The sequence below is a fragment of the Pistacia vera genome, unplaced genomic scaffold, assembly GCF_008641045.1.
Source record: "Pistacia vera cultivar Batoury unplaced genomic scaffold, PisVer_v2 Contig408, whole genome shotgun sequence".
In the NCBI taxonomy this organism is placed as follows: domain Eukaryota; kingdom Viridiplantae; phylum Streptophyta; class Magnoliopsida; order Sapindales; family Anacardiaceae; genus Pistacia; species Pistacia vera.
In genome coordinates this window covers 51,929-124,017 of record NW_022196233.1, presented here as the reverse complement: position 1 = coordinate 124,017, position 72,089 = coordinate 51,929, and the positions used below count along the sequence as shown (strand labels likewise).

The following is a 72,089-nucleotide window of genomic DNA, read 5'->3' as shown; positions in this document are numbered from 1 at the left end:
AAATGCAGCAACCTTTACTGTGATCTATTCTTTGTTAATCAGTTGAGAAGGTTTTGTTTAAGGAAGGATGTTAGGATATGAGAAAGAATGTAATGAGAGAAGTGAAGAAGTGTGGAAGTTTTGTTTAAGAAGGGATGTTAGGATATAAAGAAAACTGACCGTTGATTGTAGCTAACATGTCAAGAAGTTAGTTACAATTTTGTTACAGAGCACATGCGGTGTACATGCATATAAACACATGTATCACCTTCTTCATCAATAAAAAACATGAGATTTTCTCTTTTTTGCTCTGTTTTTCTGCATTTTCTGTTAAGATTCTAAGTAAACATTTCCAATTAGCACATTCGTCGCCCAAGGAACTCAACCAAGTCACACCTAAGACTACACCAACCCTTCCCAATTCAAAGAGAAAAAAAATCTTGCATCATAGAAAGGCCCTGCATGTGCAACTCTAACCCGCGACATACCCCAATGCTTCTAATAGTGAATCCATTGCCCACCATTAGTCTGAAAGTTTTCGTCCTATCCACTAGTAATGCTAATTTTTGAAGAAGATTGTGGGAGATGAAATTGTGGAAGGCTCCACTATCTACTAACAATACTATCACCTCCTCCCCTCTAATATGTCCTCGTAACTTCAATGTATTGGCAAAAGTCAACCAAACAATAGAGTTCATAGATAAACCAACAAGATTACCTGCCATGTTGTTATCTTCCTCTGTGATGTTCGTAATCTCCTCTTCAGTCATCAATAAAATCTTTAGAGCTTGATTTTTGCATTTGTCAACCGACCCAAATTTCTCATCGCACTTAAAACATAACCCCCTCTCCCTTTTATATTGAATATTAGATTCGAAAAGTCGACGAAAATTGTTTTCCCAACTAGTCGTTGGCGATGGCTCCATTGTGCGATCCCCTTTTTCGATTCGATTTGGAGTTGTTAGGTCTCATTTTGAATTGCGCAGGGAATTAGGTCTCTAACTGATGCGAATAGGGTCTAGGCTTGGGGTCACTCGGGTATAAACTTCAAGCCTATTGTTCCATTGGGCTCGACCCATTTTACTTTTATTTTTGTCTAGGATCCAGTTGCGTTCCTCAATTCTTGTTCTTATATCAAGATGATAATAAATCTGATTAATTTATTCATTTCAAGGATACAAGTGCACGGCGTGTTGTTTATATGACAAAATTGATAAAGATATGCCGTCCATTAGTGATAAAATAAAACAAGCCTTTAATTATTGTTTCTTTCTGGTAGCGGCAAGCATATCATGAAGCTTAATATAATAATATATTCTTAAATGAAACAATTTGCAATGGCATGATTCATTTTAAATTAATTAATTAATCTTTGTATTTTTATTTTTCTCTTTTCTGATTTTCATAGTCTTTCACTACTTTGACAATTAACGTTATAAATAAGTCATGATTTGTGCTTCTGTTTAGGTATATCCATGAGATGTTAAGTGTTGATGCATGATTTTGACACCAACCAAACGCACGTGTGAAATGCTGAACAGCCCAGAAGACACACGTGAATGTGAAAAATGAGAGTAAATGCAATGGAAAACAGCGTTTAAAGTGGTTCGGATGCTAAGGAAGCGAATCCTATGTCCACTGACTTTTGTATTAATGATAGAGGTCACGTCGCATTAGCGGACTGACTTACAAATGATTGTACAAGAAAGAGAATGCTGTATCTTTTTTAGAGAGAGTCGATAACCCCTCAAATGAGAGAAGAGCTCTCAATTTATAGTGGGATGGATTAAGGTTATCATTACTAAATCTACAAGTTGGTGGGATTATCTATGTAAATCCTTCTTGATGTCACATTGCCCACCTTCTAGAGTGATTTACGAGATTTAGTGCAGGGATTGGACACGTGGAATCACTACAGCCTCTGGCTGGTCTGGCGCGCACCCACTTTACTGACAGAAGTGTGCCGCTCATATCACCACGTGACGTGGCTGCTTCTAACTGGCTGCGGGCCTACCTAAGCTCTGACTTTTTATGCTGATTGAGCCTTGCGTCAGCCCTATATTTTCAGGCATAATAGAAGTCTCCTAGTTTTTAAGGTTTGAGAATCGAACCTTGGAAACTATAAATGCCTTGATCTGATGTGTTTGACAATATGTTGGTCGATCCAACCTGATTGTAAAGGAGATTGGGAGGACATCTTTCCATAACCAGCCTAGGATGAGCCGCGACTTCAGGGTCAGCAACCTGGTCGCGGTCACCCAGTGCTAGTGATGATCCCGACCTAAGGGATTCCCGACCTGTTCTCAGCAATTTTTTAAGATATGGCTATCCTGTTTCATAGTCGATCTGATTGCTTCACGATTGACATGAGATGAGGTCGAACAATCACGTCGCTTCGCGACTGATAAGAAGTCTGAAGTCACATCGCCTCGCGACTGATGAAAAGTTTGAAGTCGCGTTGCTTCGCAACTAACGACGAAGTGTTTCTGGTAACGATCCCTTCAGATATTATCCATTGCACCTTTTGCAGCGGGTGCATTAAATGAAATGCTCTTTGCTCCAATAGACGTGCCTTATGTGCAATAAGTGTCAGCTACGCGCATTAAATGCAGGTCATACTAAAACGACATTCCTTATCAGAGCATTAAATGTGGCTGTGGGCACATTAAATGTGGAGAAGGGAAAATCGTGCCGTCGCTTGAGCGTTTCAACGGAAGGGGCTGATGATCTGGTTTCCTGAGACGTGACGGTCACTCTTTCTCGTTGATTCATGACACGTGGTTAGGATCAACTGTCAGATGCGTTTTCTGCCCAAATGTCGTTTGATTTCGGGAAATCAAAGCGTCATTTCCTTCACTATAAAAACCTCAAGCTCTCTTCAGGCAAAGTCACAGTATTTTCATTCTCAAAGAGCAAGAAACTTTTGCCGGTCTTGATTCTTTGCCTTTCAGAGCGGTGCTTGTTCGATATTTGGAACATAAGAGCCAATCTTTCTCATTCCTAGAGGCCCTTGTTTTATCTTCAATGTTTATTGATTTCGACAATTATCATGTGATAGCTGCCCGTCGGTAGTTTATCGGAGACGAAATACTCTCCGATGGGTTGGAGCCATTGGTGGCTCTTTTAAATATACTGTTAGGGTTTTTCTGGGTTTAGGGAGGAAAAACTTTTCTCCACGTCATCGTACAAAAATGTACGAAGACTGAACGGTACCCTTTTATCGCTTTTGCAGATTGCAAAAATGGACCCCCCAATAGACAAAGCCAATGAGGGAGCCAGCTCGCCTGTGGAGGATGCCCCTGTGGGCCCCCTCTAGAAATTTACTCGGTGCTTACAGCCAACGAGCTGCAATGGGTGGTTAACCAGTTCACTGTCAATGTAGACGTTTTCCGCGATAGGGTGCATACTGCCTGGGATCTGCCACGTGGAATGGTTGCGATCTCAGAGGACATCTTCAAGGGTGGGGGGTTGATCCTTTCCACCCTTTCACCAGGTCGGTCCTCGATCACTTCAGGATGGCACCGATGTAGCTCACCCCAAATGCGTACATGATCGCCATTGCCATGTGCATCGCGTGTCGGAAGAACCGACTGGACGAGCTAACCGCAATCGAGCTCGGTTGCTCGTACATATTAAAAAAGAGCAAGGACAAGGATTCCTGGTACTTGTCCAGGCTAAGCTCGATACAAGCTGGGATACATAGCTATCCGAGCAATGTGAGAGCATACGGCACAAAATTTTTCTTTTTTCATTATAACGGCATCAGCCGTTTTCAGGATCTGAGTGGGTTCTCTTTCCTTCTGAACTCAACTCAATTTTTGTTCTTTGCTAACGAGCTATTTATTTTCCTTGGCAGTTAATAGAATGACCAGTTTGAACTTGCTCATGGACCTGGACAAAATCGTTTCATTCGATTTTCTGCCCAGGGAAAGTCAAGACGCGAGGTTGCTTGTGACAACCGAGAATTTACGGAGGTATGGCTTCTTCAACAAGTACGTAGCCTTAGAGCCCCCTCCAAGTAAGCTTCTAGATCGTCCTTTATATTTTTTTCCCACAGCGAACTATTTTACTAACGGTGTTCGCATGCAGTGACCATGCCTCATCGGGTGTCCAAGTCGCTATGATCAAGGTAATTCTCTTTCCCCTAGAGGCATACCGCCGGGCCGACTGGAGCTGCTCCTAGCAGTCCCCCTGCTAGAGGGACACAAGCGGGCGCCTCGGTTCAACCTGCGGGAGCTCCTCCATCCTTGGCTACTCGCCAGAAGTAGAAGACTACGGCTTCAAGGTGGCAAATTTGGACCGAGAAAACGAAGTTTGAAGAGAAAGGCTTGGGCATTCAGCTCGAGAGGTCATAGCCTTACCGAGCGCTCAGCTCGGGAGGCCGCTTAAAGGCGCGACTGACATTTCCACCAATCAGCAGATGCAACCTGCGGCTGCTGTTCCCGGGAGGAGGCCAGGCAAAGAGCCCGTGGGACAGGCTCTACCTGCCGAGGGTGTCAGAATGCCTGTGCTAGACTCGATGGCCCAGCTCCCAGACCATTTGTAGTCAATGGTCCTAACTTTGCTGGAATGCAGACTCGCGAAGTCGTTCAAGCAGTTCTTGGCCTCCAGTCCTACTGAACTATTATCCACATCATTCCAACTTTTTAGTCAGGTAAACGAGCTATCCCGAACGAGAACCTTTGTTCGCTTTTTTGAGGGAAGTAGACTAACTCTTTACCCTTATCATGCAGGCTTTACTTTCCCTGCACATGTCTCAGCAGAAGGCTCAACAAAAGGCCCAGCTAGGGTCTGCTGAGAAATTGGTCGATTGTAGGAGGAGAATACGCAGCTTATACAAGAGCTGGAGTCGCACGTGTAGACAGAGACTCGTCCATCATTCAAGCAGACTAGTACATGTCTGAAAGGGACGCTGCTCGTTGCACAGTGGACTTTCAGAAGGTTAAGTTGGACAAACGCGACAAGGGGGTGAAGGAGCTTCAGCGGACGGTGGCCAGACTCTCCAAGGAGGCTGGTGAGAAGGATCAAGCGCTGCAGAATACCTCCGAATGAGCTGTGCGAGTCGAGCAGGAAAGGGGCAACCTATGGAAGGCTACTGAAAAGTAGCAAACAAAGCTCGAGGTTGCGCTCCACTTCGTACAGGGTCGGATTGCCTCGCTGACTGCAAAAATGCAACAGCAAGAAGCGGAGATGGAGAACAGAGCTACAAACTGGACGATCAGGTCCATCTTTGCTCTTCAAGCGAAGAACCCTGATATGGATTTGTCCGATCTCCCTGGTGAGTACAGGGACTAATTGGCTATTCTGGCGCAAGCCAAGACTAAGGAAATAGCTCAAGGACCTAATCTGGGAGAACATCCAGAGTATGTTCCAAAGGTGGTTGTACCCAAAAGGAAGTTGGCGACCAGTCTGGGGACGTCGACGTCACCCCTCCAAGACCCAGGAGGGAGGATCAGTGATCCGCCTTAGTAGCTCTTCATTCTTGCTTGATTATGTACTCCTTTATAATACAAATAAATAAAGATTGTTTTTGATAATTTTCCATGAGTACTTATAATTTTTGGTACCCTCCATTACATATGAGATCGCATAGTAGCTTTATAATTACACTAGAATAAGTCTGCGAACATAATTGTACATTCTATGCAAACAGAATTGTACATGTAAAGCGATTACAGGAGAATTGAATTACATCCATTATTTACAAGGTTGTAAAATAAAAGCTTTACAAGGAAAAATGAGTTCGGAATTATTGATAATAAGGTCGAAGGTGTTCAGCATTCCAAGCTCGCAGTACTATAGAACCATTTAGCCTTTTCAGGTGTTAAGTCCCCAGTCTTATCACCTTGGTGATGCGGTATGGACCCTCCCAATTCAGTTCCAAAACTCCCGCACTTGGTTCTCGAGTACCGAGAAGAACTTCCCTTAATACAAGGTCACCAACCTAGAAATCTCTTCGTCTGACCTTAGAATCGAAAAACATTTTTCGCGCATTGTTGATAGGCTGCTATTCTTAACAGAGTCTTGCTGCAATGTTCTTCAACAAGATCCAGACTTGCTCTCATAAGCGCTTCATTGTCGGCTTCATTGTACAAGTCCCTCTGTAGTGACCCGGTTCCTAACTCCATAGGGATCATCACTTCGCAACCATATGCTAGCGAAAAAGGGGTTTCTGAGGTAAAGGTTCTTGGAGTTATCCTGTATGCCCATAGGACTTCAGGAAGATCGTCGGCCCAATTCCCCTTGGCCGTGCTAAGTTTGGCCTTTAGAGTGTGCTTGATGGTTTTGTTTACAACTTCAACTTGATCATTTGCTTGCGGTCTCGCGACTGAGGCGAATTTTTTATGGATACCTAACTCGTCGTAAAACTGCTTGAATTCCTCGTTATCGAACTGTGTGCCATTATCTGAGATGAGGGTATGAGGAATCCCGTAATGGCACACAATATTTTTGAAAACGAAGTCCTTGAGTTTCTTGATCGTGATTGCGGCTAACGACTCGGCTTCTACCCACTTGGTGAAGTAATCAACCGCGACCACGCCATACTTTACTCCCCCTTTACCAACTGGCATGGGATCGATGAGATCGATTCCCCATATGGAGAATGGCCAGGGGCTGATCATGGTTATCAGTAGGTGGGAAGGAGCTCGCGGTATGTTCGAGAACCGCTAGCACTTATTACACCTTTTGACAAAGTTGTAGGTGTCTTCTTGGATTAGGGGTCAGTAGTACCCTTGACGAACAACTTTATTGGCGAGAGATCGTGCGGCGGTGTGATTACCGTAGATCCCTTCATGTATTTCCCTCATGATGTAATCTGCCTCTTCGCCGGTTACACATCAAATGAGAGGGGCGCTAAACTCTCGTATGTACAGTTGGTCTCCGATGAGGGTGTAACGAGCAGATCTTGTTCACAAAATTCTTGCCTGGACCTTGTCGTTAGGCAAGATCTCATCTTTCAGGTACTGAATGATGGGGGTCATCCAGGAATCTGATAGTGTTACATTCACGGCCTGTTCGATCGAGCTGATACTGGAGGTCTTGATGAATCAAACAAGAATGCTATCTGATGCATCTGAATCTAATGACGAGGCTATCCTTGCCAAGGCATCTGCCACAGAGTTGCTATCTCTGGGAATCTGAGTGATCATGAAGTGCTTGAATGGCTCGAGTGCGGCCTTAGCTTTCTTCAAATAGCGGATCATATTTTCTTCCTTGGCTTGATACTCTCCCAAAATCTGGTTAACGATCAGCATGGAGTCGTTGTGGACACTGATCGCGGTTGCACCCATTTCTCTAGCCAACCGCAGTCCAACGAGCAGAGCTTCATACTCGGCCTCATTATTGGTTGACTTGAACCCGAACCGGAGAATGCCATGGATGCAAGCCCCTTTGGGACTCAAAAGGAGAAGGTCTGCATCGGCCCTCTTTCTGTTCGATGATCCATCAATGTAGAGGCTCCAGGTCAATAGATTTTTAGCGGTTTCCTGAATGACTTTGTTGGGCTTTTGTTCCTACTTATTCGTTGGAAGATATGAGAATTCAGATATAAAGTCGGCAACAGCCTGCCCTTTGATAGTCGATCTCGGTATGTACTTTAGATCGAACTGACTTAGTTTCATGGCCTATTTGAGCAATTTTTTTGACCCCTCCAGCTTCTGGAGGACCTGTCTGAGCGGGTAATTAGTCATTACATGGATCATATGGGGGTGGAAGTAAGGTCGTAATTTTCTAGAAGCGATCAGCAGGGCATAGGCTAACCATTCCATTTCCAGATACCGCATCTCGGCATCTAACAGACACTTGCTCTCATAATACACTAGCCATTGGACCTTGTCCTCTTCCCGAACTAAGGCTATACTGACCGCAAACTGAGAGATGGACAGATACAGGAGGAGGATCTCTTGTGGGAGAGGCCTTGACAGGAGAGGTGACTTCCTGAGATGTTCTTTAATACTTTGGAACGCTTGTTCGCACTTGGGAGTCCACTCGAACTTTTTATTGGCCTTTAGAACATTGAAGAACGGCAAGAAGCGATCTGTTAACCTTGATATGAAGCGATTTAGCGTCGCTATTCGTCCATTAAGGCTCATGACCTGTTTTTTGTTGGTCGGGCTTTTCATGTCGAGGAGAGCTTGGATTTTCTCAGGGTTGATCTCTATTCCCCGTAGGTTAACCATGTATCCTAGGAATTTTCTAGAGGATACTCCGAACGAGCACTTGAGGGGGTTTAACTTCATTCTGTATAGTCAGGGGATATCAAACATCTCAGCGAGATGCACTATGTGATCCAAAGCGACATGGGATTTGACTAGCATGTTATCTACATAGACCTTCATTGACTTCCCGATCTGTTCGGAGAACATCCGATTAACCAACCGCCGGTAGGTTGTGCCAGTGTTCTTGAGGCTGAAGGGCATAACTCTGTAGCAGTATAGTCCCTGATCTGTAACAAAAGATGTATGCTCTTCGTCCAACGCGTACATCTAAATTTGGTTATATCCCAAGTACGCGTCCATGAAGCTCAGGAGCTCGTGCCCCGAGGTGGTACCACGAGCTGGTCGGTTCTGGGCAGGGGAAAGATATCTTTCAAGCATGCTTTGTTGAGATTGGTGAAGTCAACGCAGGTTCGCCATTTACCGTTAGGCTTCTTTACCAAGACCAGGTTGGCAACCTAGGTCAGATAGTGTGCTTCTCGGATGGATCTGTTTCGAATAAGGATATACACATCTAGTTTTAAGGCAGCATATCGCTCCAGATCCATCGCTCTTCTTTTTTGGCAAACCGGCTTGGCTTCACTGTCGATGTTTAATGCATCGCAAATAATGTCCGAGCTGACCCCGATTATGTCGGCGTGCGACCAGGCAAACAAATCGATATTCTCTCTTAGGAAACTAGTCAGCTTGGTAGCGAGCCAGGGATTGAGATTGCTCCCAATCCTTAACACTCTACTCAGCTCACTCTGGTCGACCGAGACTTTAGTCAGATCCTCAACTGGCCCATTGGAAGGGCATTCCTAAATACGAGGATCCATATTATCAATCGTTGGGCCAGGCTATGGTTCAATCCGACTGATCGCCATAGCCTGTCGGGGAATGTCGTGCGAGATGTCTTTCCCTCTACATGCCATCTGTACTGCTTTTATGTAACAGTCGTGAGCTGCACACTGAGATTTGCTAACTTCCCCTATCCCTGTCGAGGTAGGGAACTTCATCTTTAGATGGTATATCGAAGTGACTACTCTGAAGTTTCTCAGCAGAGGTCGCCCCAGGATACCATTAAAAGCGGATGGGCAATCCACTACCAAGAATTCAGTTACCTTGGTTACTTCGTCATAGTCACCCAGCGTGACTGGAAGCAAGATCGTTCCTTTGGGGATCAGGTGGTCCCCTATAAAACCATATAAGGGGATCGAGGCGAGCTTCAAGTCGGCCTCGTCCAGGTTCATTATTTCGAAAGCTGTCTGGAATAGGATGTTCACAGCATCCGTTATCCACCAACACTCTATAGACGTTATGGCGCCCTATGAAGGGCGTGATTATAAGAGCGTCATTGTGAGGGTGATGCAAATGAGTTGCATCCTTTTCGGAGAAGGTAATTGCCTCCTCCTTGTGGTCGTTGCGTCGTGCTCATCACACTGATAGGGTCGTGATGGGTCGTGTGAGCATATCATTCTTGGGCACCTCGTGAGTTCCCCGCGAGGTGCGGCCCTCCAAAGATCATGTTGATACTGCCTATGCCTTTGCGGTCACGACGCTTCTTTCCTGGTTCCCCTTGATTTTTCTCTTGTACGGGGGTGGAATCATCAACATATTCCTTGAAATGCCCCTGCCTAATGAGGTCTTCGATTGCCTGTTTGAGAGCTCGGCACTTATCAATGTGATGCCCATTATCCCGATGAAAGCGACAGTATTTTTTACTATTTCTGGCTGATAGGGGATTTTTCATAGGCTTAAGCTCTCCGAGTAGGCTGGCTTCTTCTGATTTGTCAAGAATAACCGATACAAATGCATTCAAAAGCGTATATTGATTTCTGTCGCGATCGCGACAAGGAACGGGAGCATAATACTTTTTGGGCTCATAGCGCGATTTCTTTCCTTTTCGTTGATCGTCAGTAGCCCATCTGTGATCAACTCTCTTATCCTCTCGACCAGACGCACTACTCGAAGGGCCGCCACGGAACTTTCAATACGAAGGTACTTCTCCTCAAGGTTATAGAAACGGGTGAGGGAAACATCATCCTCACCTTGTAACTCTTTCCACAGGTCAGTCTGTGGGCCAACTCCCGCTATGATGAGAGTCCGAACAGACTCCTCGGGAGTGTGAGCTACCTTGTTAAGCTCTCTATGGAATCGATCGATGTACAATTGGAGGGATTCATCCCTCTCTTGCCTTATGTTGTTGAGGTAGCTCAAAGGCATCGAGAACTTTCGATTTGCTTGGAAATGCCTCAGGAATGTCGCGGTCATTTGAGGCCACGAGCTGATCGATCCCGCTGGGAGCAACCTGAACCATCGTTTGGCATGACAGGTCAGAGTTACTGCTAAACAATGGCACTTTGCTAGATCTGAGACTTGGTGAAGCTCCATCAGGTCGTTGAATTCATATAAATGATCCTGCAGATCAGAATTTCCATCGAACGCCCGCATGTCGAGCATTCTAAATCTTGATGGGATTGGGACGGCTAACACTGTTGGAGAAAAAAGGGACGCGGACACAACCTGCCCCTGCTCATTTTACAGAGCTCTTAGCTGGTCTAAAGCTTGTTGCAACTCCTCAATCTGAGGCAACAGAGCTATCTGGGGATTGCTTTCTCCTATGCGAGTCTGAACCTCGCGGTTGCGGTTGAGAAAAGTCTGGAGGTCAGATTCCACTTCGCCTCGGTCAGTAGTTCCAGCCGCTCTTGACACACGCTGGCTAGAGCCGTGTGATGGCAATGAACGGTGCAGGGAATTTTCATGACCTCCACAGTGGTACGAACCGCCCTGCGGAGTGTGGAAAGCTCCCGCACGATGACGATCAGGATCATTTTTCTGGCTGTGATAAGAATAGCTCCGCCCAACACTTTTATAGGGGTGTGCATGTGATGTGGCATGGAACGGCTCAGCTTACGACTTTTCACCGAGTCTTAACGCCACGGGTATTCTACTCGGGACGTGGTCGGTGTTCGCCGGCCCTTTGGAGCCCTTAGGCCCATTTTTCGCCACTTGCTTACCCTTTCTTCAATGCGCAGCAGTGCTCGCGGCACGAGCTATCGCCCTTTGCTGCGCTTTCGCTCGACCTGCAGGCGTTTTTGGCGGTTGCACTGCCCCAACTGATTCGAGTGGCACGCCCTGGTCCAAACGGTCCAACCTTCGGTTGACCATCTAGAGGGTATTGTCGAACCTCTCCAGGTAGCTTCTGATGGCAGGGTCAATTTGTGAACTTGACGGGATATCCCCCGCGATATTTTGTAGAACTGAAGGTACCTCGGAATAGGTGTCTTAGACTTGGGGGATCTCCCTAACACCCTGGTTGGTTCGCTCAGGTTCAAGTTGGTGGGCCATTTACTGTTGTAGGACCAGTTTATTAGTGATTCTCCTGATGAAAGATGAACACTAAATCAGGCCCTCCTTCTAGCGCCAAACTGTTGGTGCGTGATTTTGACACCAACCAAACGCACGTGTGAAATGCTGAACAGGCCCAGAAGACACATGTAAATGTGAAACATGAGAATAAATGCAATGGAAAACAACGTTTAAAGTGGTTTGGATGCTGAGAAAGCGAATCCTACGTCCACTGACTTTTGTATTAATGATAGAGGTCAGGTCGCGTTAGCGGATTGACTTACAAATGATTGTACAAGAAAGAGAATGTTGTATCTTTTTTAGAGAGAGTAGCTAATCCCTTAAATGAGAAAAGAGCTCTCAATTTATAGTGGGATAGATTAAGGTTATTATTACTAAATCTGCGAGTTGGTGGGATTATCTGTGCAAATCCTTCTTTATGTCACATTGCCTACCTTCTAGAGTGATTTACGAGATTTGGTGCAGGGATTGGACACGTGGAATCATTACAGCCTCTGGCTGGTCTGGCGCGCACCCACTTTACTGACAGAAGTGTGCTGCTCCTGTCACCACGCGACATGGCTGCTTCTAACTAGCTGCGGGCCTACCTAAGCTCTGACTTTTTATGCTGACTGAGCCTTGCATAAGCCCTATATTTTTAGGCATAACAGTAAGTAATGAGTAATCAAAATTAGCACAATCTTAGGACTGAAGACCACCAAGCTTAGAAACCTTCAAATCTAAATCTAGTGCTAATTTTGAGACTGGTCATACATAGGACTTGACCTAAGCCCCTTCAAACTTCCACATTTTAATTCTTCTAAAGGGAGAACGACATTTTCCCACCCATGGTTTGGCGAAACTACACTGTTCCACCCATCAAGTTTCAAAATGACACTTTCCCACCCTTCGTTGGGTTTTGTTACGTTTTCTGTTAATATTTTACTAAAAAGATGAAAATACCCCTAATATTTTACTTTATAAATTTTTTATTATTTTTTAATTAGTTAAAAAATAAAATATTAAAAAGTCAAAAAAGAAAAAATAGTTAACCCCACCTAAAAAGTTAAGAGTAATGCTTTAAAATTTTGTTTAAACTTAAATGACTTTAATATTTATTTATTTATAATTTCATCAATATCTCATCACTATTATTTAATAATCTACTAAATTTATAATGTTTTTCATTTTTGCTAATTGACATAAAAAAATTAATATTCCTAATTAATTAAATAAACAACGAAAAAAATATATTTTTACACTTGGACTAATAAATAATCAAATAAAGACTTTCACTTAACTAAATTTTAATTTATAAAAAACTAATTAAGAAATAAACTATTTAAGGTTATTTTTGTCTTTTTAGTCAAATATTAACAGAAAACACTAACAGAACCTAATAGATGGTGGAAAAGTGTCATTTTGAAACTTGACGGGTGTGAAAATCGTTTTGTCAAACCTTGGGTGGGAAAATGTCATTCTCCCTTCTTCTAAAATATATATATTTATTTCAACATATATATTCTAGTAAGAAAAAATAAAAAACTAAACTGCAACTATTTCTTCTTGTTTCTCAAATTTTTAAATCTGACAGAGGACTTTAAAATGAGTTTATGCCACATAGATATATATTAATATCACTTCTGAAAATGAACGGTGTTATGATATGAATTAGGCTTAAGTTATTTCTTAAACACGTGAATCACGTGATCAACTACTGTCGGATAATATTCCTATATTTGACTTTTACTAATTAACTCAGACCGACTTGTTTTGCTCCCCATTACAAAGGCGAAGTACGTAGGTCTTTTCTCCTTCTTAACCCTTGCTCTTCTTCCTTTTCTTTTCTCCCACTTTATGACTTTTAAAATCTTTTCCTTAATTGTAAATTAATTCACAATCCTATATAATTAACTGAGTCATACTCCTCATAAATTCCCAATAATATCAAAACATGATCATCGTCTTAGATTTTACAAGAAAGTGCTGAAGAAGACTTCAAATTAATTAAAGTCAATTTTTAAAAGAAATTAATGAAAATGAAGATGTATGATGTATGATGTATGATTTTTTTTTTTTTTTTTATCAATCATTTACTTTGAATATTTGTAAACTAAAATCAAAGTTGAGATAATTGTATTGTATTTATATACATGTATTTTTAATGGAGATGTGATTGTTAATGTTAATTCTTAATCCTAATTTTTAAGTTTGCATTTATAATTTATAATTATAACTTATAAGTAATAAAAAGTGTTAAAATTCAATTAATATTTCAATGTCTTATTATTTTATTATATTTGATAGTGATTATATATCTTTTTAATTAAAACAAACTCAAAATGTCACTAAATATAATATATAAAATATTTTTATAATAATTATTAAGGAGAAATAGAAATTACAATAATTTATAGATATTAAATATTAAAAAAAAAATTGTAGGTTGACCCATAGCACGGCACGCTAGAGGTGGGCAAGGGACCGGTCCCTTGCGGTCCCAAATGGAACCAGTCACTCATGAGCCTGGGACTGGAGAAAAAAATTTGAATAATATGAATAAATTATAAATATAAATTGAATGAGAAATTGATTGGAGATTTGGAGTAGAGAGATTGAGAGAATGAGAAAATGAGAGATTGATTGGTGTGAAAAAAATAAAAGGTTTTAGGATTATTTATAGTGTAGTTGTGGGGGAGAAAATGAAAAAAAAAACTTATAATTAATAAATAATTATAAGTTTATAACCGTTGGCTGCTCTTGTGACCGTTGGCAGCCAACGGTTATAAAAAGTTAATTTTTTTTTTAAATAAATTTTGTAAAATTTTTTTTAGTCCTTATAATTTATACTTATTTTAGGGGGTTTAAATAATTTTATAAAGGACTAAAATGATAAAATGCAAAAAAAAAATTGGGCCCAAACCCGGGCCTTGGAGGAGGGCCCAGTGGAGGGCCCGAGCCCTCCTCCTTAGGCCTGGCCCCAAAATAGTACCGGTCCTCTCAAAGACCGGTCCTAGGATTAGGTTTTGATGCTGAGCTTTTGGGTCCAATCCCAAATGCCCAGCTCTACAACATGCTATATAGCGGCTCATGCTATGGACCTTCAGCTTTAGTGGGTCGGCACGGCACAGCACAATGAGGCACAAATTTTTACAAGCGTTGGCACAGTATGGCCCATGACACAACAAACCTTGAATTTTTAAGCACAATATAGCACAGTCCACCATCGAAGAGATTGAGTGATAATTGTTGAGAAAAAAAATTATTAATTAAAAGATTTCAAGGAAGGATAGTAAACAATTACAAAAACCAGAGGCCATGTAACTGATACTCGTATTGAATGAAGATTAAAAAAAAAAAAAAAAAAAAAAAAAGTCCTTGTCAAACTTAACCAATGTCATTCCTGACATAGGGTAAATATTGCTTAGGTCCCACGATTTACAAAATTAGTGTTTTATGATATTTACTGGAGTACAACAGCACAAGGGGAGTAACTGATATTCACCAGAAAAAGGTACGACATGTCGTTTCCTTGTAACCGACGTGCCGTTTTCTGTCTAACAGACGTGTCATCTCCAGTATGAACGACTTGTTACATATGTCTAATACTTTAATATTTAAAAAATCGCTAATATTTTCCATAATTTTATGTAACTCCCTATATGAGTCAATCTATGTGAACTGAAGTGATATACACCATAAATAATTTTTTTTATTTGTTTGTTGAAGCCACGTTGTTAATACGAAACCCATATCATCCATATTACTTGCCACATGTCGTAATATTGCTCATAATTCCACTTCTGTTTTAACCATAAAAACAGCTTATTTTTCTGTTCTTGTTATTAAATTAATTTTGAATTTGCTGCCACCGAAGCAATCCAAAGCTGATTTTAGCGAAGAATCGATAAATCGTCGAAGACAAAACTGTCGATTTGAAGAACAAAACAGGAGCAAAAATGTGCCTTCGAAGTCTCCAGCAACAGCCGCCAAGGTCAGTTTACTTTGCCTTCTTTATATTTGAATTGTATTTTTTTTTTTTTTTAATTTATAAAATTTTAGCTGATTTGGTAGTGAAGCAGTGTTTGGCTGGGGAAACTGTTTTAGCATTGGTTTTTTGTTGTAAGACAATGATGCACGCAAATGTTGATGGGAGCCTGGGAGGAACTCATGAATTTGCCATATATATGTTTTTGGTAGCAGTAACAATTATTTTTTTTATCTAATAATTGAACAGCTTGTAATTCTAATCTATTAGGTATGGTGAGTCAAAGATATACTGCCCCAAAATGTACGTATTCAAATACTCATCTCCAAACCCCCATTAATCTTCTCCATTTTAATACGCAATTTTTATTTTTTATTTTTATATAGGCACCTTTTGAGTCAGAATACCACTAGATATTGACAAAAGTTAACCTTTATATTCTATTTTCTTGGCGACCAAACAGATAAAACAACGAGGATTCAGGAATAGCGGCCAAAAGGTGAAGCCACAATCCACAGAGCTATCAATTTGTTGTACAAAAAGCTAAATGAGTGCAGTTACAACGTCAACTCAACATAAATAAATATAGTATCATTCACTATAAGGACAATCAGGATTTTACAGAAAACAGGAATAGAATTGCTGATACAGAAGCAGAACTTGATCAAATTCTGAGAAACTTTATTCTCCTAAAATTTACAAAACTTTCTCTTCAATGCCCTTAACCGAAGAAGAAGAATAACAAATTCATTCCTATGTATTCAACAATAAAACATAGATGTACAAACTGCATATAGAATAAATGAATGAGGAAAAAAAATAATAATGATAATAATTAAAAGAATAGCCAAAGCTTGTGATTGTATAATTTATCACACTCTTGCACGTCCTGGTTTTTATCCAATATCATGATTCTCCTGAATTCAATTGGCTTATGAATATGAAACCTGAGCTTAAAGTTTCTGAATCGAGACTTTGATAAGTAAATTAACTTGATTACTGATTGGTAGCCACGCCAAATGTGAGCATGGGAGATGGATAAGCGCCAGAACGGTGCAAAACATCGCCAGCAACGTTCATCTCCTTGACTGGACAGCCCGTTCCACTGGTTCCCGGAATATAGGTGCATCCGGAGCCCCCAATATGAGGGACTGAACCCTTTTGAAGAGACTGCAATTGTATTTCTTTATTCAACAAAACTTGTTCATGCAAAACCCTACTAGCTTTGCCTGGCTGGATATGCAGAAGAAGAGCAAGAAGAGCTGCCAAAATGATGTTGTTTAGAGTGGTCATGATTCTTGGGCAATTGAGAAAGACTTAAGTATGAAAAATTACATGAAGAAATGAGGATATTTATAGCAATGAATTTTGAATAATATTGTGGTTACTATTTTATTCGATGAAAGATTTTGACTATTGACTACTAGGTTTATTTTCCTATTAAAACAAAAAATCAAAGAAATTGAACGGGTCGTAATTATAAAAGCACGTTAAATCGGAGGTTTTTGGACTTGAATTCCCAGTTTTCCTTTTCTACCTACTTTAGTTTATCTAACTATATATTAACATAAATTAAGCTTGATTAGTTATGGGATTAAACACTTGATATTTTGTTAAACGATTATAAAAAGTCTTTGATTGCTTAATGTGATGAGATTTGGCTTCTGGGGGCCGGTCTTCTCTCTCGTGAAAGGAAACTTCTTGGGGACTGCAATTGCTTGGACCTTGAATGTTGTAGCCACTGGAAGCCTGCTTGTGTTAATATTTTCGTCAATGATGACATACTTGATGACTTTGAACGGGATTAGATTTAGATCACCGTTGAAGGCGTATTTGGTGTTCCGATAACCTACCAAGATTAAATATTCTTTTGCACTAGTCAAATACAGTTTCCATTTTTTCTCTTCTCCACCATCGCTACTATGGCAATACTCAAGGTTGTTCATTAGTGTCAAAATGTAGCTGGAACACGTAAACATTATAAAATAGATAGGCTAAAAGCCGCCTGCCAAAACATCCAAAGGACACGAGGGATCGAGGAAATAGGGAAGGGAGCTCTAGAAGTATAAGTCAACAGTCAACAAAAAAAAAAATATAAGAGGAATTTTTTAATGTACGACTTGCTGATAAAGTCTTTCGGCTGTGAAAGTAAAAATCTTTAGAACAGAGTGTAGTACACGACAAGTTAAGCAACAATTTGAGATTATATAAAAAATAATTAACTACGCCTGGCTAATACCATTTGCAGTTGACTTCACTATGTTTTGGGCTTTCATTATTGTTATATTAATGATAATTATAATATAGCAAGTTGCCCAAAACTCACTGACAGAAGATTTATGATTATCCATTAGAATATCCACCAACTTTTTGAATCAAGCTACGTCGGATAATCAAAAGGCATTCAAATCGATATTTAATCACTAACTATCGACCACCAGCACCATTACATTGGCATTTCCTCATTCATGACACCACCAAACAAGAATATTCTTCCAGTAATGACCACAAGCTCACAGAATAGTTTGAGGTTTCAAGCGAAAACTGAGGCTACCATCTATACTTCTAGATGCAATAATTAGGTTACTCAGCAATTTTCATATAGAGAGTAAATACCCACTACAACCCCCCAAAATCCTTATCTATATACCCTCCCTAATATACTTGAGAAATTAGTCTTATCTCAGATATATATCATGCTAAACAACCAGCAACAAACAACAAAGTCTGAAAAAAGAATAAAGGCAAATATAATAACTTTAACTAAATTAAGTTTACTAAAGAAAATTATAATGTAATGTCTAACTTCCTCAGAAACACAACAGTCTCCTTCAAAATTCTGGAGCTAAAGATTGCAGTGCAAAGATGGATACAGTGACAATTTAGTCAAACAAACTGAATCCCATATCATCATCACTTTCTTCCTTAGGCTCCTCCTGCAAGAGAAAGATGAACAAAATATGAATTAGAAAATAAATGTAATGAAAATTCTATTTAAATAGTAAGCCTTGTACAGAGAATAAAAACGACTTAACAAGAAATCCCGGCCCTTAAGACATTTCACAAATTTAGAAATTAGGTGTCATACATCAACTTGAAGGTGTGTTCTAGAGTTGCTGATTCAAGTGCATTGGATACATTCAACCAAAACTAAAATGTTAAATCTTCGAGCTATTAACGATTTCTACAAGCCTAATCAGAATTCTCAATCAAATAAATAATATGAAGGTAAGTAAAAGCACAAAAAACAAATCAAAATCAAACACGATACTAAAGCCAAAGCTGTTTAGTGAGAGTAACATCTATTCAAGGGGAAGCTTCTAAAAGTAGTTGACAAGACAGACATAACAGTGAAAAAGACAGAAGTCAACTGAGTTGCTGATTCAAGCGCATTGGGTACATTCAACTTTAAGTCTGGAGAAACTATTATCCAATAGTTTCCAAACTACCTGTCAAACAAGTTATAACTACCAACTCAAATTAAATTTCCAACCAAAGCAACTTTTGCTGCTCCAAATTTTCCTTTAAATATGACTTAGAAAATAGTGTGTATGATGCTGAACGTGTTTGGAACCTACCTTCTTCTCTTCAACAGCAGCAGCAGGGGCACCACCACCACCACCACCACCACCACCAGTGGCAGCAGCTGGTGCAGCAACTGCAACAGAGGCACCACCTACATTTTTTCAGTTTAAACCAATGTCAATAATACCACTTGCAAGAGACAAAAATAAAAAAAAAGAAGCAATTGTGTATGATATAGCCCAATCCACAAAATGGCTTACCGGAGCCAACATTCAGAATTAAGTCTTCAATGCTTCTCTTCTCACACAGCTTATAAAACAAACTCGGCCAGTAAGATTCAATATTCAAATTTGCAGTCTTGAGCAGAGTTGCAATCTTCTCAGGCTGAAAAATAAAAACAGAAAGAAAACTCAACAAAGCCCTCTTAAAAATATCCAACATATCAGTGGACAGAGGTATATCTTCACTTTTTCTCTCTCAGTAAACAGTCCTTTACCATTCCTAAAACTGAATAATTTCACCCAACTACAAAATATTCATACAAACTCAAAAGAACTAGCCATATTGCTTTTTTATAGAGTTTACAACGTACTTCAAAATGTAAAAACAATACATACTTGTATTGCAGACTTCCGAAACAAACAAATCATCATCTACTTCAACATTTTATATTTTTTTAAGGTAATTTCAGTGATAACTATTGATGCTTATAGATTAGCATGATCCCAGGTTTATTTAATGTATATATGAGGGTAGAATCTCTCTTCATACCCAACATCTATAAATGCGAAAAAGGGGAACAGAGAGAGAACGCACAGTAATGACGATTCCATCTCCATGGAGAATGAGAGAAGCATAGGTGCAAGCAAGCTCTCCGGTCGACATTTTTTCTTCGTTCTGCAAATAACATTAACAAGAAAACTGAAATGAGACATATTCATCGATGTTATCAAAGTATAGATAACAGAAAATTACCACAGAAATACTACCACAGTCGGAAATTTTAAGTGCCGGCGAGTGAAAGTGTTTTGAGTTTTGGGGCGAATTTATACGTTCTTGTCGTATTAAACCCTAGCATTACACTTTTATATATTGCTGGTGAAGTAACGTGTTTGGACACTGGAGTGGAGAACTGGATCGGGCCCTATACAATCCAGTAGACTCAAATCCTGAGGAGACAATTTCTTCATTATTCGAACTTTTAATTGTTATTAGATACTAGAAATACAAATGTTTGTTTCGGATGTACAGAATACAGATATAGAGTATGAAGAGAGATTCTACCCTCATATAATTTTCAACTCATTCTATCTTGACCATTGATTTTTCTTTAATCCAAAGATTAAAGAACACAAAATTGTGTCAAAACTTGTATAGAAAAAAAAACCTGCAGAACCCTCCCTATTCCATATAATCATATTTGATACACATAGGGTTTTGCGAAGGCAAGTGGGGCAGAATAACATAAACCTGTTTCCAGAATTTTACTGAGGAATAGCAGCAAGCTGTAGATGAAATTTATCAACCATTAACCAAATGCCCAAAATACATCAAAACCTCATTTTCTAGGAAAAAACTAAATAACTTGATAAAAACAAAGGCAGAAACACTCTTTACATAACATTTTTTTTTTTTTCTTATGGAAAGATTACAACCTCACTCCAAATCTAATACCCAACAATTCCTTCAAATACATTATTACAACGGAAAAATAACCCTCTAATTGGCGGGCTAACTCCGTCGTACCCTCCTTTACTGTCCATTTGAAGGTCGGAATACTGTGTAGCCATTAACACCGCATGCCAAATTTGAATACTCTGGGTGGAAATAGGGGTAACCATCGCCTTCTACGTTCCTCACACCTAGTAATGATAGATCAGAACCAGTCATCTGCCACACGGTTGGAACCATCCCATCTATTTGCCCATTTGGATAGTGCACTGCACTAGTTTGGGGAATATATTCCCTTACCGAGTCATAATGGCTGCCAGAAGAACTATAACCGCGGTGGAACCCATCATCATGGTAACTTCTTGTCCGTTCAAACCTACATGAACCGGATGAGTCACCTGATATGCTCATATCACATGGGAAAGAAAACTGCCGATTTAAAACATGTGGTCCATTGCCGAGAGACTGAAGGACTGTGCTTGCCTTAGCTGCCACCCCAGCTCCATGTTCTTCATCAAGCAGGTCATTGATGATATCAAGGTGAGGAAATTCATCTGCCAACACACCTTGGGTTTGTCTTCCAGATGTACAGGCAGAAAACTCATTAGAAAAGTGCTCCCTGGATCCGGAGGGCACAGGCTTGTATAAGTCAAGGTTTTGCATATCATTGACCAGGGAAGAAGGATCACGGTGCATCATTCTGTTGCCATCCCTTTGGGAACTCTCGACCCACTGGTGCCCATTCTGTAAGACATCCCGAGATACCATGCCAAAAGGAAAGCCTGACTGGACTTGATTTGGCTCCATCCTTTCTGAGCTCTGGGGTATATACATAGGTGCAGATACCATGGTATGCTGTGGTGAGTATGCAGGAGACGGATTCACCCCCAAACTAGGAGAGCTAGGATGAGCTAAACCAGCTGAACTTGAACTAACAGGGTTTCCCATTTTGGCATTTCTATAGGACTGGGGAATATAACTATGAGTAGCAGGTGAGAGATCAGGACCTAACCGCCCAGCTGCACTAACAGAACGGGCAAGGAGTGGGGAAGTATGCACCATGGAAACAACAGGAGCAGTTGGCCGAGGACCAGGCACAAGTGGGGCACTAGAGGGCCTTGACATCATAGGTAGCTGCTGTTCCAGGGGCTTTTCAGTCGGCTTTGGCACAGCAGCCTTCTGGATCTCAGATCTAACCACGCCAGTGGATTGGGATGAAGTATTCAATGCTGCTACTTGATCAGTCTGTTGCTGGCCATTTGGAGTTGCTTTCATATTTGGAACAGGATCTGCAGTAGCAGCGCTCTTCAGATCTGACTTCAATTGAGCAGTGGACTGCATATTTCTAGGTGGGCTTCTTGGAGAGGATGATACAGCTGCTGTCTTCTCTTTAGGTCTTTCTGCATCCACTGGATCTTTGATAATTGGTTTCTTTTGTACCGGAACAACTTCCTATTACATAAAAAAGTAATTCCCATCATGACAACACTCAAGAATATAAAAAATTTCAAAAAATAAATATAAATTTTTTTAACGTAGCTCTCTGAAGAGAAACTAAAAGCTTTAATGATTTAAAGAAAAAAAAACCATGCAGAAGAAATCAAGAACAAAATCTTCCAATATTTGAGCAAACACTCAAAATTACCTTCAAACAGCTTGTGATAAAGAAGATGTGTCTGCATATATTCAAACTAAGTACTAGGAATAGTTTTTGTTCATTCCCTAAACAACTATAATCTGTAAACATGTATACGAGTTGTGTTTCAACAGATGCAAAACAATAAACAACTTCATCAACAAAAGATAAAAGGTCTCAAACATACGTATATTATGATAGTTCAACCATGACCATCTATTTGTTTACTTGTAAAAGAACCACTTAACATAAAACAATTGTCAAGATTGCAAGTATGTGAAAGTTTCATACCCAAATCCACATAGAATGCTCAAATTTTACACATATTTTAGAAATATGAATCCTCCTATAGAGTGTGCTCAAGGGTCCCTGGCAGTTGGACATGAGTGCCATGTCCTCAAGGGTCCAAAATGCATAATTTGCAATAGAAGTGTCCCCAAAAAGAAAAGGATGAATAAAATAGATCGATATGCCCATAAAAAATTATGAAAATAATATTAATAATACTAGAAGGACAAGACACTAATTTTACAATCCGCATATGCTGTAAAAGTCAAACAAATATTTCTTTTGAAACGACAAAAAAATAAGATTTTTTTCCACATAATAAAGCAAACAAACAAAACAACTTCAAAGTCATAGAAAGCTAACAAATAGATGAAGTCAATCAAAATGAATGCATCATTTCCATGCTTCTGAAATCTATGCTACTAACAGCATTAAAATTCAGACTCAGATTCACCAAGATTCGAGAGAGAATTATCCTAAAGCACCTTCTTGGCAACATGCTGCTCAAGCCACTTTGGCCGATCCGGCAAGGATGAAACAACTGTCTCAGACTCAGATTCACCAGCCTTATTGCTTTCAGAGACGTCATTATGCTCCCCTGCATCTGTAGCAGACCTAGAAGGCTGATCATCTGTTTCATTTGCCCAATTATTCCCATCATGTGTCACCTTACCTCGCTGGTTCTTCCCTCTACAAATTCAAGCAAGCCAAGTCAAATGAATTCTGAATATTCTGTTGCGGTACAAGTAACATAAATATAATTATTTGTTTACCTGCTAGGTGACTTTTGATTCTGGTAGTTTAAGGAGTTCCCTTTATAGGGACCATTCATCACAAGATTCACAACTGATGGGACCGAATCGGTAGAACACGTTGATGAACTATCATCCATTGGACTCCTTTTTTCAGCCATACCATTCGGTACAGATGATAGGCTACAAATTCCACTGCTACTGGCTTCCGTTGGAGGCGTAACTTCAGATGTATCAGTATCCCTGTCTTCTGAATCAGGCTGAAGCACTTCAGCAACACCATCCGCTGAATCAGAAACATCCGAAATATCTTCCAGCATGTCAGGCTTTTCAAGCACAGGCTGAGCATCTTCTGAAATGGGCTCCTTTTTCTCATCACTAAGGTTTTCTTCTTCATGCTTGTCCTGAATACCAGCACTGGGCCTTTCCTCCCTCTTTTTTTCTTTCCCTTTGCGATTGTTCCGTTTCTGCTTAGCCTGCAATAATAATTAAAAAAAAAAAAAAAAAAAGGGGAAATGGTATCACTTTCCAAAAAGAAAAGCAAGCAATCCATGAGAAAACTACGAAAACTTTAATATTGGCAAACTCAATATTTCGTTATAAATTTGCAATATTGGATAATAAAAAGATGCAATATGAAAACAAATATCATAGCCAAAAAAATGATGCAGCAACAAAAAATATCTAACTGCTGATATTGCATGTCAGCTACTTCAATACAAGACACAATAACCACATCAGCAATCATATAACAAAAATCAGGTGAGGTGTCTAAAAAGTGATTATGTGATGACAAATAAATTATAAATGCATATCTTAGCCCAAGTTTCCCTAACAAATTTTGTAAATAAATGATAAGAAATACCCAACAAAGTCAATTCAATAAGGAGATCAAAGGTCTCTGATATCCCTTTGTAGAATGAAAACTCAATTGTAGCTCTCAGTCTTTCCAAATGAAGACTAAGATACCATACCTGTTTTTTCTTTGTTTTCTTCTCCTTTTCAGCAGCACCACGTTTAGCCTTCTGCTCACTTTCAGCCAGCCATGCTGCTTCCTCTTCACGAATTAGCTCTTCTTGCCTCTTCAATGCAACAGCTTCCTGATAGGCAACTTCAATTTTATTGCTGTATGCACCAATGAAAATAGTTTAGGCATCCATGTTTACTGACAAGCAGGTAAAATATAATCGTTCCACTAGAACCTCAAGGCTAATAAAATATCCCAGCAGCATGATCGAAAGATAACTTTGCAGTGAATTCCATCAGAAAGAAAACCAATAAAGGTTGTGTGCGAGGTACCAAACAATTAAAAAAAAAATTGAAATCTGTAAACATCACTGGAAAATATAATTAACCTACATGCTAGAAACACCTACAATCATTAACAGAAAACTCAACATTGCCTATGTGATTCAGTTGTAGAAAAGACATAATTTTCAGCAATTTGAAATGCATAATAAACAAATAAAATACCTGAATATATGGGCGAGGACAAAAATTTCCACAGTTCTACGCCCCAATTCTGTAAGACGCCTTTCATCCCGCTCAATGGAATCCTTGTTAAAGTCCTCCCCAGAGCTACCATCCTGTATACAAATGAGGACATGTTGCTAAGTCATTAAATGAAACATATAGTTAAATATTTATATATAGAACCAAGTTATTGTAACTTAAGAATGTAACTTCCATTTTCACAAAATTCCACATCAATTATATACTCAAATCATTGATGAAACAAACAATAAAGCTAATAAACTCCATCGCACATAATACCAAAATAAATAAGATTAAACAAACTCAAAGAACGGCACATCACATCCTAATATTATAAGGTGAGCAACACCAAATCTTTTTCCTCTACTTTCAGACCCAGATCCATCTTCTATTTATTTGTAACAGAGGCATTGGCAACATAATTTTTCAGAAACAAGTACTCATAAAATAAAATAAAAATAAATTAAAAAAAAAAAATCTATGCATGAAATCAAAATAATTAGGGTATATAACTAAAGCACCGCTGCCGCCAGAATTTGTCTACACATGCAAAACCACTCTTACCACCACCAAAGCTGTCACCGAAGTTTCTCTACTGCAAGCAAGACTGCTCTACCACCACAAAAGCTGCCACCAGTACCCTAATACCACCACGACCTAAATACCCAGCACCAACTCCTCCAGAACCCAATAAACCTACCCTAACAAAACCCACCCTTAACCATTCAACTTTCTGTAGGGCCAACAAAACTTCAAATTAGAAAATAACATATGCATACACAACGTCATTGGTTCAGAATTTCTGAAAGCTCCAGAACATTAATCAGTACAATATTGATAAGAAGTCATTCATACAGAAACCTGCAAACCACCTCCAAAGAAACAATTAAAAGGAATGAAAGCAACGCACACTTCATAGCATCAATTAAAGGATTAATCTAAATCAAACAACCCGTGCATTCTCCGGTTCATACTATCCAATGGCATAACTAAATTATACCAGAGTTACAAAACCCACCTTTGTACGATTTTGAGGACCCTTCTCATCTTTTGGTGGCAATGGTTCCAAGGCAGCCCTCTCTAGTAGTAGCAGCACGTCATCCACCAAAACAAACATATCATTCTCTACATGAACAATAGGAGCTCGTGTTTCCTCGGCATCCAACAACTGTGGCCTCACTTTCTTGCATTTGGCCTGCCCTTCAAGAGCCTTCAATCCACTATACAAGGAATCCATTACCAGAGTAGATGTGACTTCCTTTTCTATAAAAAAGTGTTTTACAACTACTTTCAGAATTACATCTGTTTTCTCTCTAGACATACGGCGCCTGGCATTTTGGTCAATCCCCAACCAGAAAGCACAGAAGCTGCCACCATAGCAATATATATATCATTATCAAACATGCAAATTTCTCCACAAAAACCACATAATCATGGGAAAAGCTCCATACCTTACCAAAGTAATACACCATCTTAAAGGAATAATAGAAAATATAAGTAAATAAATATGAATATACAATACCTTGACCACCGAGCTTTGTCCTCTATCAACCTCCCAAGCTTCCCTCGCCTTTCTTCCACAAAACGCCGACATATTTGCTCTACATTTGTCAAATATACCCTAACAAGTTCTCTCCTATACTGACAATCAAGGCATCGAAAAGGGCGATCTGATTTCTCCCTGCAAACCCAAAGCAAAATAAACACCAATTTATACAGAAAATAACATCAAAAGGAAGATACATATAGAAGAAGTAATACAGAAAAAGCTTAAAATAACACAAAGTTAAAAGGTTTAGAAGTTTAAAGAGAGAAATGACTTGGGGGATTTCACGTTATAAAATGCCAACAATGGCATATTTTCAACTTCATAACATAATAAATTAAGCAGCAGAATGTGATTATGAAAAAAAAAAAAAAACCATTGCACTGCAGTGGTACTAAATAGTCATAAGAAAGTAATGATCGAAGTTCACAAGTTACCACAAACATGAGCATATTTCACTTTTTCGTTCAGCAAAACTCATGTAAAAGAGCTAACAATTTTACAGAATACTCATCGTTATTCATGGAAAATCTTACCCAACTTTAAATCGTCAAAGACCATGATACAAGAACATTACCAAGCCAAAAATCAAATACCTAAGACTATCCTTGCAAAAATATTAAAGGAAATTCTATATGAAATTTACTTTGTCAAATAGATGAAGCATTGAAGATACCTGATGACTTGAACTTGAGCCTTTATAATTAGAGTGTCACCATCTTTAAACCCATCAGACACTTTTGATAGCTCCATGAACTTTTTCCAACCCCAGTCATGCTCTTTTTTCCAAAAACGATGTAAAGTATCTGCAAAATTTGCATTTACTAAATTATAAATCAAGAACCTGGATATGTTAAACAAAAACTCTTTTCAGCAAACCAACCAGAATATTTTGACTTCTTTGGATCTCTATTTACAACAGCTATTGTAAACTGAGCAAAATGACTCCAGCCTGGTTCACAAAGACAAGAGAAAACGCATGATTATAACCATAAAGATCGAGAAAAGAAAAAAAAAAAGTAAGCAAGTTCTTGCAATACGAAACCCATTGATAATATCAAACCTGGTAGGAGTTTGTCATGATTTGCAACACAGAGAAACAATGAGAGATGATTGCAAACATCACAGCCCTGGGGATAAATTAAGATATACCTGTGACCGACAGCAGAAAGTATTATCGTAAGCAACAAATGTGGCAACTTGTCAATCTATAAGAAGGAAGACATGACCTACTAGAGCAGTTAATGGAAGTGAATTAACAACTTTGTGACTTCTATGAAAAATTCTCAGAAGAAATGTAAATGAGACTTCTAAAAATTTACAGATGAAGAACCCATCAATCATAATGAAGAATTACATACATTACATAGACACATACATATGATGCCATAAGAATTTCCTTCAACAGAAAGTAAAGAATAAAAATTACGAATGAGAAATTTTAGAGCTATCTGACAATTCAAAAAGCTCATCTTTCACTAGCGTTAAAAATGAACTAAGCATCTGAGAGACGTATACTAACACACGTGTTCGTGCCACTTAACAAATATACAAAGATATATACGCACAAATTAATAAGAAAAGCAATGGAGAAAAAAGAATGAGAAACCATTCATACTCTAAACCTCATACCATTTGTAGCCACCAACTTCAAATGCATTACTACGGAGTTCTCGTTTGCTAATCTGTGAAAAATTCTCTATCTTCCACGTGTATTTTCCATATAACTCAGAAGGTTTTGGCCCTAAGAAGAAGTCATCTTAGTTAGAGAAGTAGAATGGTGGTAAAAGATGTTTGAACATAACATAGAAAGCAAGAAGATAAGCCAATATTTCTTCATGAAGAGAAAATGTAAAAGCAAAACATGTGCAGCTGTCTCAGTCCACTTCCAAGTTTAGACTACTGGATGGAAAAGCTAGCATATTTACACTCCATTAGCATCATCTTCACACTCAACTGCCTATATACATCAGTAGCCATATAGAATAAAAAGAACCCTCCACAGGGATATCATTCGACATATTCTCCTTACAAAGTATGCAAAACCAAGCTAAATGGAAGTCTAAACAATTTACCAGCATGATAAAGAAAAATGTATAACTGTCATAAGTCGAAACAAGGTCTAAAATATCAAAGATCAAGCATCGTAAAATACCAAGCTCACTTATTCTTCTATATATTACATATTATTAGCAATCTATCAGGAAGATGGTTTCCACCTTAAACAGTTCAAGATTAAAAAAAAAAAATCCTGTAAAGGAATTTGCCCTCAAAGACAATGACTGCATTCAGTAAAATCTATATTCCAATTTTGCATTATATGATGATTTGCTTACTTAGCAGGCAATAGAGAAAAGAAAATGGAAAACCTCTAAATTTCTTGTTATTCGACTTAGTTCACTTAGTCCGCTGTTGTTTTGGAAAGCAAACTAATTAATTCACCCCTGCTGCATAGTTCCTAAATTCATCTAAAAGAATCCGGGGAAAAGGATCAAAAAGGTAAATAAACTGTTTGTATGTTCCCTTCGCTGCCACTTTTTGAGACCAGGTAGTACATTATTGGGCAGATAAAGAAAGTATGAAAACTAGAGAAGCATGACCGATGTATAATATCTAGAGGGGGGACAACTGGTCTGTCAAAACACCACACAAGGATATAAAACGCAAGGCTCTAAAATTGTAAACAGACAGTTTAAACACTAATAATTTGATGGTTTTGCAACCTACTATCAGGTGAACACATAATTCAGGCACAAAAAGCAAGAAAGTAGTCAAAACCATTCAGGCACCCACAAACATGCCTATAGAATCTCCATCTCCACCACATATTATCCCATGACCAAATATAATCATCCATTTAATATGATCAAATAATATTAGGGTGTAAAAAGTATGAGAATTTTAGAAAATGCAATTTTCACCCTCAAGCTCCTTGGGCTGTATAGACATTATATAACAATCACCCATAAGCTGAAAAACTCATAGAGAACCATGTCAATTATCAAAGTATTTTCTGCTCACAATCACTGCCCCCTTCCTCATACTTCATATATTTCCTCCGTTCAGAACTTAAAGTCATTGAGAACAAGACAAAATTGCAAAGTTACTTAGAATCACGGAACACAAACTCATATACAAAATAGGGTGCCAAAACCATACAGCCATCATCGTCATCATCGTCAGTGTCCCAATAAGGGGGCGAAGTCGATGGAGTTCCATTCTCCACCTGCTCAGAAGACCGCCACTCTGCTAGTGCTTCCCCTGATTGGCAACGCTGTCCACTCGAAATCCCCTCCACAGACCTTCCCACTCCAGCCTCCTCGCTCAAAACCCCCGCCATTTCCACTCCAGAATTCCCTCCCCCACACTCCTTCGACTCCACTCCCTATAGTACAACACACCCACATAAAAAATAAATAAATAAATAAATAAAAAGAGTCAACATCAGCTCTCAAAAATCACTTCACCCAAAAAAAAAAATATTAAACACATTACAAATGTTACCAATTCACCAAAATATCAAAAAACAAAAACCCACACATAAGACCATAAATACACCAGAAACCGTCTCAATTTTAAAGCTAATAGGTTTTCAATTCAAAACAAAGTAACAATAATAATAAAAATAAACATATGTTTGGCTTCTGAAATTTTCATCGCTATTCTGATATATTATAATTTTCATTGTCTCTAAAAGGATATTAATACAAAACACCAAAAAATCAAAACAATCAGAAATAAACTTGAATATCAAAATCTCAAAAACCCGGTTAAAGAATAATCAATTAGATTGAAAACTGAATAAACTATCAAAAGAAAGAATAAGGAAATAATCAAAATTATCAAGATTACAATATGCGACAAAAAAGATGAAGATCGTCCAGAGAAATCCCCAAAACCCCAATCAAAATCAAACCCTAAAACAGGAAACAAAAAATCAAGGAATTGAAAAACGCAGACGACATCGTACAGATCGAACCTGAAACCAAAGACCAGAGGGCTGTTCCCAAATTGGTTTATGACAGCTCTTCGAGATTTTAGAGAGAAGAGAAAGAAAGATAAAGAGGGGTCCAATACAAGGAGCAGCAAGGGATGAGAAGAGAGAGAGAGACCGAAAAACGAAAATTTGTTGTTTGATTTATTTAATTAAATTTTGTTTTTGTCCTTTTTTTTATTATTAAATATAGAGAAAATAAAAGAGACAGTAAGCGAAGGAGGAACAAGAGAGTGGGTTGGCTTGTTTTTGTTCCTCCTCTACCCTCTTTCTTTCCTATTTTATTTATTTTTTTTTTATTTTCCTCTATTATTAAGAAATTAATTAATTAAGGGCTAATATAAATAAATTTATTAAAAAAAAAAGGAGGTCGGTGACTAATATTAGAGAGCATAGAAGAAGGAGGTGATGGTGGCTCTTGGCTTCACTAGGTCTCTAGGTTAGGGTGCCCTTTGCTTACCTTATAACTCGTTCTTCTTGATTGGCTTAACACATTGTGGGCTCCACTCTTTTTTTTTTTTCCTTTTTTTTATGACTAAGAACATGTAGCAGTTAGGGTTTGGGATGCTGTGTTTTCAGTTTTGAAAGGAAATGGGTTGGGCCGGTTTTAGACAGGTTTCAAGGTTATGGATTCGGCGTGGGTTTCCGGTCGACCCCGTTAAGTGTTTATATATAGCCGAGCAAATAATTTTGTTTTATGTTAGAAAAACTTTCCCATTTACAAAATATTCTCAAGAAAAAGCTTTTCTTAAAAATATTTCAAATCGTTTTCTAAATTAAAAATTATGTTTCAATCATACTGAAAAATCAGTGTTTAAGTGTTTCAGTCATATCCCAAGGCATTCTTTTATTTGATGGCAAACTGCACACTATGGATCGTCTTCATACTGTTTTCTTGCGTCATCTCAGTGTGTTTTATGTAGTTCAACTGCTGAGTATTGTTTTAAAACCCGGATCGGAGGGCAACCCGTTTTGCTGCCTGGGTCACAGGTCAACCGATCCAATCGATTGAACCGATCGGTTGGACCGATGACGTCAGCAATAATTTTATTTTTAAAAAACTATTATTAATCCCTTAAATTTTAATATATTACAAAAATTCCCCTATAAAAGTTTAAATTAGTCCTTAAAATTTTTATTTATTTCAAAAAGTCTCCAAAAAATTACCAATTAATCCCTAAACTTTTGACATATCTCCAAAACACTCCTATAAAATTACAGTTAACCCTTATAATTTTGAAATATTATAAAACCCCCCTAAGACCTGAACCAGACCAGAAAAGCTGTCGAATCCCGGTTCGACCGATCAGTCCAATCCAGTTTTTAAAACAGAGTTGCTGAGTCCTATGAGCACCTATTTTTTAATTGTGATTTCCCGTCTTAGGTATGGGGGGAAGTCTCAATTAAAACACTTATCCCATGGCTTTCTCTGCTTCAGTATGATAGTTTGCATCTCTACCGCAAAGGCGATTTTAAGCATGCCCTTACACGATTAATCTTATCAACCACCTTTTTTTTTTCTTTAGTATGAAGGAAATAATCGAGTTTTCAATCAATAGCACAACTCCCTATGGATTCTCATTCATGATATTTGTACTTTAGTTCAAGATCAGGTTTCTGACTTAGTCTCTAAGTTCGACATCTCACCTTAACTTAGCGATATATTTAGGGGGTGTTTGTCTAAGCTTATAAGCTGGTCAAACTAGTTTATAAGCTCTAAAATTAAATTGACCTGTTTATTTATAACTTTTTTGAGCTTATAAGTTGAGCTTATAAGCCAAAAAAAATAAGTTGAGGGGAGGTACTTTTTTTTTTGGCTTATAAGTACTCTGCTTATAAGCTAGTTTGACCAAGTATATTACCACATTATCCTTGTTTAATTTTAAAATTCCTTAGTATACCCTTGTTTAATGTAGTATCTTTTTTAGTCATTTTATAATAAAATATACTTATAAGCCACATTTTACCAAACACGTCAACTACTTATCAGTCACTTATAAGTATTTTAATCAAACACGTAATTGCTTAAAATTTCAAAAGTTATAAGCTAAAATTAGCTTATAAGCACTTGTTGCTTATAAGCTAATTTTATAAGCTCAGACAAACCCCCCTTAGTTGCCTGACTAGTTTCAGGACTTGCGTTCCTTTTTGGGCTTTGTGCCCTTGTTTTACCTTTCTGTCTTTCAGTTTTGGTCGTTTTGACCTCCTCTTGAGATATGCCCTTTTTTTTTTTTGTATATTTTTTCTTTCTTAATATATTTTATCTTTTTCCAAAACAAAAAAAAAAAAAGTGTTTCAAACTGTATGAGACATTTTGTACAAATGTTTTTAGATGTTGTTATACTGCTCTTTTTTTCATTGCTTTTTATGCAAATAAATATTAAATGCGTTTCTCAAAATGTATTTATTCTTTATTTTTACACAAAAATAAAAATTATATACTTTAATTAAACACCATATAGATATTTTAATTAAACACCATATGTAAATAAAATGTATAACTTGTATTATATTAACTTGTATACAAAAGTATATATATTATATAATATTAATATATTACAATTACAGTTGAGACATATTATCATACGTTAGCCTCAAGCATTGCTAATGACACTTTAATTGTTCTATCCACGTGGAACACTCCTAGTCGTTTGTTTAACCCAAAAAGCTATTACTTTAAAGTTTAATCATCAAATTCTGGTATTAAATGCTTTCCTTTCTCAAACCAATCATGTTTCTGCATTATAGTATGTTTTTATCAAAACACCATTCATGCAACAGTTTCTACTTTAATAAATGCTATAAAATTAAATTAATACTATGTAGAGAGAACAAATTAAGAAAAAAAAAAAAAAAGTTGAATGAAAGGATAGCGAAAAAGTAGCTGATGTAAAATAATCCCCAAATAAGATCAAGTTCGCTTTGTATATTTTAAAACTTATCTAGAGTTCTCTTTAGCTTTCCCTCGTATTCTCCTTTACTTTCTTTTCATCCAAACAACCTCGTTCCACCCATCTAAACTCTGGAAAATGAGCTTAAGAATTCATGAAAGCCCATGTAAAAGTAGAGGAGCTCAAAGTGACGACATTGATGGTTCTAGTGAAGCCATGTGGCTAAAGATGGTTGATTATCCCAGTAGCAAACCAACCTCATCACTCATGTATGGGAATCCAATGTCTGCTACTCAATTAGCTCTTCTTGCCTCTGCATATATGGGCAAGGACAGAAATTTCCACAGTCCTCCCCAGAGCTACCATCCTGTATACAAATGAGTACATGTTGCTAAGTCATTCAATGAAATGTGGAGTTAATTCCCTATCGATAATCCATTTTATAGATAACATATGCATGCAGAAATGTCATTTGTTCAGAATTTCTGAAAGGTCCGGAACATTAATCAGCACGATATTGATAAGAAATCATTCGAATAGAAACCTGCAAACCACCTCCAAGGAAAAAATAAAAGGAATGAAAGCAACTCAAACTTCATAGCAACTATTGAAGGATTAACCTGAATCAGACAACTTGTGCATTCTCATTCATACTAACCAAGAACATATATAGCTCATTTGCCTGAGTTACAAAAGCCCACCTTTTGTACAATTTTGAGGACCTTTTTCACCTTTTGGTAGCAATGGTTCCAAGTGTAATGAATCCCATATGGGAAGCGTATTAAGGAGGTCTTGAGCTTATAAAGAGGGAGTCTCTCCACCTAATAGGTTAGCCTTTTGGGTGTGAAACTCCCAGCCCATGACACAAGATAGCCTTCTCTAGTAGGTAGCAGCACATCATCCACCAAAACAAACATAACATTCTCCACATTAATAATAGGAGCTAGTGTTTCCTCGGTACTGCGCCTGACATTTTGGTCAATCCCCAACCAAAAAGCAGAGAAGCTGCAACTAGGGTGTTTAAAAGCGGTTAACCAAACCAGTTAACCACTTTTTTTAATCGAACTAGTTTTCCGGTTCGGAAAAATTTCCAAACCGAAACCGAACCGGTTTGGGGGAAAACCGGTTTTCCCCTTTTTTATTGGATAAAATTTTTTTTTTTTCCTAACTTAAATTGTAAACATAAATAATACATATCCAAATAAAAATTAAACATTCATACATATCCATTGACCACTACTAACAATTTTTTTAGGGATTTAGTTTAAATTATTATTATTTTATTTAATATATAATTATTATTTTTATTTTTATTTAATATATATATATATATGTAAACCGGTTTTGATTTTTTCCCGAACCAAAAATTCGATTTTTTTAATTTCTTGAACCGTAACTGAACCGTTTTTTTGGTTATTGGTTCAGTTATCGGTTCGGTTTGGTTTTTATATTTTTTTGAATACCCCTATCTGCAGCCATAGCCATACATATATTATGATCAAACACGCAAAGTTCTTCATAAAAACCATATAAACTTCATGGGAAAAGCTCCAAACCGTATCTTACAAAAGTAATATACCATCTTAAAGGAACAATCAACAATGAAAGTCGACAACTATGCATATACATAATACCGTACCTTGTCCACCCAACTTTGTCCTCTATCAACCTCCCAAGCTTCCCTCGTCTTTCTTCCACAAAACGCCGACATATTTGCTCCACATTTGTTAAATATACCCTAACAAGTTCACTCCTATACTGACAATCAAGGCATCGAAAAAGGCGATCTGATTTCTCCCTACAAACCCAAATCCAAAGCAAAATGAACACATTTATATAGAAAATAACATCAAAAGAAAATTACATTTAGAAGTAGTAGTACAGAAAAAGCTTCAAATCAAAGTTACAAGGTTTGGAATTTTAAAAGAGAGAAATGACCATTTCATAACAATGCCAACCATGACATATTTTCTGACAATTTCATAACATAACACATTTACCAACAGATGTGGTTATGAGAAAATAAATATTGTGTTATATTTCACTTTTTCTGTTTAGAAAATCAACAAAGCACCCCCACCAACCCAGCCACTGTCGGCCGCCAGCAACCACCGTAGGCAGCCGGCAACCTAACGGCTCACGGAAGGCCGAAAATGTCCGTCGTGCACCGATATGGCCATTTCCGGCCAAATATGTTGCGCTGGCAACTGGCCACAGCAGTAGTTGCCGGTGGCAGGTGGGTGGGGGTGGTGGCTTGGGTGGGCTGCAATTTGTTTTGAATTCAAGGGTAATTTTGTCAAAAAAGTTAATTAATTGGGGTGAAATAGTAAAAGACATATTTATGTAAATAAATTTAAAAATAAGGGCATTATTGTCTTAAAATTTTATTAATAAGGGATAGAATTGTAACAAAAAAAGATAACCCTGGTAATCTTAGAATACCTAAAAAAATGGAGGTAATCAAATTACCTTTAATATTACCAATAGTAACCACTATTGATATTTGAAAATTACCGGTATCTTATATTATTTGACAACCAAACATGGTAATCAAGTAATATAAGATGACTTAACCCCATTAATCCCACATAATCCCCAACCAAATGCCCCCTAAGGAAATTCTATAAGGAGTTTACTTTGTCAAATAGTTGAAGCATTGAAGATAAATACGGAATATAAATGTACTATAAAGTTTGTAATCTATTAACTAAAAGATATGGTAATTAATATAAATGTAATATAGAATATAAATTGAAAATTCAACCCATGATCTACAAGATATGTATTAACATAAAGGAAATATCTATTTATCGAGAACTAAATATCTTAATTTGAGATTTTATCAACATGATATAAATGATTGTCTTGTTAAAAATGTTTGAGTAAGGTATTATTCTGACACTAGGTGGAAGGCCCGCACGTTGCACGGGTAAGTTTATTGCTTGTATTTCAAGTATTGTTGTTTGTATATAATATAGTGTTGTTTATGAAAGTGGCTTTGATACTATATTTGTTTGAATACCATATTTGTTTGAAGAATTTGATGTTTCAATTGGTTGATATCTACTACAGAGTTACAAGCATTATGTAGATAGAAAATGATACACTGAATCTCCTAATTATGTCAGCTACAAATTACACAATATATTGACATAATTAGGAGATCGCACAACATAAATCCACCACCATCAATTAGTCAATCATCATTAAAAATACACTACCATGCACAGTTTTATGTCTAGGTGTAAGGCCCGCTCATCGCATGGGTATGTTTATTGATTGTATTTATAATATTATTGTTTGAATATAATATAGTGTTGATTATGAAAGTGGCTTTGATACCATGTTTGTCGAACAATCATCCAACATATCAAAATCCAACAATTTTAGATCCGGTCGACCGTACAATGTTCCGGTAAGTACCAATGGCGGTCGACCGCAGTCTTGGGTGACTAGGAGTGGCTATGGTCTTGGGTAATTTGGTTGAAGTACAGGGTAGTTCTGTCTTAAAAATCCTGAATATGAGGTTAAAATTGTCCATTAATTTATTGTAAATTGTTTAAATAACAAGGGTATTATTGTCCTAAAATTTTATTAATAAGGGATAAAATTGTAACAAAATTAAGGTTATCAAATAATCTTAAAATACTTAAGAAAATTCAGGTAATCAGATTTATATTACCAATAGTAATTACTATTGGTTTTGAAAAATTACTAGAATCTTATATTACTTGACAATCAAACGTGATAATCAAGTAATATAAGATGATATTACCTCAGTAATGGGAGATTACCCCTAACCAAACACACCCTAATATTTTAGATAAAAATATAATTATAAATAATTTCTTTTAAACAAGATAATTATGAATTTTCTTTGACATTTAAAATGAAGAAATATTATGAAGAAAAAATTGAAATTTTATACTTATTAAATAAAGGAAAATAATGTATAAATAAGTTTTTTATTCTTTCATATCACCTCTCTTGTCACAGAATTTACAACTACAAAATATAAATAAAATTATTAAAATTAATCGTAATGTAATTTTGACAAATGTAAACGATAAAAAATTGCTCTACCACTATAGTGGATACAAATTCACATTATAATACCAAATAATTACTTAAAAAACCTTTTTTTAAGAGTCAAATTTTAGTTTTAATCTCTTTCTAATTGCTTGAGTAGGTAAGATCCTTCTTCAAATTTCTTTTCACTTTTACTCTCTTCACTCCAGCAGCTAAGGAAAACCACTCTAGTGCTCGAGCCGTTACAATCCAGTCGACTCTAGCACTAGAGTAAAAAGGGTTTTTTTTTTTTTTTTTTTTTTTTAATTTCTTATTTTCAAAATTTCAAAATTACTCTTATATACATTTATTATTATTTTAAAAAATATATATATTTATTACTTAAATTTGTTAATAAAATATAACTAGTTAATTTATTTGTTAGTTTAAAGAAATTTTTATATTTTATTTCTAACATTAATTTGGACAAAAATTAAAAAAGGGAGAACTTTTTTCCACCCAAGGTTTGGTAAAACGACACTTTTCCACCCATCAAGTTTCAAAATGACACTTGTCCACCATTCGTCAGGTTCTGTTAGTGTTTTCTGTTAATATTTGACTAAAAAGATGAAAATATCCTTAAAAAGTTTATTTATTAATTAGTTTATTATAAATTAAAATTTAGTTAAGTTAAAGTCGTTACTTGATTATTTATTAGTTGAAGTGTAAAGATATATTTTTCCTTTATTTATTTAATTAATTAGGAATATTGATATTCTATATTAATTAGTAAAAATAAAAAAAAATTATAAATTTAATAAGTTTTTAAATAATAACGATGAGATGTTGATGATATTATAAATAAATAAATATTAAGGTTATTTAACTTTAAACAATTTCATAGTATTATACATAACTTTTTAGGTGGGATTAGCTATTTTTTATTTTTTGACTTTTTGGCTAATTAAAAAATAATAAAAATTTAAAAAGTCAAATATTTATGGGTATTTTTGTCTTTTCGATAAAATATAAACGGAAAACATAACATAGCCTAGTAAAGGGTGGGAAAGTGTCATTTTGAAATTTAAAGGGTGAGAAAGTGTTGTTTCGTCAAACCTTGGGTGGGAAAAGCGTTCTCCTGTAAAAAAAAAATGTCACGTGGACTCTAAAACAAGAGTAATTTACTGCTAGAAAAGAAAGAAAAGTTTGACGAAATATCTTATATACTAAACTAATTTTTTAAAAAAAAAAAAACTATTTAATTAATTAATTTAACTTCCTAATAATAAAAACAATAATATATTAAATATTTCCTTTAATAAGAAGCATGAAATAATATTTACATGAGCTATATAACATATAACACTTTTTCTTTTTCTCCAAAAATCACCTATTTAATTAATTAATTTATTTTAAAATAAAGTACGGTTTTTTTATTCTTGACACTTTTTACTAGTAATAGTGAGAAAAAGAGAAAGCAAAGTGAGAGAAGAGAAAAGAGTACCCAGAGAGAGACGCAAGAATATTAAGCTTGTATATTGGAAGATGATTGTTCATATTACAACTCACGTGATTTATACACCTTTACATAACTAATTTAGGAGGCTTCTTGATTAATTTACAAAACGTGATGGGCAAGCACAGTAGTGAGAGAGTGACAACACAACAAATAGAGGACCACATGAATATTAGTTTGTTAGAGACCTGGTGGATGGAGACACATGTCACCAGTGTTGTCTCCCTGGATTGTTGCCATCTGTCCAAGGTCCATCTTCTTCACATTCCCCCTCAAACTAAGGTCTCTGTGTAGGACCTTAAGTTTGTTTCTCATCCATTCGAAGTAGTTCTTAGGACTTGGCTTTGTGAATATGTTTGCTACCTGTTCTTTTGATGGAATGTAGCTGACTTCAACGTCTCCATTACTCACCATTTCTCTTATAAAATGAATGTCCACCTCAATGTGTTTGGTTTTCCCGTGTAAGATAGGATTCAAAGTGAGGGCTGCGGCACTAACATTATCATACCAGATTCTTGGTGTTGAAGGAATCCATATTCTTAGTTCTAAGAGCAGAGAAGTTAGCCAGGCTATTTCGGCTCCAACTTGAGCAAGAGCTCTGTACTTACTTTCAATGCTTGATCTGGACACACCTCTCTGTTTCCTTGAGCTCCATGCTACTGGATTTCCCTTTAGCATAATACAGTAGCCTCCTGTAGACTTCCTGTCCTCAATGTCACAAGCCCAATCTACATCAGAGCAGGCTTGGATTTCACACTTTCCCCCTGGGTTGTAGAGAAGGCCATACTCCGAAGTTCCCTTTAAATACCTTAGGACCCTTTTAACTGCCTGCCAATAATCTTCAGAAGGATGTTACATAAATTGACTCAACTTATTCACACTGTATGCAATGTCAGGTCTTGTAATTGTTGCATACTGCAGAGACCCTATTACGCTTCTATATAAGGAAGGATTTTGCAGAGACTTTCCTTCGTTACTTGTGAATTTGTGCCCAGTGATCATTGGTGTAGGACATGATTTACTCAGCTCCATATGGGATTTAATAAGAAGGTCCTGGATATATTTGCATTGAGACAGGTGCATTGAGGACCCTTGTCTGTTTACTTCAATTCCTAAGAAGTAGGATAGCTCTCCCATGTCCTTTAAAGCAAACTTGTTTTTCAGTTCTTGAACAACTTGATTTATCAGATGGCTTGAACTTCCAGTGATGATGATGTCGTCCACATACACCAAAAGGATTACCAAGTCTTTCCCTCGGTATAGGTAAAAGAGAGATGAGTCAGTTTTTTATCCCTTGAAGTCCCAGCTTTTAAGAGCTTCTGTGAGTTTGTGGAACCAGGCTTTAGGGGCCTGTTTGAGTCTGTAAAGTGCCTTGTTGAGTTTGCATATGAAGTCTGGATGTCTTAGATCCTCAAAACCTTCTGGTTGGTCCATGAAAACATCCTCGGTGAGTTCTCCATTGAGGAAGGCATTGTTGATGTCCACTTGTCTTGTTTCCCAGTTTAGTGTTGTCGTTGAGCTTAACACTGATCTAATTGTGTTACATTTCACCACAGGGCTGAAAGTCTCAAAGTAATCTACCCCTGCAGTCTGTAGAAATCCCTTGGCCACCAGTCTTGCCTTGTATCTTGACACACTTCCATCTGCATTGTGTTTTATTTTGTAAATCCACTTCCACCCCATAGTCTTGGTGTTTGAGTTTCTGGGTACCAAGGTCCAGGTTTGGTTTTTACATAGTGCAATGAATTCATCTTTCATGGCTTCTTTCCATTTCGGATGATTTAGAGCATCTTGAGTGCATGATGGAGTTAGGACAGTGTCAGAAGTCACTTGGAAAACCTTAGGCTTATAAATTCCAGCCTTGACTCTTGTCACCATGGGGTGTGTGTTTTCGAGAGCTTCTCCTTGAGTGGTTTCATCAGATTCTATTGGTTTATCATTGATTACAAGAGTTTGATCATTGTCTGGAGGATTGGATTGAGCTTGATTGGATGGATTATCACAATTTTGAGACAGAGAAGGTGGTGAACTTACTTGAGGAGTTGCCGTTGGTGGACTGCTCACTGTTGAACCATCACACTGGTGGAGATTCATGCTATTGTAGGTTGTTAGGAATGGGGTGGTAAGGGTTGTGTTTGAAATGTTGTTCAGACTTTGTGGCAGCTTGTTCATGATTTTGTTGAAGGGAAAGTCATGCTCATCAAAAACCACATCTCTAGAAATGTAAACTCTACCAGTTTCATGCAAGCACATGAAGCCTTTGTGGTTTGGGCTGTAGCCAATGAAGATACACTTGCTGGTGTGGAAATCAAACTTGTGTCTATTGTAGGCTCTCAGGTATGGATAGCAAGCACATTCGAAGCACCTAAAGAAGCTGTAATCGGGTTTACTTTGAGTAAGTTTTTCATAGGGTGATAGATTGTCAATGACTGGAGAAGGCATTCTGTTTATGAGGTATGCAGAGGTGAGGAAAGCTTCCCACCAATAATCCAAAGACATGCTAGCTTGGGCTAAGAGGGTTAGACCAATTTCTACAAGGTGCCTATGCTTCCTTTCTATTTTGCCATTTTGATAGTGAGTATGTGTGCAGGAGAATCTATAGACAATTCCATTTTCTTTGAGAAAATGGGAGAGGGCAATGAACTCTCCTCCCATATTTGTTTGAATGGTTTTGATAGGCTTGTTGAATTGTTTTTTTGCCATGGTTTTGAACTGTTTAAAAACGTCCAAGGTTTGGGATTTTAGAGTGATAGGATAAACCCTTGTATCTTGAGTAATCATCTAGGATACTAAGGTAGTACCTAGCTCCATTGGTTGCAGATATGGGTGCTGGACCCCATAGGTCAGCATGAATTAGTTCCAGAGGATGACTTGATTTTTTCTGAGAATTCGGGTAGTGAATTTCATGCATTTTCCCTAGCCTACACGCTTGGCAGAAATTTAGATGAGAGGTCTTCTCGGAGTTGTGAATTTTGATGGAGCATGACTTTAGGATGTGGTTTAGACTATTAAGGTTTGGATGTCCAAAACGTCTGTGCAGTAGGTCAAGTGTGACTTTGTCATTGACACAAGAATTTGAATTAGGAAAAATTTCATTAATGTGATCCTTTCCAGGTTTACAATGAGTAGAGACAAGGTTTGTTTCTTTTTCAGTAACTAGGAAGGAATTGTGTTGAAAATCAACTTCTTGGAAAGCTAAAAGTGAGATAGCACTGGACCTCTTTTCCTTAAAGTTTTGTAGTATGGTTCCAGTGTGATGGTTCAGCTTGTAGAGTCCTTCGTCAGCCACTCCTTCCAGTAGAGTTGTCCCCTTCTTGTCCTTGATGAAACAATATTTCCCATGAAACAGTACACAAAGATTATCATCAGTGGTGAGTTGAGATACACTCAAGAGATTTTTGGTGATTTTAGGGACAACTAAAATGTTATTTAGTAGTATAAGAGTAGAGCAAGAAGAGTTTAGGAAACCCTTACCATAATGGGTTATGTTGAGAGCTTGGCCATTTCCCACCGTTACCTTCTCTGGTCCTTGGTATTCACTTTTTAGGCTTAAGGTGTTTAAGTCGTTGGTGATGTGTGTTAATGCTCCACTGTCCATGTACCATCCCCCTTCACTTGAGTATTCGGATTGTGGAAATGGTTGGTTGGAGGCTGTAGCATAAACTTGATTTTGTGCTCCTTGGTTTTGGTTTGCTAGATTTGGAGGTGCAAAGTTTCTATCATATCGGTGATAGCAAACTTTGACTGAATGGCCATATTTTAGACACAGCTGGCAGGTTGGTCTGGTCCCAAAACCATTCCTATTTCCAGAATTTTTGGATTTGCCCCTGCCTTTTCCTTTGTTAGCTTGGTTCCTATTGTAGTAATTAGGACATTGTTGAGATGAAAACTGTCTTGGGTTGTTGCTTTTGGCAAACTGAGCGGAAGGATTTTGTTACACCTCAAATGTTGAGTTGGTGTGCATTCTTTCTAATTTGGATTCGTGGTTGAGAAACAAGGTGTAAATCTCTTGCAATGAGGGAAGAGTTCTAAGAGAGGTGGCAATTGAAACCACAGTTTCAAACTCAATCCCCAGTCCACCTAATATTTGTAAGATGAGTTCCTCTTCCGGGATAGTGTGGCCAGCCAGATTCAGCTCATCTGCAATATCCTTCATTTTGTCAAAAAATTTAGTTACTTTCAGTTGCCTTTTCCTGGTGTTTTGGAGCTGGAGTTTCAGGTGAAGGACTCTAGCTTGTGACTGAGCTTCATATAATTTTTCGAGGTTGTCCCAGACTTCTCGAGAGGTGTTGCACCTGTTGATTTTTCTCAAAATACCATCTAAGATGGCGGAAAGCAGCCAGCCGAGGAGGGTCTCGTCCTGCCTTTTCTAGATTAGATAATCTGGATTTGGTAAGTTGGTAGTTTCTGTTGTCCCTGGACTTGGTGTGAGGAAGGGAGCTGGTTTTGGTTTAGTTCCATCAATCAGGCCCTCAAGATCATTGGCTCTGATCGGAGGTATTACCTGAGTCTTCCATGAAAGATAATTTTTGAGATCAAGCTTAGTGGGTACAGTGAATTTGAAGTTGGAAGTTTGGAATGCGTTTGAAGGTGTGGTGTTGGTGGTATTTATAGTTTGTGGAGTAGAGGTGTTGGAATTACCGGGAGTGGAGTCTACCATCTTCTTCTTACCTGCTCTGATACCAAATGAGAAAAAGAGAAAGCAGAGTAAGAGAAGAGAAAGGAGTACCCAGAGAGAGACGCAAGAATATTAAGCTTGTATATTGAAAGATGATTGTTCATATTACAACTCACGTGATTTATACACCTTTACATAACTAATTCAGGAAGCTTCCTGATCAATTTACAAAACGTGATGGGCAAGCACAGTAGTGAGAGAGTGACAGCACAACAAACAGAGGACCACAGGAATATTAGTTTGTTAGAGACCTGTTGTTAGAGACCTGGCGGATGGAGACACATGTCACCAGTGTTGTCTCCCTGGATTGTTGCCATCTGTCCAAGGTCCATCTTCTTCACAGTAATAATGTTACACCCATAATCTCTTCTTATAAACTTTTTTTCACAACCCGATATGACAGCTCGCAATTAATCAATCGTAATTTATTAGATGAGACATAGGTAAAACCCATTATAAATTGACCAATTACGAGCTAGGGTTGTGAGAAGAGATTATAGTGGTAACATTTTCCTTTTACCAGTCATGGATCACTCCAATTTCCATCTAGTTCAAATGTATTAACTTCACTTATACAGCCAGTTATAGTAAATTGGTGTTGGTTAAAAGGTTATGAAAGTAAGACTTAAGGGATTCACACGATGGTAAAAAGTTATTCTTTCCTTGGGCCTATCACAATGTGTCCATTTGGTTTGTTATTTTTGATATGATTTTGGAAATAATATTAGATAGTTGAATAGGGTAATTATTACGAGGTAAAATTTAAAATTTAACAACAAAACTCCATAAGTTTGCTAATTTAACTAAACACCCCAGTATATAAAAATTTTGTAAAATGACAAAAGCACCCTCACCCACCCACAGTGCCAGATTTCGGCCATCCACTAGAATCTGGTCGAAATCTAGCGTTACGACGTAAACCGGTCAGTTCTGATCAGACGTGCGTCGATCTTTCTGGTCGTCAACCGCTAGAAAAGGCCAGATCGATGAATTACCGACCATTGTGACAGATTTCAGCTACCACCGATGATGGTTGCCAGAATCTGACAACTATGGGTAGGTGGGGGTATTTTTGTTAATTTTTAAATTTTTTTTTTTCTAGGGGTATTTAATGAAATTAATAAACTTAAAATGTCTAAAAATAATTAAAAAAATATAATAATATTTCCTAAATAATTAAACAAACAAATATTTTGGGAATAGAGTGTGAAATAATAAATAAACAATAATACTATACTTACAAAAAAATGTTACAAAGATTTTCATATAAAGTGATGTTGTAAAAAATGTTCGTAAAATTTATTTGTGAATGTAGCATAACCCATCAACAAAATGCACCCGATAATATCGCGACTTACCTGCTATAAAAGTACAATAAAGTATAAACGAATAAAGAGTGGAGTAAAGGAAATTCAAATTCTGACACACAAATTAGGATTTACCCGGGCGGAAGTCGGTTGCGGGTCTTCTTTCTTGCGATTCCTGCTGTTCGCTTCGCAAAGACTTGTAAGTTAAATCAATGGCATTGCACCGCATTTTATCGTTTCATTAAATTCCTCAATCACGCTCATTTAACTTTCTCGCCCAACGCGCGGCGGCGCCTCGATAACCTTTCATACTTATTCGATTGGAATTCATAGCAAGGTTTCCAAGATTTTCAATTTCTATTAGGTTTTATCCATTTCATTAATTTATTTATTTTTTAATTATATGACAAAATTGTTGTTAAGAAGGATTCTTGCATTTAACTCCACAAAACGCTTTCTCTTTGTGATCTTTTTCCTCATGTTTCTTTCCTTTTAAGAGAGCAACATGTGGCTTTATATACAGGTTTTTAAAGGTAATGTAAATCTAGGGTTTTTTCTTTTTCTTTTGAGAGAGGCTTGGTTCTTTGAGGTGTAAGGTCATAATATTTTACTCTTTTCTTTGATGTTTTTGCATCACTTTGAATCTTAATTTACATATATTCTGTTATTGTTATTATGTAGGTTTTGAGTATACTTTATTTTTATTCTAATACCTTTATTTATCCTGAGATTTGAGCAAATTATACTTGATATTAGTGGTACAAGTCTTACTTTGTGGTAGAATTTGCACTATTAATCTTACTTCCATTTTCATCATTTTCATTGAGGAAAATATTTGAATTATGAGTGGTTTTGGATTTTGGATGATGGTTTGGATTAGTGGTCAATATATTTTTGTGGAGTTAAGTTCTTGATCTCGTATTTTTTTTTGGATCAGTGGGTACTGGATGTTTGGATTTATTGGGGTTGTACAAGGAGGTTTTGAGATTAAATTCTGCTCACTCACTCTAGGGCTTGATAATGCCGAATTTGTCCAATTTATTTAGTTGAAATAGAAGTTTTTTTTGACACCTTTGATTTTCACATCGGACTTGAATCTAATTTGTTATTACACATCTTATTGTACAAGGACGGAAAATGCTATTAGATTCATATTTTGTTGTTGGTTCGTTTGTGTTGTCTTTCTTTGTATACTTTTTGGCCATTGGTTTGTAGATGTTGTGGTGTTTGTCACAATGAAGGAGCTATTTTGGTAAATTATTATATAGGTTTGTTTATATACATATGGAGCAGCTAAGATGCATATAAGAAAACTAATATAGATATGTTGATTGGTTATACATGAAGAAAGGCAGATATACAAAGACTTGAGTAACATGGTTGAAGTGGAAAAGTGTCGTGGGGTGTTATGTGATGGTTGAATAAGGTCCATTATGGATGGTGACCTGATTGTAGAGTTTTGATTTAAATAAGCTGCATTATGGATGACGACCTTAGGATTCTAATTAAGAAAAGGTAAAGTAGTTACTTTGATATGCTATTTGATGCAAATTAGGTGGAGACTTGAGATGTTGGGGAGCGCATGATTTTATAGGCCCAATTGATGTGGAATATTCTAATATGATGATAAGTGGTATGATAATATGAATCCTTAAACACTAGTTTTGGGTTTGTATGTGACTTTTGACTGACAGAATGCTTATATGATTAATCATTTGCTATGGTTTTAAAGAAGAGATTAAGGTTGAATCGAATTAGTTTTGATGTAATTAGTTTGAGAGTATAGGTGTTTTATATTCATTAGTTGAATATAAATAGCTGGTTTATGTGGGTTGCCATCACCTTGTTGCTAAAATTACTCCTTAAAGAAAAATAGGTGAGTCGATGTAAGTTGTTTTGGGCTCAGACCCACACAAATTTGCTTTTCGGCTTCACACAAGTGTCATTCACCCCAAAATGTGTATTGCTTAGTTATTAGAATCAAGTCCTATAAATTGTATTCTAGTCTCATTTGCTAGCAATGTGAGATGTGACAAACTCCACATCTTATAAATCTTGCATCCTCTTGAGGCGTCATACTTTCTCATCGGGTAGCGAGCCACAGATTTGCTTTTGGGCTTCACGTTAGCGTTTTCCACCCAAAACATGTCTACTTAGTTATGAGTACAAAAGCCTTATAAATTGAATCATAGACCTATTCGTTAGTGATGTGGGATGTGACAAATCACCTTCACCCCTGGGTGCTATGTGAAATGCATTGCGAAGTGTCTTACATTGGTCTACCATTTTGTGTGGAGCTTTGCCTTTTTCTAAAACAATAAGTTGTTTCTCTCAACTGAAACTTTTGTGAGAGTTGATTGGCATCACTTAATAAAAAGCGATGTTATCAAAGTGTGGTAATGGATTCAAATCCCAAGTTGGAGATGGGAGGGAGATTTTTGGCTTATTGGTGCTAGCATCACCCCTTACTTGAGGTGTTCTAGAGAAATCTAACAAGCATGAGGATGATTATTTGCTCCTCCTCTTGAAGACTATATGGTTAACATTATGAAGTGCCTTATTTTTGCTTTTTGCTTGGTATAAGGCCTAGTGCTATCTTGAAAGTTTAAATTGAATCTTGTACTAATAGCTTCTTAGTGACCTTTTTGAAAGAGGCTAAGAAGGATAGAATTAAGGAAGAAGCAGCAGGAAAGAGTAGAGATATGATAAGAAATAGAAGAGGGGGAAAAACTAGGGGTGTTCAACCGGTTAACTGCTTTCTTGAACCGAACCGGTTTTGGGGGAAAATCGGTTTTTCGACTAATCGCTTTGAAAAAACTAGTTAACCGGTTTTGAACTGGTTTTCCCCTTTTTATTGGATAAAACTTTTTTTTTTTTTTAAATTTTTCCTAAATTAAATTGTAAACACCAACAATACATATCTAAATAAAAATTAAACATTCATACATATCTATTGACCACAACTAACAATACTTTAAAAATTGATACAAATAAAAGTCCGAAATTAAAGAAAAATAAAAGTCCGTAACGAAACGTCCATAATAAAACACAAAATAACTAAGTCCCAATGGAAAACAACAAAAGAAATTGTGCAAATTTAGGGATTAAGATTATTATTATTATATATATAAAATAAACCGGTTTCAGTTAATTGGTTTTTCGGTTCGGTTTTTGCATTTTTTTTTAACTCCCCTAGGAAAAACAAGAAGAATAAGGGAAAAATAAAAAAATGAGGAGAAAACCATCATTATTGGACTTGAATTAAATATTGAGTCACCTACTTACTAGCTTAAGCTTTTAGGTCAAGTGGTATCTTAACATGGTATTAGAGTTAAGGGCCTCAAATTCAAATCCCTTCATTTCAACTGAATGAAAAATAAAATCCAAGCTTTAGATGAGAGGGCCTATTGGACTTGTTAGTAATTGAATTTGTCCCCCACTGCCTTAATAGTAGACTGTTATGGTGTATATAAGTGATTGGGCTCTCTCCTCCCTTGAGCTAGCTTTTGGGTGTGAGTTCTACCCAAGCCCACTTTATCAGGACTTAAATATTATTGTTGAATCCTACCCACTGGGTTAAGCTTTTAGGTCTAGTGGTAACTTATCATTATTGTGAATTTATCAACAATATCAAGTTGTTGAAGGAAATGTAATATCCACTTAATAGGCAAGAAGATCAATCCAAATAAGGAAGTTCTCACTTTATTTACAATAGGAAAAAACAAACTAAGAAAATGAATGAAAATGAATCCTAAATAAGTTACAAAAAATCCCTAAAATCTCTAGGTTGTACTGCATCACTTTTCTAAAATTTGTACAATCCCAGGCTAGGTGTTGATTTTCCAAGAAGTTTCTAGTTTGAAGTATTCTACTTTAATGTTCAGCTATTATTTCTCTTGTTACAAGCCTTATGAAATCCTGGGTATAGTTGTATATTTTGACGTGATTATTCTTTTCTAAGACAGCTCTTTGTGTCACGGATTCAGACCCTCCAATCTGAACTGCCAAAAAAAGTTCTTAGTAGAAGAAGAATCTGGCTTAAGTTGGCCAACTATAAATTCAGCCTTGAGCTATTTACTGTTTGATGGACTGTGATGGACAAGGTGGAGCTTCCTTTTAAAGTTGACCAACTGATAGAGGCGAGATCTTTCATATCGGGTTATCGTGGTGCGTGGTTCCGATGCAAGGTATGTTTTAGGGTTATAGCCTACAAAGATCAGTTTCTTGTGGTTACTTCTGGGTCATGTTAATATCTAGATTCTTGTTGTGTTAGCACTGATAAAAAATTTCAGTTCATCCTGATTATTTCTCTATCTTTGTATCCATGTTTGTCCTTATAATTGTTGATAGGCTTATTTTTTGAATCAAATTAAATAGAAGATGATACATTTCAGTTGCATATTTTTAAATAGTCTGTTTGAGTTACTTGTGAGGGCAGGAAAGCATTCTGGAAAGATATATGGGGCACATCTTGAAAGTCAATGTCTTTAGGATTTAGGTGTCACTAAACAATTCATAAGGAAAGGGCTCAAGCTGAAAAAACCACATGCCTGACTTCTTGGTTTAGATGTATCATTGAGATTTCTTATTGTCTCTGCATAAAGTGAAACTCTTTTGTTTCAGCTAGTCAAACAGAATAGGAAAGGAAGGAAATTTTAATGGATAAGTGATTATGATCAATTTGGTTTAATGATCTGGCCATTTTTGGCTGTGGGAGACCTGATGATTGGTCATGAAGTTAATTCTCTGCTAAACTTTTAGCCTCGATTATTCCACTTAACTGTCAGGTCTACTATGCTAAAAATATTTTATGTTTAAACACAATTCATTTTATCAGTTGTTACACCCACTCTGGTGTTTTGGTAATGAAATGTCTTCTTCATTTTGGTTTGAAGGTTGTTTCTTTAATTTATACATTTTTCTTTTATTAATTCCTTTGACTGTCAATTCTGTAGTTTCTGTCCTTGCATAGTGTTATTAATTTGATGAAGCTCACAATTTTTATTATTACTTTAATAAATATGCCTGATCTTTTTCTTTTCATTGTTACTTTAATAAGTATGTCTTTGATCAGATAAAGGAGATTGGTCGGAGGAAAAAGGAGATAGTGCATGCCATGGAATATTATGATTTTCCAGATGAAAGTAAGTAATATCTCTTTGTTAGTGCGCTTTATGCTACTGCTATTTGTTCTCTTCTCTTCTTTTTGTTGCTATGTATTTTGGTCTGGAGAGTGAATGTATTGGCTTTTTAACTAAATTTTAGTTGTAACCATACAGAAATAATTTTACACTGGCTTTCTCAATTTTAAAGCTAATGATGGATACTATTATTCAATATTGTTCACTTATGATTGTTTTGTTAGTGAATTTTGGTCCAAGAAGTTTATTGTCGACAAAACCAAACAAATTATTAATGAAAAAGAAAGGAGGGAGAAAAACAAATATATAGACATAAGAGAAAATATAAACGGCACAATTATGTATAAGATGATGTATAATAAATTCAAAATGTACCAAAAAGAGGGTGCACTTAACCTTTGTAGAAGAGATGCAAATTAATTGTAAAGAACTATTTCAAGCAACACATAAGAGATAAGGTTTGTAAGACAATAATGTTGATTGTTTTGGAAGATATAATTTTAATTAAGAAAATAGTAAATTTGGTGTGTATGAAAAGCTGCAAGGGCAAGGTGCATTTAATTTTACTTTTCCTATTTTATAACATATTTATTTTTCAAAAGTTAGACTGAGTTAAGATTGTTTGGGTTCATTCAGCTTTACTTTTTATTTTGTAATTTTTTTTAAAACTTGGTATGGGCCCTACCTCATTTGCCTTGTGCTCTCATTGCACGAGATATTGTGGTGATGCTTTTTAGTCGACTTTTTATTCTTATTTTTGGTCATTTTGTTAGTTGACATGTGCATATTTACAGAAATACAATGGACAAAGTTATATCAGAAGCCCTCTTCTAGTGGTAAATCGACGGTGATAAAAAGGCAATTAATGGTTCGCCCTCACTTTCCTCCTGTGTATCGTGAATGTCAAAGGCCTGATCTCAATACCATTTCAGAAGTAGTAGTCATTGTCAGAGATGTATGGAAGGTGGGAGATTTGGTTGATTGGTGGGCTGATAATTGTTATTGGTCTGCTAGGATAACGAAAATATTAGGGGACGGGAAGGCCCGGGTAATAATGATTTTCGTTTTTGCTTCTTTTAAATAAATCTAGATACCTTTTATCATTTATGAGGTGGTTTATTGATAACAAAGTTTCCGAATTTTCCTTTCCAAGTGTTTTTAGAACTACTAGTCAATTCTTGATAAAAGTCTTCAAAATTAAGTTTGACTTCTCTTGGAAGGAAAGGTTAGGGGTCATGAATGTTGAAATGCTCAATATTATTGGTGTCAATTAATTTTGGAAGAAGTGTTCAGTCCTAAAATGATAGACATCTGCAATAATAGTAGAACATATGTAGTAGGTCTTAACTCTTAACTATTGGTTTAGAATTGAGAACATGTAAAAAGATGGTTTAGGCCTTTTGAAATTCTCCAAGTTGATCTGCAACAGGTGAGGCAAAACTAGTATATGTTTTGACAATGCTAGACTATGTTTTTAATATGAACCTTTTTAAGTCATCCTGTATTCACTTTTTTTCGAAGGAACTGTAGTAGAAATAGTGAAAAAACTTTTCATTTGGTAAGTCCAATTTCGGAATCCTTATTTTTTGTGGATGGGAATTTATTCTTGACCCCGTGTAACACACCGCGCTTGGTTTATTGTTATTTTGGGTTTAAATTTAAACATTACTTTGATGATTACTTATTGGTTCAGACTTTTTGTATCCATTCATTTTGTCTCTCAGTAGAAATCTTATCAGTGTATCTTTTATTTTTATAGATTGATTTGCCACAACCTCCTCTGGGTGAGGGATCATCCTATGAAGTTTCCTGCAGCGACCTACGCCCATCCTTGGATTGGTCTCCGAATGATGGCTGGACTGTTCCTATTCCTGTGAGGTTCCCTTATATTTAATATTATTTGTGACTGAATGCATATTTCGTTTTTCTTCTGTTTAGGACATATTGCTTTTTAAACCTTGTTGCAAAGCTTTCATGACACTTATTTCTTCCTCTTTTAAATTGGGGATCCCTATATATTTTTGCTTTTAACTGTAGTTGCTTATTATTTTGCAATGCTTTTGCTGTTGCAGGAGAGAGAAGGCTGTGCTCGGTTAATCAAGCCTGTGAATCAAGGTAAGAGTGCTGCAACAATCAACATTTATCTGCTTCTTGTTTGAAAGAAGAATATCCTAGCTTGGGTTTTTTTTTCTTCTTTTCCCAATGTTTGAAATTACTTTTGGTTGAAAGGGTTAAACATCTTGTTCTAAGAATGCTGGTGAAGTTTTTTATTTATTTTAATTCTTTCTATCTAACTTCAGATTTCCTAACTCTATATAGCACTGACATTAGGTGCTGGAGAATTTTTACCTTCATGATTTGCAATGACACGTTCAAACCCCAATCTAGTGGGAAATGGTTGATTAATCTGTTGTTAGTTGGAATTGAGTAGCTGGCAGTATCCTTATCAGAAAATTGTTGTTGACTGATCTGGAGATTTAAGAGCATAACTGAATGATCTTTTGAAGGACTTAACAGCTTGAAATTTAGCTGGCAGGAGGAACACTTACCTGGACTCGGGTTTATTTCATATAAAAATAGGTTCAAGCTTGCTTAAGACTATTAGTGGAAAAACCTCTCTCTACTTTCTTTGGGTGTTGGGAGAGGTGATTCTTGACACTGAAATTATGAAAATGCGGGTTAATGCCTTCAAAACATTCAAAGGTAGGCCCCTTGAAGTTAATTGGTAATGAAATACTTATCAAGGGTCAGTTTCCTATGTGCTAGATGTTGACAAGTAGTTTTAACTTCCAATTTTAAAGGCATGACTGTATATTATTTTACATTTAGGTAAAAATGTTTCATTAAATGAATTATTTAATGAGGTTAACCTGTCTTCCGACTACAAGCAAGGCTATAATTTGATTTAATCACAAGCTTGATGTTGAATTTTAATGAGTCACAAGTTGGTTCGACCATGTCAGGTTTTATTTTGGATGCTACCATCATATTTACTTTGGTCGCTGTGCTTCTTGATACTTTGAATAGGTAATAGATGAGCTTGCTTAACAAGGGAATCATTATGGCTGCAGGAGGCTTGGTAAAGTCGATTGCCCATTCTGTTGATGAAGTGAGAAAGGATGCTCAGACAACAGCTGAAGGGTCAACTGATTTTAATGCGTCATTCTCTTCTCATGTTTCAGCTAGTTCACTACCCCCTATAGAAATATCAGAAAGACTTGCGAAGCGACCTTTTGGTCCTCCTGCATGCCAGGAAATTCGTACACTGGAAAAAAAGATGGGCTTTGATGTGTTAGATGCTGGTAATGGAAAATCTAGTTATTCAGATAGTGTGTCAAGTTCACATGTTCGAGATGCAACGGCTGAAATGGCAGGAACTGCTGCTGAGAAAGACAGTTGTCAGAATAGTGGATCATCAAAGAAGGCAAGAAATGATGGAACCATTCCTTTAAATTCTTTGTGTTCTGATACAATAGAAGCAGCAATCTTAGATTTGGAGGAGCTTGTAAACCGGGTGAAATGGATTAAGGGTATTTTACAGATGAGGAATAATCCTCCATTAAATGCTCTGCGGCCTTCATGGAAATTTTTGGAACATTGTTCATCGTCATCACCAAAATGATTCCCTTCTCACAGAAAGGTGAATTCACATGAATTATTGTTACTTTTGGTTATAAGAAAAAATTTCATCAAGCAAAACTTATGTCTTAATGAATTTCATCATAGAAATTGCGCTAGTGTCGAGGCTACGTTGAATCTACAGTCAAGCTGGGACGTGCAATGCCTGCATATAATTATACTGACTTCTCACTACCACACATCTTAGAGGGGAAACTAATTTAGCAGAGTAAGCTTTCCAGCTTAATTTACTTTGCGGTAAAAAATTATTAGTTCGATTCATTCGTAGCCAGGGATTTATTTGCTTTCAAATTGTATAATGTTTTGTTAGGGAAGGATTGTGATGGAAGTATCAATTCCTGAAGATGTATACCCTTACAGTGCGAGCTGTCAGATCTGGTGATTTGTTTTCGTTGGATTGAACATAGCGTCTATCTTTTGCCTGCTATTGCTGCCGCTCCGTATTGTACTGCAAACCTCTAAGAAAATTCAGAGTTAGGGGAGGGTTACTTTTAATATTCAAATACATGAATATACATTTTGTGTATATAATCCTTTCAAATTTTATATTTTTGGCGAAAGCATGGTTTAATAACAAGCTTTTTGGATTCCATATTTTACTTTTAGTTGTCCTTTTTACAATTAAATTTGGCAGGGATCATCCTATAATATGATATGTTTTTAGTTGGATGGATAAGAGGTAAGCCCAGTTATCGAAAGGATTTTTGAAAGTGATTAAATTGGATTTTGAAATTGTGTTTTTATGATTAAAAGTATTCTAAAGTGATGGAATTTCAATCAATGCAAGATAATAATCATGTTTTTTTTTCAAATTTTCTTTTGTTTGATCTTTTTCCATCTCTATTTTCTTGGTGAAAGAGAAATCACGGAAAATGTTGATACCAAACAAAGTTTTGAAAAGAAAATATATTGTTAAATGAATGCATTTATATTTAAATTTAGATAAAGAAATAAAATGAAACGATGTAAGAAGAAAATATCAGATGGAAGGGAATATAATAATTGTGACGTAAATTTTTAAAATCAATAATTCTACATATACAGAAAAATGGGGGTGGTCGAGAGGCGTGGACAACAGTAACCGCGATAATCAACACCAATCAGGTGCAGGCAGCACACCAACAATCCTCTCAAGGGGCAGTTGTGTCAACATGGGAATCACACGCGCAGTGCATCAACGTTTCTTTTATAACCGCACGGGGGAAACATCGGATAAAGACCCCGCAATGTCCCCTTGGGGGAAAGGTTTAGGGTTTGAAGGGGCGCGTGCTTCCCCACCCTCCACCCCCAGATATGCCACATTGGCAACCTCTTTTGACTTATAAATGTCACCAAAATGGCATGTATTGTCAATGTGGGATTCCAGACGAAGACGGTGCTGTAAAGGTTTGTACAGAGAGATCATCGAAAAGTTAATCCAACTGTTTTATATTCTACCTAGATTAATAAATAATAATGGGCTGATAATCTCTTTTGTTGATAGGATTAGGCCTGCTAGGCTGCCATTGGGCCCCCTAGCTTTTAGCTTAAATATATGTTTTCATTTCGTTTTGGTAACGTTCTCTTATGGGATTGGGCCGATTGCACTTCACAAAATATTTAACTCTTTCCTCAAAGATTACTTCCTTTTGTTGGAACATGCTAACACTATATCTAACCTAAATCTTACACTATATTTAATTCCGGCTGCTAAAAGTAAAACCAAACCAAGTCTAACTTTTCTTTTTGGCTTGTTCATCAGTTTTTACGACATTCAAAATTGTCAAATTATACACTCTCAGTCAATTGAGTAGTACCCAAGGCAAAACAGTAACCGGCAAGTCAATTGAGTGATACCCAAGGCAAAAAGTAAACGGCGAGGGCATGCAATCCAATCAGTACAGCATTGCTTTGACTGAAAATCAAATTAAACATTAAGTTTTTTTTTAATCAAGGTGTTCGGATCAGATTATACGTATCTCAACTAATGTTTGAGAGTGATTAGTGCAACAAATCACTGCCACTGCCACTACCCTCTATTTAAATATATTCTATGACATGTTTATAAATTACCTCTTAGGAGCCGTTTGGATCAGGGGTATATAAGATAACCGAGGTAATCTTCTTTTATTTTACAAGATTCTGATGTTTGATTTACGAGTAATAAAATATTACAATAATCTTTTATTGTAAATAGTGTTTACTGTTGGTAATGTGGAGGGTAATCTTATTACCTTGTTGGGGGTGCTATTAAATTTAAAATATTAACGAGGTAATCTGATTTTTTTACCCATTTTGCCCTTAATTAAAAATCATTTTAGACACAATTACCCTCAAATTTCTATCAAATAACAATTAGCCTTACATTTGAGAAATTAGCTAAAACAACCTAGTCACAAAAAAGTTAAAAGTTAACAAAATACTCCTAGCCACCTAAGACCACTGCCGATGGTTGGCGTCAGTTGTTGTAATGGTGCACGACCAGCTGGATCTAGCCGGTTGTGCGTCGGTAAGGCCTTTTTCGGCCATGGATCTGGATCTGTGCCGAAAATGACAAAGATTTGACCTTTTCACAGCCGGTCATATACGGTCAGTCTTGCACCATTTCGTTGACTGTCGGGGGCGGCCGATGGTAGTGGTTGGCTACCGGCAATGGCTTGGGGTGGGTGGAGGTGATTTTGCTATTAATTAAAGTTTTATATGGTTGGGTTGTTTTAGCAAAATTTTAAATATAAGGGGTTAAATTAAAAAAATATAATAAAAAATACTATTATGTTAATATTTAAAAAGGAGGACAATTTAATAATCTACCTAACATACCCATTTATTTATCTTCCTAATTAAACATATTATTCATCAATTCATTCAAACTAACTAAACATATTTTCTAAATAATACTAGTAATTTTAAAGGGGTTATTTCTCTCCGTGGCAAGGGAATGAGAAGATTCAGTTATAAGACTTTCATGATAATCTGTTTTATTAATAGGATTAGCCGTGCTAATGCTATTGGGCCCTGGCTTTTAGCTTAATTTTCTAGTCATTAAATATAGAGAAAGACAAGGAAAAATATAAGCCACCAATATGATAGCTTACGTGAGGAGGAGCAACGTGCAGCCAGCAGATTGAACATTGAACACAAGATGTTTTCATTTCGTTTTCGTGACTTCCTCTTATGTAATTGGGTCGATTGTACTTCACACAATATTTAACTCTTCCTCAAAGATTACTTCCTTTTGTTGGGACATGCCACATGCTAGCAGCCAAACACGAAATATCCATCTCATTCGTCCACAGAAAATGCTAATCTTACAAAGATGTTGTATTCTCTGTCTCCTCCTTATTTCATCCATTCCGGCTGCTTAAATCAAAGCCAAGTCAAACTTTTCTTTTTGACTTGTTCATCAGTTTTTAATGAAAAGTTTGGTTTTATCATTAAAAAACATTGTATGTAGCTGTAGCATCGTCAAGAAAATGCCAGATTCATATTTGTCAAATTACATAGACATGCTCTCAGTCCATTAAGTGATAGCCAAGGTAGAACAGTAAACGACGACGGCACGCAAACCAGTCAGTAAATTATTGGTTTGACTGAAAATCACATTAAATATTAAGTTATATATAAAGATAAATACATCGGTTAATCACTTTTTTTCTTTTTTTTTTTTAATGACCGCCTCCAAAGATTTATATGTACAGTAAATTAATTTTTTGAAAACTTTAAACTAGCATCGGATAAGAGTTCTCGTGACTATCTCTATGAATAATCTTCTGAGATCTTAAAACTATCGATTGGATAAGAGCTTACGTGGTTACCTTTATTAGTACTCAATGAGGGATTTGAACTAAAGACCTCTTAATTAATACATTCAAAATTCTCTATTGAACCACTCCATCATCCAAAAATAGTTAAGAATAATAAAAATAAAAAAAGAGAAAAGAGAAAGAAATATTATAACTGATAATAGAAATATATAAATTATTTATTTATAGGTAAATTAACTAAATACAACGTTCTGTGATACGTTTATAATTTATATATTACCTCCCGGTATTCTGGATTTGTGGTTCATATTTACATTTATACTTTGGTTTCACATGAGTCTACAGTGGCCATAGTTTTAGTATTGGTTATTGCCAAAGGTTTATAACCAATTAAAAACTTATCAGATATAACCTGAAGAGGGCAAAACAAGAAGCTGTGGAAATGGAAAACTCTCTCCCTCTCCATCTCTGTCACGTCCACAAGTTCTCTATCATCATAAACAGGACATATGCATTCCTCCATTGCATAGCTATAGCTTTCTTGATTTACTACAGAGCTTCTTTTCTCTGCCAGGAACCCAAAACTAGAACCACACCCTTGTTACCGTGAAGCTGTTCGCTAATGTTTTTTGTGATCACCTGATTGCATTCTGTGGTGATTGAGCTAATTTAATTTATAGTCATGATATGATACGATACTCATCGCAAGTATCATTATGAACTTGGTTATCAGAACAAATGATTTTGACTCTATTGAACATTTTTAAGTTTATAGAGGTTTGACAATTTTCTATTTAAACCTTGACTGCATGACTATAAACTACTCTGCAGATAACGGAGCAATCACTGGCACTGCTGGTAAGGTGTCAGCAACATTGGCTTTTGTGAGAAGTGTTAGGGACCGTTCTGTGTCCTAATTCATTGTTGTTCATTATATTATCTTAAATAGATTACGATTTGCTAATCTGACAGTGGACATACAATTTTGTTTTTGTTTTTTCAGTTCTGCAAGCAAGAGTCTCTGTTTGGAACGCAATGCTGATCTTATTTTGTGTGTTGTGAGGATAGGACTGTTGCCATTTCACCCGGCATTAGTCTGTGACCCCCCTAGATGCTTTTGTGGTCTGGATTTTTGCTTCTGTTTTGTATCATGGAAAATGGGAGAAAGGTGTTAAATTTGCAAGTAAACATGCAAAAGATCAAGTTAATTTTGCTCCTGAGATCTCCAAGTATTATGAAATTAAATCAGATGATGAACTTGCAGAAAAAGTGACTGAGTTATCTTTGTTTCAAGATTGCAGAAAAAATTCGTAGCTAAAGGCTCTTTTTGTTGTAGTGGTTATTGTAAATATTCGTAGAAAAAATTCGTAGTTAAAGGCCGTTGTAGTGGTTATTGTAAATATTCGTAGAAAAAATTCGTAGTTAAAAAGGTTTATATTAGAATAACAAAACCACCCTAGCCTATATAAGTAATTGGAATGTTTAGGAAACCGAGGGGGCTAAAAAAGTTTAAAAGGTTTTTATACTGACAAGGGGCTAAAATATGATTGCTTTGGATCAAATATTATTGGAACAACCTTATCATTTTATATTATTAATCCACACGAAATTCATGTAGTAGTTGCTTGTTATTTAATTAAAAGAACATATACTTTCTTGTAGAATTACTAATAAATTAATTAAGTCAGTGATATAAAGTTTTAAACAAATTACGTAGAAATTAACATTCCTTAATTTCTCAATTTTCTTGTCTCATAAAAAAACCCAATAGCCCCGTTGTCTGCTATAATTCTTAAATTTTCTCATTTTACTCGGAGAGACAGAAAAAAAGCTTTTTGATTCATATGCATTTTTGGTTAGTCAAGGAGACGTGTGCATGTTATATGCTTTAAAATGATGACGGATTATAAGTCTATATAAAATAATGTTATAGATGAATCTTGTCTTCTTTCTTTATTATTCTGATTTGACACTTAAATGGGAGAATGCCCTTTTTACCAACACCAACCCAAGATTTCACACACAAATCAGGTAAATGTTTAATTGTGGAAGATGTGCATGCACCTTTGAGAGTAAGCTAATTTTGTATAGCCCCCATTTTCTGACAAGTTTATTAAATATCCTCCGATAAAAACACTCTAAAAGTTTATAAAAATGATGTCCGATTTTAAGAAACTGTTAAATAAGCAATTTGCTCGAGGATTGGACCGCTATAGGATTTACTTGTCTTTTTGTATGCTGACGATTGGGCTTGGAGCAAAGTATTGGGCTTTTCCAACAGCGCTTTATATTCTTTTATGACAAAATTAAAAATAATAAAAGTTGAAAAAGGTGCTGTTCCTTCCGCGACTGATTCTGGCTTAAGGTGTCAGTGGCACCAAATCTTTCACTTATATAATTTTCCTTTTTTTTTTTTTTCCGATGCATTTATTGAATAATTGGTTCGTGATTCGACATCCTTCGTTAATGCGACAAAATCAAAGAAGTTAAAAGAAAAAAAAATGAAAGCGAGGACTTTCGGAATATCGTTTCTGTGATTCGACAGTCTTAGTGATTGTCTTGAAAATTCTGACAAGTAAAGGTACACATCGTTATGTTATAATTTCCCTTTTGTTTATTTGTTGCGAACCCTTTTCGGTTTCTTTCCCTGTTTCTTTTCTTCTCTCTCTCTGTCTGTCTCTTAAATGATTTTTTGTTCTGTTTTTGCAGCACTACTGTCTTGATTGTTGTCATTTTAATATGTTTTCTGTAAGCTGTAATGGGTTAAACTTTATTCATGCATTTTTATTAGACATTTGAAATTTTGTTATAAAATTTTCGAATGCATTTTTATCAAACAAAGCTTGAAGAAGGTGCTATTATCCACCCCACGACAAATTCTCGCTAAGAGGAGAGACAGAAGTCAATAGTTACTAGTGTTTCATTTTTTATTTATTTTCTTTTTTTTGTCCGAGCTTTTGTTCAAATAATTATTGAGTTTTTGCGTTTATTGAGTTCAAAGCTCAAATAATGTTAATGGTTATGTTTAATTTCATTGGGTGAACTAGTTGTTTTATTTTCATTTTTTCTAATAACCTAGAACTCCATTATGCTAATGGTAAGCTTCTGTATCAAGCATGGTACCCATTAACCGATGATTATTTGGAATTACAAAGTAGATGCGGAGATATTGTGATTATTGTTGGAGAATAATACGTCTTTTCATAAAGATGGAAGGATTGTTGTTGAACAGGTTGGTTTATTCTAGAAATTTGCTAGAATTTATGGATTGGTATATCTCTCAGAAAAAAGAAAAATAATACTTTGAAATATCAAGTATGGGTTGATGCATCAGCCTGCTTGAAACTAAAATTGATATATTTCCGGAAGTAATTCGAGGAATTTTGTGATTCGTAATCACCAGATATTTGGCTGAGACCAGCGAGAGAGACAGATGGAACAACAGCTCTTAGTTGCTTCTAATGCACATGACCTCATATCCATGTTACTAATATGACCCATTTCAACTGGAATAACGTGTATAGAAGACCCATTTAACTTTGATATAATGTTATTTCTAATAACTTCATCAAGTATGCAGTGTATACAATGATGTGACCAATAGTGTTTCCTCCCGCATATTTCTGATAATCTAAAATCTAGTATCAGATGCCTCATGGCACTTTTGAATTTAATAGTTGACTGCTAGCACAGTAACGTTTTTTCAACTAAATACCCAGTTGCCTTATCCAGTTTTCTTTAGTAGGATAGTATCATCATTTATATGTTGATTTAATTGTGTAATCAACTTTGCCTTGTTTTTATGGTAATGCCTTTTTATGGATAGCATGGTATGTTAGGAATTGCACCACTACACAAGGTTTTTTTTTTGGTGCGTGAAAAAACAATATACACAGATCGAAATGGTCATATTTGATGGCAAAATGACTATTTGATTCTTTGTAGTGCAAAACTTTACCTAAATCTGCGGTAAATTACCAAATACTTGAGTTAACCTTTTCCTGTAAGTATGAAGCAATCTGGGCTAGATAATGAAGCTACTTACTGAGAGTCAGGCAACTTAAGTGGAATTATTTTCCCAGATTGTATTAACATGTACATTAGCATTGCAGCCCTGGTGGAGACTGATTCGACGGTCAGGCTGGCAATACCAACCAGTGCGTTGCCGCATTTTGAGAATTTTGGAGGACGTGCCTTGCTTGTCAGAGACTGGACTGGACAAGAATGGAAATTTTGTTTCTCCATCAGGAAGGTGGGCCATCCAAGGCCTGTTTTCACTGGTGATTGGGTTAATTTGCTCAAGCTAAGCGTCTCCAACTTAATGATTTCCTCATCTTTACTCAGCTGGAACACGGTCAATACAGAGTTGAGTGTTTTAAGAGACCCATTTTGAGTTATTGGGTCAAAAATAATGTGGATTCATGTGGATAAAGCTTCAGCTTAGGTTCATCTTCAAGCATGCATGCTACTTCGTCTGCAGTATTCAAATAATGAAGCCTTTTCGTCTTCTTATATCTCTATTTTTTATTTTGTTGGTGCAGAAGTACAGTCCCTTGATGGTTGTAATTTTTATGTGTTCTCTCTGCCCCCCCCCCGGCTCTCTTTTGTAGCTTCCTTCGACACATAAAACGTTTTCTGCGCAGCCACTGGATTCTGGGAATGTTTAAAAATATAATACAAAATCAAGCCCCACGAATTTTAATAAGGGTTATAAGTAATTTCCCTGAAAATTGGGCCACAACTATGAGTTTACTTTTTTATTTGTAATTTTGTATGCTGACGATTGGGGTTGGAGCAAATTGTTGGCTTTTCTTTGAACCGATGCTAAATGGCCCATAATTTAATCAAACAAACAGCGCTTTATATTCTTGTAGAAAATAAAATAAAATAACACCAAGGTTGAAGAAGGTGCAGTTCCTTCTGCGACTGATTCTGGCTTACGAGGTGTGATACGTTTTTCACAAGCACGTCAATGTAGTAAGTGCACTAGTATAAAGTGATTAATAGAATATCGTTTCCATGATGATTACGTGTTACTAATTTTCTTAGTTTTGTAATTAGTTAAAAAAAATAAAGATTTTTGGATTTGTTGGAGACAAAACAGAAATTAACACAAATTCACAATGTAAATTAAAATTCTAACAAATTACGAAAATATCAACTGATTACGAAATATCAATTCAAGACAAAGAGGTTAGGGTTTGACTTCACTAAGTTACTCTAATTCAATCTGCAGTTGATGTTGCTATTAATCTCACATGCGAGGATTATAAATTGAATTCTCTAAGTTGTAAAACATACCTTCTCAGGTATATTTTCCTACTTATCCCTATTAAGCTTCTCACCCAACAAAATAAAGTATAGTTTAGATGCATCAGCCTGCTTGAATAGTGTGTTCTCCTTTGGAAACATTTGTATCCACTGCTCAAACGTACTGTTTTTAGCTCCAGCTTGTTTCAAGTTTTTTCCAAGCTAAATAAGGAAGACCCCTTCATTAAGGGGATTCGGCCATTTTTCATACAGAAAAAGAAATCTCTCTCTCTTGTAAACTTTTCTTTGACTTTTTCGTCTGATGTAAGTCAGCTCGCGACCGCGACCTGACATCCACTAATATCAATACAAATCAGTGGACGTAGGACTTGCTACCTTAGCATCCGAACCACTTAAAAAACTCCCTCTACAGTTATTTCACTTTTCATATATTCCATTTTCGTGTGTATCGAACAGCCAATCAACATTATACACGTAAAAATTCGTTGGTGTAAAAACTGACCATCAACAAATATATTGAATTAGCGAGAGCCAAAGCCGCTATATAATCGTTTGTGTTCATATTAACAAGGGCTTTATCTTCTTATGTCTTTCGACCGAAGAAAACATATAGTAACTTCTACCCAGCTTCATAATAATTGAAACATTCAAATGAAGCTGATAATCATAAATAGTTAAGGCCCCACACCACACGCCTAAAATCAAAATAACCTGCTGATAAAAAAGATTCTTTTAAATTATAAAACCGTATCTTTACCTATCAATTATCATATTCATGGTAGAAAGAGAACCTAAATTCTTGATAGTGCTCGCCTGATAGCTGGACCCAGTAAGGCAAATGACCTTCTGTCTTCAAAATCCATATTGACTATCAAAGGACCCTATTTTTGTTTATTATTCTATATTGACTATGCCTGTGTATAGAATTATTATCCACAAACTACGCTATCAGTATTACCAAAAGAAGTTAGATTATTAGTTTATTAATTATAAAGTATAAACAAGAGCCCCTTTCTATTTCTAATCGTTTGTGTTCATATTAACAACAAAGAAGAAAACATACTCAGCTTCATAATTCAATGTTCAACCAATAATAATTGAAACATGCAAATGAAGCAGACCCTTCTGGGACCGAACAGATTCTTGGAATTATAAAACCCTGTCTTTAGTCTTTACCTACCATACTCATGGTAGAAAGAGAACCTAAATTCTTGATAGTGCTGGCCTGATAACTGGACACTCCATTATATAAAATAACAAAAACACTCTCATCCACTCACAGTGTCAGATTCCGGCCACTACCATCAGATTCTGGCGTTACGGAGCACGATCAGTCCGGACATTTACGGTCAGTAGTGTGTCGTTGTAACAAATTTCGGGTACCACCGACGATGGCTGACGGAATGTGGCAACTATGGGTGGGTGAGGGTGTTTTTGTTAATTTATAAATTTTTTTATTGGGGGTGTTTTTATTAATTAACAAACCTAAGGAGTTTAAATAGTTTCTTAAATTAGCATATGACTTTGAAAATAGATGCACAAACGCTTATTTGTATTTGGTACAGGGGTAGAATAGTAGCAAACAAACGAACCTCTATGGTACAGGGGTAGAATTCTATCCACCCTGGCAAAAACTCGAACCTATATAAGGACAAACCCCAGCAAAAAAACGAACCTCTATGGTACAGGGGTAGAATTCTATCTACCCTAGCAAAAACTCGAACCTATATAAGGACAAAAGCTTATTTAGTATTCGGCAGGTGACGGTAACATTACCGTCACTTTTACTTCATAAGCAGCTGCAGAGCAACAAATCCAAACTTACCAATTATAGCTAACTCTCTCATAATTAAGTCTCTGGTGTTCTTGTTAGTTATATATATGGAGGTTTTCTCAAAGTTTTTATCAGTGACTGATTCGACTGTCAGGCTGGCAATACCAACCATGGCGCTGCCGCATTTGGAGAATCCTGGAGGACATGACTTGCTGGTTAGAGACTGGACTGAACAAGAATGGAATTTTCGTCTCTCCACTAGGGATGGAGACCATCCCAAGCCTGTTTTTACTGGTGATTGGGGTAGATTTGCTCGAGCTAAGGGTCTCCAAGTAAATGATTTACTCATCTTTACTCAGCGAGAAGACGGTGAATACAGAATTGACGTGTATAGAAAGACCGATTTTGTGTTATTCGGTCAACCAGTAATCTGGATTCATGTCGATCAAGCTTAAGCTTAGGCTCATCCTGAGTCCTCACGTATAGTCTATAGATGCTACGTATGTCTTGTGTTCAGCAAGCACGCATGGAAGTAGTCCCTTAAGCCTTTTCAGCTTCTATTGTTTCTCTGTTTTTTTGTTTTTTAGTGCAGAAGTACTCCCAGGGCTGTTGTGATTTTTATATGTTTTCTCTAGCACCTCGTGCTCTTTTGTATTTTCTTTTAGCGATAAATTGTTTTTCTTTTCAGTGTGCACTGGAAATGTTTAATTGTTGGAAGATGTGCATGCACCCTTTGGAGAGTAAGCTAATTTTGTATAGCCCCCATTTCTGACAAGTTTATTAAATATCCTCCGATAAAAACACTCTAAAATGTTTAATAAAAAGATGTCCGATTTTAAGAAACTGTTAAATAGCAATTTGCTCGAGGATTGGACCGCATATTGGATTTCTTGTCTGTTTGTATGCTGACGATTGGGCTTGGAGCAAAGTATTGGGCTTTTCCAACAGCGCTTTATATTCTTTTATGACAAAATTAAAAAAAAATAAAAGTTGAAAAAGGTGCTGTTCCTTCCGCGACTGATTCTGGCTTAGGAGGTGTCAGTGGCACCAAATCTTTCACTTATATAATTTTTCCTTTTTTTTTTTTTTTCCGATGCATTTATTGAATTTGGTTCTGTGATTCGACATCCTTCGTTAATGCGACAAAATCAAAGAAGTTAAAAGAAAAAAAAAAAATGAAAGCGAGGACTTTCGGAATAATCGTTTCTGTGATTCGACAGTCTTAGTGGATTGTCTTGAAAATTCTGACAAGTAAAGGTACACATCGTTATGTTATTAATTTCCCTTTTGTTTATTTGTTGCGAACCCTTTTCGGTTTCTTTCCTGTTTCTTTCTTCTCTCTCTCTGTCTGTCTCTTTTTTAGATTTTTTGTTCTGTTTTTGCAGCACTACTGTCTTGATTGTTGTCATTTTAATATTTTTTTCTGTAAGCTGTAATGGTTTAAACTTTATTCATGCATTTTTATTAGACATTTGGAAATTTTGTTATAAATTTTTCGAATGCATTTTTATCAAACAAGCTTGAAGAAGGTGCTATTATCACTCCCACGACAAATTCTCGCTAAGGAGAGACAGAAGTCAATAGTTACTAGTGTTCATTTATTTATTTATTTTCTTTTTTTTGTCCGAGGCTTTTGTTCAAATAATTATTGATTTTTGCGTTTATTGAGTTCAAAGCTCAAATAGTTAATGGTTATGTTTTTTCATTGGGTGAACTAGTTGTTTTTTTTTCATTTTTTCTAATAACCTAGAACTCCATTATGCTAATGGTAAGCTTCTGTATCAAGCATGGTAACCATTAACCGATGAATTATTTGGAATTACAAAGTAAGATGCGGAGATATTGTGATTATTGTTGGAGAATAATACGTCTTTTCATAAAGATGGAAGGATATGTGGTGAACAGGTTGGTTTTTCTAGAAATTTGCTAGTAATTTATGGATTGGTATATCTCTCAGAAAAAAGAAAAATAATACTTTGAAATATCAAGTATGGGTTAGATGCATCAGCCTGCTTGAAACTAAAATTGATATATTTCCGGAAGTAATTCGAGGAATTTTGTGATTCGTAATCACCAGGATATTTGGCTGAGACCAGCGAGAGAGACAGATGGAACAACAGCTCTTAGTTGCTTCTAATGCACATGACCTCATATCCATGTTACTAATATGACCTCATTTCAACTGGAATAACGTGTATAGAAAGACCCATTTAACTTTGATATAATGTATATTTCTAATAACTTCATCAAGTATGCAGTGTATAACAATGATGTGACCAATAGTGTTTCCTCCCGCATATTTCTGATAATCTAAAATCTAGTATCAGATGCCTCATGGCACTTTTGAATTTAATAGTTGACTGCTAGCACAGTAACTGTTTTTTCAACTAAATACCCAGTGTGCCTTATCCAGTTTTCTTTAGTAGGATAGTATCATCATTTATATGTTTGATTTTATTGTGTAATCAACTTTGCCTTGTTTTTATGGTAATGCCTTTTTATGGATAGGCATGGTATGTTAGGAATTGCACCACTACACAAGGTTTTTTTTTTGGTGCGTGAAAAAACAATATACACAGATCGAAATGGTCATATTTGATGGCAAAATGACTATTTGATTCTTTGTAGTGCAAAACTTTACCTAAATCTGCTGTAAATTACCAAATACTTGAGTTGAAACCTTTTCCTGTAAGTATGAAGCAATCTGGGCTAGATAATGAAGCTACTTACTGAGAGTCAGGGCAACTTAAGTGGAATTTATTTTCCCAGTATTGTAGTTAACATGATACATTAGCATTGCAGCCCTGGTGGAGACTGATTCGACGGTCAGGCTGGCAATACCAACCAGTGCGTTGCCGCATTTTGAGAATTTTGGAGGACGTGACTTGCTTGTCAGAGACTGGACTGGACAAGAATGGAAATTTTGTTTCTCCATCAGGAAGGTGGGCCATCCAAGGCCTGTTTTCACTGGTGATTGGGTTAGATTTGCTCAAGCTAAGCGTCTCCAACTTAATGATTTCCTCATCTTTACTCAGCTGGAACACGGTCAATACAGAGTTGAGGTGTTTAGAGAGACCCATTTTGAGTTATTGGGTCAAAAAATAATGTGGATTCATGTGGATAAAGCTTCAGCTTAGGTTCATCTTCAAGCATGCATGCTACGTACGTCTGCAGTATTCAAAATAATGAAGCCTTTTCGTCTTCTTATATCTCTATTTTTTATTTTGTTGGTGCAGAAGTACAGTCCCTTGATGGTTGTAATTTTTATGTGTTCTCTCTGGCCCCCCCCGGCTCTCTTTTGTAGCTTCCTTCGACACTATAAAACGTTTTCTGCGCAGCCACTGGGATTCTGGGAATGTTTAAAAATATAATACAAAATCAAGCTCCCACGAATTTTAATAAGGGTTAAATAAGTAATTTCCCTGAAAATTGGGCCACAACTATGGATTTACTTGTTTATTTGTAATTTTGTATGCTGACGATTGGGGTTGGAGCAAATTGTTGGGCTTTTCTTTGAACCGGATGCTAAATGAAGCCCATAATTTAATCAAACAAACAGCGCTTTATATTCTTGTAGAAAAAATAAAATAAAATAACACCAAGGTTGAAGAAGGTGCAGTTCCTTCTGCGACTGATTCTGGCTTACGAGGTGTGATACGGTTTTTCACAAGCACGTCAATGTAGTAAGTGCACTAGTAATAAAGTGATTAATAGAATATCGTTTCCATGATGATTACGTGTTAAGTACTAATTTTCTTAGTTTTGTAATTAGTTAAAAAAAATAAAGATTTTTGGATTTGTTGGAGACAAAAACAGAAATTAACACAAATTCAACAATGTAAATTAAAATTCTAACAAATTACGAAAATATCAACTGATTACGAAAATATCAATTCAAGACAAAGAGGTTAGGGTTTGACTTCACTAAGTTACTCTAATTCAATCTGCAGTTGATGTTGCTATTAATCTCACATGCGAGGATTATAAATTGAATTCTCTAAGTTGTAAAACATACCTTCTCAGGGTATATTTTCCTACTTATCCCTATTAAGCTTCTCACCCAACAAAATAAAGTATAGGTTAGATGCATCAGCCTGCTTGAATAAGGTGTGTTCTCCTTTGGAAACATTTGTATCCACTGCTCAAACGTACTGTTTTTAGCTCCAGCTTGTTTCAAGTTTTTTCCAAGATAGCTGTTCGCTAATGTTTTTTGTGATCACCTGATTGCATTCTGTGGTGATTGAGCTAATTTAATTTATAGTCATGATATGATACGATACTCATCGCAAGTATCATTATGAACTTGGTTATCAGAACAAATGATTTTGACTCTATTGAACATTTTTAAGTTTATAGAGGTTTGACAATTTTCTATTTAAACCTTGACTGCATGACTATAAACTACTCTGCAGATAACGGAGCAATCACTGGCACTGCTGGTAAGGTGTCAGCAACATTGGCTTTTGTGAGAAGTGTTAGGGACCGTTCTGTGTCCTAATTCATTGTTGTTCATTATATTATCTTAAATAGACTACGATTTGCCAATCTATCTGACAGTGGACATACAATTTTGTTTTTGTTTTTTCAGTTCTGCAAGCAAGAGTCTCTGTTTGGAACGCAATGCTGATCTTATTTTGTGTGTTGTGAGGATAGGACTGTTGCCATTTCACCCGGCATTAGTCTGTGACCCCCCTAGATGCTTTTGTGGTCTGGATTTTTGCTTCTGTTTTGTATCATGGAAAATGGGAGAAAGGTGTTAAATTTGCAAGTAAACATGCAAAAGATCAAGTTAATTTTGCTCCTGAGATCTCCAAGTATTATGAAATTAAATCAGATGATGAACTTGCAGAAAAAGTGACTGAGTTATCTTTGTTTCAAGATTGCAGAAAAAATTCGTAGCTAAAGGCTCTTTTTGTTGTAGTGGTTATTGTAAATATTCGTAGAAAAAATTCGTAGTTAAAGGCCGTTGTAGTGGTTATTGTAAATATTCGTAGAAAAAATTCGTAGTTAAAAAGGTTTATATTAGAATAACAAAACCACCCTAGCCTATATAAGTAATTGGAATGTTTAGGAAACCGAGGGGGCTAAAAAAGTTTAAAAGGTTTTTATACTGACAAGGGGCTAAAATATGATTGCTTTGGATCAAATATTATTGGAACAACCTTATCATTTTATATTATTAATCCACACGAAATTCATGTAGTAGTTGCTTGTTATTTAATTAAAAGAACATATACTTTCTTGTAGAATTACTAATAAATTAATTAAGTCAGTGATATAAAGTTTTAAACAAATTACGTAGAAATTAACATTCCTTAATTTCTCAATTTTCTTGTCTCATAAAAAAACCCAATAGCCCCGTTGTCTGCTATAATTCTTAAATTTTCTCATTTTACTCGGAGAGACAGAAAAAAAGCTTTTTGATTCATATGCATTTTTGGTTAGTCAAGGAGACGTGTGCATGTTATATGCTTTAAAATGATGACGGATTATAAGTCTATATAAAATAATGTTATAGATGAATCTTGTCTTCTTTCTTTATTATTCTGATTTGACACTTAAATGGGAGAATGCCCTTTTTACCAACACCAACCCAAGATTTCACACACAAATCAGATTCACACACTTAAATGAATCTTGTCTTCTTTCTTTATTATTCTGATTTCCATGTTACTCATATGGCCATATTTGCATTGGCATATGACATACACACGTCTCCTTGAATATGCCAAATGCGTTGTCCATTGGAGGGAATTTGCAAAGGAGGGAGTTTGGTGGCAATATCTTTTAAAGCTTTGATGGAAGAAGTCTGTGAAGGGCCCCAGAGTGGAGGGTCTTTCTTGAGCATGATTTGTAGAGGGCGGACCAAAGGAGATAACCTTTTGACGAATGAGGCCATATAATTGACAATGCCAAGAAATTGTTGAGTCTCTTTAAGTGAAAGAGACGAATCTGGGAACCCAATATGCCCCAATGTAAATACCATGAGTAATACTATAGTTGTCGACAGGTGTACATCGAATTTGTACACCGAATAACGTGATAAAATCTTGATCGTTGATTTATTATCAGACGGTCAGGATTTTACCACGTCATTCGATGTATAAATTCGGTGTAAACTTTTTGGTAACTCTATCATTTTTTAAATACCATACCGAAATGTGAAAATCGATGACGGCATCTCCCTGTTAATGTACAAAATTCAAATCCATATCCCATTCCAACTCAGTCAACTCAAATATCTAAAGCATAATTTCCAAGACTTTAATCCAACGAAAAAAAAATTATTATTAGTAGTTTAAAGATATGTAGTTACTTCTTGTATTATTTAATTAAACTTTTTTTTTTTTTTTCATTTGTATCAGAAAAAAAAAATACTATTAAATCAGTAATTTCTTCTTATAGACTATAAAAAATATTATTTCTTCATTTGGTGATCAACTATTATCATCAATTTTTTTTTTTTTTTATTATTTTTTTTTAACTCTGAATTAGAGGCCCAAAGCAGTGTTACTGAATTCCAAAATATAAAATATGACGTTGCCCTTTGGTCTAATTACTTGAAAAATCATAGTTATTATATTTTTTGGGGCAAATTTCAACTTTCCACTCTTACCTTTTCCATATTATAGAGACCTTACTCTTAAATTAAAGTTGGAGAGGAATCAAGTGAAATACAAAAAATCTATTCATATATGTGGAATTTTCATGCATGTTTTTCAATGCTCTATCATCTAAATGAAGAATTTAGTGGACCCAGTAAGGCGAATGAGTGGATGACCTTCTGTCTTGATTATCAAGCAAACTCTTCGTAGTCTTATTCTGATAGCAACCATCACTTTTAACTTCCTTTATAAGCAGCTGCAAAGCAACAAATCCAAACTTACCAATTACAGCTAACTCTCTCATAATTAAGTCTCTGGTGTTCTTGTTAGTTATATATATGGAGGTTTTCTCAAAGATTTTATCAGTGACTGATTTGAATGTCAGGCTGGCGATACCAGCCAAGGCGCTGCAGCATTTTGGGAATCCTGGAGGACGTGACTTGCGGGTCAGAGACTTGCGGGTTAGAGACTGGACTGAAAAACAATGGAATTTTCGTCTCTGCACTAGGGATGGAGACCATCCCAAGCCTGTTTTTGCTGGTGATTGGGTTGGATTTGCTAAAGCTAAGGGTCTCCAAGTAAATGATTTACTCATCTTTACTCAGCGGGAAGACGGTGAATACAGAATTGACGTGTATAGAAAGACCGATTTTGTGTTATTCGGTCAACCAGTAATCTGGATTCATGTCGATCAAGCTTAAGCTTAGGTTCATCCTGAGTCCTCACGTATAGTGTGTAGATGCTACGCATGTCTTGTGTTCAGCAAGTACGCATGGAAGTAGTCCCTTAAGCCTTTTCAGCTTCTATTGTTTCTCTGTTTTTTGTTTTTTAGTGCAGAAGTACTCCCTGGGCTGTTGTGATTTTTATATGTTTTCTCTAGCACCTCGTGCTCTTTTGTATCTTCTTTTAGCGATAAATTGTTTTTCTTTTCAGTGTGGCAACTGGAAATGTTTAATTGTTGGAAGATATGCATGCACCCTTTGGAGAGTTAAGCTAATTTTGTATAAGCCCCATTTTCTGACTAGTTTATTAAATATCCTCCGATAAAAACACTCTAAAATGTTTAATAAAAATGATGTCCAATTTAAAAAAAAAAA

General features: G+C 36.3%; 3 protein-coding genes across 5 annotated transcripts; 1 reads left to right on the top strand and 2 right to left on the bottom strand.

The window, feature by feature from the left end:
* Positions 1–18,252: 18,252 nt before the first annotated feature.
* Positions 18,253–20,171, bottom strand: LOC116142439 (60S acidic ribosomal protein P1-like). 2 transcript variants are annotated; one of them, XM_031427856.1, is made up of 5 exons: positions 20,014–20,171; positions 19,855–19,935; positions 19,299–19,422; positions 19,092–19,189; positions 18,253–18,449 (listed from the first exon to the last, which is right to left on the bottom strand). In XM_031427856.1, exons 2-5 carry the CDS (start codon positions 19,921–19,923, stop codon positions 18,396–18,398), a joined length of 345 nt encoding a protein of 114 aa, XP_031283716.1. In that variant the 5' UTR covers positions 19,924–19,935; positions 20,014–20,171; the 3' UTR covers positions 18,253–18,395. The 2 variants fall into 2 exon arrangements, with proteins under 2 accessions (XP_031283716.1, XP_031283715.1); XM_031427855.1 differs by having other exon boundaries at positions 20,028–20,170.
* A 327-nt stretch (positions 20,172–20,498) lies between these two features.
* LOC116142437 (TNF receptor-associated factor homolog 1a-like) lies at positions 20,499–30,531 on the bottom strand. Its single transcript, XM_031427854.1, has 13 exons — positions 30,405–30,531; positions 29,585–29,810; positions 28,058–28,169; positions 27,489–27,577; positions 27,309–27,377; positions 27,102–27,231; positions 26,402–26,560; positions 25,898–26,246; positions 24,859–24,971; positions 24,360–24,510; positions 23,407–23,861; positions 23,118–23,323; positions 20,499–22,163 (listed from the first exon to the last, which is right to left on the bottom strand). The coding sequence occupies exons 2-13, from the start codon at positions 29,763–29,765 to the stop codon at positions 20,791–20,793; spliced, it is 3,387 nt and encodes a 1,128-aa protein (XP_031283714.1). The 5' UTR covers positions 29,766–29,810; positions 30,405–30,531; the 3' UTR covers positions 20,499–20,790.
* A 19,358-nt stretch (positions 30,532–49,889) lies between these two features.
* On the top strand, positions 49,890–54,154 carry LOC116142434. Of its 2 annotated transcripts, none has more exons than XM_031427851.1 (7): positions 49,890–49,963; positions 50,755–50,924; positions 51,720–51,833; positions 52,033–52,075; positions 53,032–53,600; positions 53,687–53,807; positions 53,910–54,154. In XM_031427851.1, the coding sequence occupies exons 1-5, from the start codon at positions 49,936–49,938 to the stop codon at positions 53,580–53,582; spliced, it is 906 nt and encodes a 301-aa protein (XP_031283711.1). In that variant the 5' UTR covers positions 49,890–49,935; the 3' UTR covers positions 53,583–53,600; positions 53,687–53,807; positions 53,910–54,154. The 2 variants fall into 2 exon arrangements, with proteins under 2 accessions (XP_031283711.1, XP_031283710.1); XM_031427850.1 differs by having other exon boundaries at positions 50,755–51,008.
* Positions 54,155–72,089: the final 17,935 nt, after the last annotated feature.

Coding starts and splice junctions, on each gene's coding strand:
- LOC116142439 (XM_031427856.1), bottom strand. CDS start 19,923: ATGTCGACCGGAGAGCTTGCTTGCACCTATGCTTCTCTCATTCTCCAT. Junction 19,423..19,854: donor GAGATGGAATCGTCATTACT/GTGCGTTCTCTC, acceptor TTTATTTTTCAG/CCTGAGAAGATTGCAACTCT. Junction 19,190..19,298: donor AATTCTGAATGTTGGCTCCG/GTAAGCCATTTT, acceptor GAAAAAATGTAG/GTGGTGCCTCTGTTGCAGTT.
- LOC116142437 (XM_031427854.1), bottom strand. CDS start 29,765: ATGGCGGGGGTTTTGAGCGAGGAGGCTGGAGTGGGAAGGTCTGTGGAG. Junction 26,247..26,401: donor GACAAAGCTCGGTGGTCAAG/GTATTGTATATT, acceptor CTATGGTGGCAG/CTTCTGTGCTTTCTGGTTGG. Junction 23,862..24,359: donor AGAAAACAAAGAAAAAACAG/GTATGGTATCTT, acceptor TTATTATTGCAG/GCTAAGCAGAAACGGAACAA.
- LOC116142434 (XM_031427850.1), top strand. CDS start 49,936: ATGGAATATTATGATTTTCCAGATGAAA. Junction 49,964..50,754: donor TTATGATTTTCCAGATGAAA/GTAAGTAATATC, acceptor GCATATTTACAG/AAATACAATGGACAAAGTTA. Junction 51,834..52,032: donor GCTGGACTGTTCCTATTCCT/GTGAGGTTCCCT, acceptor TTGCTGTTGCAG/GAGAGAGAAGGCTGTGCTCG.